Source organism: Apostichopus japonicus, chromosome 14, assembly GCF_037975245.1.
Source record: "Apostichopus japonicus isolate 1M-3 chromosome 14, ASM3797524v1, whole genome shotgun sequence".
Taxonomy (NCBI): domain Eukaryota; kingdom Metazoa; phylum Echinodermata; class Holothuroidea; order Aspidochirotida; family Stichopodidae; genus Apostichopus; species Apostichopus japonicus.
In genome coordinates this window covers 14,976,486-15,037,433 of record NC_092574.1, presented here as the reverse complement: position 1 = coordinate 15,037,433, position 60,948 = coordinate 14,976,486, and the positions used below count along the sequence as shown (strand labels likewise).

General features: G+C 37.6%; 2 protein-coding genes across 6 annotated transcripts; one reads left to right on the top strand and one right to left on the bottom strand.

Annotated features, from left to right (window-relative positions):
• Window positions 1-5,298: 5,298 nt before the first annotated feature.
• LOC139979659 (FHF complex subunit HOOK-interacting protein 1B-like) lies at window positions 5,299-38,224 on the bottom strand. 5 transcript variants are annotated; one of them, XM_071990672.1, is made up of 12 exons: window positions 38,078-38,224; window positions 35,399-36,329; window positions 29,808-29,966; window positions 28,897-28,983; window positions 27,461-27,478; window positions 25,230-25,271; window positions 19,760-19,927; window positions 18,987-19,066; window positions 16,812-18,331; window positions 15,924-16,102; window positions 13,378-13,573; window positions 5,299-12,183 (listed from the first exon to the last, which is right to left on the bottom strand). In XM_071990672.1, the coding sequence occupies exons 2-12, from the start codon at window positions 36,203-36,205 to the stop codon at window positions 11,918-11,920; spliced, it is 3,522 nt and encodes a 1,173-aa protein (XP_071846773.1). In that variant the 5' UTR covers window positions 36,206-36,329; window positions 38,078-38,224; the 3' UTR covers window positions 5,299-11,917. The 5 variants fall into 5 exon arrangements, with proteins under 5 accessions (XP_071846773.1, XP_071846772.1, XP_071846775.1 ...); XM_071990671.1 differs by having other exon boundaries at window positions 38,021-38,182; XM_071990674.1 differs by lacking the exon at window positions 25,230-25,271 and having other exon boundaries at window positions 38,021-38,182.
• A 5,293-nt stretch (window positions 38,225-43,517) lies between these two features.
• LOC139980082 (uncharacterized) lies at window positions 43,518-55,780 on the top strand. Its single transcript, XM_071991459.1, has 6 exons — window positions 43,518-43,671; window positions 44,689-44,915; window positions 45,303-47,093; window positions 49,599-49,752; window positions 52,951-53,177; window positions 53,917-55,780. Exons 1-6 carry the CDS (start codon window positions 43,532-43,534, stop codon window positions 55,674-55,676), a joined length of 4,299 nt encoding a protein of 1,432 aa, XP_071847560.1. The 5' UTR covers window positions 43,518-43,531; the 3' UTR covers window positions 55,677-55,780.
• The last annotated feature ends 5,168 nt before the right edge of the window (window positions 55,781-60,948 follow it).

The window sequence follows — 60,948 nt, the reverse complement described above, 5'->3', positions numbered from 1 at the left end:
CCTCAGGGGAGTAAACTAAGGTTTTTCATGGGAGGCATATTGGCTAGACTATGTGGAAGGAATAGATGTTGTAAGTGGAATAACTGTAGGGAAAGATTTAAGGGAGAAAGGTAACGTTAAGGGTGAAAAATAACATGGTTAAGGAAACTAACATACTATTTTCATTGGAGACTGTTGTTCTGTACTGTAGGCTCTGACGGCCTATTTTCTTTGTGGAGTAATTAAGCTAAAGAAAGTTGTGATAGTACAGTATGAAGGAAAATAGAAAATGTGACCAGGTACCTTACTGTACTTGTGTAACTGTTCAGTGATTGCAAGATGAAAAGTGTTTGTGAATAGGCCCGTTTGTTTGTATGCGAACATGGGGTAATTAACATGCGTGGAATCCATAGTGGTTATGGGTTGTATGGCATTCATTGTGGGAATGAAATAACATAGAAACTTTAGCCTATAGTATAGGTATATGCCTTCCTTGGTTCCTCCCCTAAAATTGTTGTTTTCCCATTTACCAGTTTCTTCAATTACTACAAGTGTCTCTTTGAAATATGTTCCTTCTTTCACCAAACTCTATTAAATCACAAGATACATTTACTACGTACAGTTGCTTCACTACCTAAATGAATTCTTTCCACAGCCAAGCCGTCTTTCTTTCGTCCCCTGAAAAACGTTTGTTTCAACCCTATAAAAATAATTAAATATCTAACAGGAGCCGGCCTGTCATGATGGAAAAAAAAAGCAATGAGAGAGAGCTTTCATCCTAAGCTAATTTGTCCGGTTGCGAGTTAGTTTCTTGAGAATGTGTTACTGTTAAGTGCCTAGTCTATGGTAGGCTACTTAGTCTGGTAGGAATTTAAAGACAATTAATTAAGTTAGGCCAACCCTAACTGTACTAGCCTTAACCACAAAGTAATTAGGCCCAACCAGCTAGGTCTAGTATTTTGTCGGAAGATATAAAGTGACTACTTTACTTACGTAAATTGTCTAGTGAATATCATATTAGACCAAGGCTAGGTTAGCATTCCAACTTACTATAGACGCCAGTGCCTACGTGAGCTAGCCTATCGTTAGGCCTAAGCTATACTATTTAATGATAGGCTAGCCTAATTTCTCACGCTCGCTGACTCAAACAATGTGAAGTACTAACTTGCTCCACAAAACTAATGAACAACCTTCGCCATTCAAATTCTTTGGCAGTTACTACCCGTACAGAATAGGCTACAAATTACAATTACGTATGAATTGTTAGCCAACGGCTGCCAGGAAGCGAACTGCTCGTGCAACCTTTCGTGAGCTTTATATACAGATCATAATTCGCGCTCCTTAGCTTAAACTTTGACCGATGTGAAGTTAGATACTTATTCCACGTTCCTCGTTCGATATTCGCGAATGAGTAACTGCTACCTATTCAGTTACGTATTCGACAATGGTATCGACGTAACACCTCTGGCAAGACAAAAGCTTGCTTACAGGATGTTCAACATTTGGTCGTGGAAAGAGGTTTAGTCATATGAACTCTAATGACTATGTAGAAGGGTACTATAATGCATCTTGCCCGGTCCAAATAGTTCTTAACCAACTAAAATGACCACTACTTCATCAGCTTTTAAATTAATGTACTCAGTACCTGAAAAAAATCACTTTAGGCCCTAATCAAGACTAGCACGCCTTGGACCACCTAACCAATGGGTCATCATGAATTCTTAACACATTGTAGAAGGATACTATAATGCGTCTTGCCCGGTCCAAAGAGTGCTTGACCAATTAAAATGACCACTAAATTAACAATGTTTTAAATGAATGTAACGGGAACTGAAATAAAAACATTTGGGCCCTAATCAAAACCAGCACGCCTTGGACCACCCAACCAATGGGTCATAGGAACTCTAAAGACATTGTAGAAGGGTACCATAATGCGTCATGCCCGGTCCAAAGAGTGCTTGACCAATTTAAATGACCACTAAATCATTACTTCTCTATACGGGACCACGAAAAAGCTTTGAGCCCTTATCCATGCAGCACGCCTTGGATCACCAAACCGATGGTTAACATGAACTCTAAAGACATTGTAGAAGAGTACCATCATGCGGCTTGCCCGGTTCAAAGAGTGCTTGAACAATTTAAATGACCACTAAATCATTACTTCTTTAATGAGTGTAACGGGACCACGAAAAAGCTTTGGGCCCTAATCCATGCAGCACGCATTAGACCACCTAACAAATGGGTCATATGAACTCTAATGACAATGTAGAAGGGTAACATAATGCGTCTTGTCTGGTCCAAAGAGTGCTTGACCAATTAAACTGACCACTAAATCAACACTTCGTTAATGAATGTAAATGGACCTGCAAAAATCTTTAGGCCCCAGTCAAGACCAGCAGCACGCCTTGGACCACCTAACCAATGGGCCATAGGAAGTCCAAGGACATTGTAGAAGGGTAACATAATGCGTCTTGCCCGATCCAAAGAGAGCTTGACCAATTAAACTGACCACTAAATTATCAATTTGTTAATGAATGTAAATGGACCTGCAAAAATCTTTAGGCCCCAGTCAAGACCAGCAGCACGCCTTGGACCACCCAACCAACGGGTCATATGAATTCTAAAGACATTGTAGAAGGGTACCATAATGCGTCTTGCCCGGTCCAAAGAGTGCTTAACCAATTAAACTGACCACTAAATCATCACTTCATAAATGAATGTAACGGGACCTAAAAAAAAGAAAAAAAAAACGTTAGGCCATAATTAAAACCAGCACGCCTCGGACCACCCAACCAATAGGTCATATGAATTCTAAGGACATAATTGAAGAGTCCCATAGTCAGTCTCAAGGGCGTAGGAACGGGGGGGGGGCTGGGAGGGCGCCAGCCCCCCAGTGAAAAATATGGGTGGCGGAAGTGTCATTCCGCCCCAACCCCCCGCTCCGCAAGTCAGAAAACCCCTTTTTCATTTCCAAATGAGAAAAAAATTTGGAGCACCAAATTGCATCTAAGGCCAGGTGAAAATGCAAAATTATTTACAAAATGGAGTAGGTATTGAAGTGTGCTATATTGCACCAAATTGCATCTGAGGCCACCTGGAAATGCAAAAAAAAAATCAAAGGGGAGGGGAACCCCCTCCCCTTAACCCTCCCCAGGCCGGCCTTCAGTCTTCATCCCCCCCCCCCCCACTCAAAAGTACCTTCCTACGCCACTGGTCAGTCTTATACGGTCCAAAGAGTATTTGACCAATACAAATGACTAATGCACAATCATTATCCAGCAGATTTATCAAAACGAGAGCCCAAGTGATATTGTTCAATGCTTGGACGTTATTGCATGTGCCATTAATGCATGGTAGGCCTAGGGGATGGTTTATTAATTTGATTGTTTGTCCGGCTGTAAGCTTCAGTTGAGCATTTATGACAGTGCCTACTACATGCCTGCTACAGCGTTGCTACAATGTTGCTACAGACCTGGAAAAATGCTGTCGCTTTATACAATTGTGTTCAAATAACTGCCAGTCTGCCACATTGCAAATTTTCCCTTTGATTAGGCTAAAATTTCGTAAGTGATTTGCGCAAGTTAAAGTGTTAAATAGGCTGACATATCAATGAATTCGGAAGTCATTTAGAGGTAACTTCTAAAATTGTAAAAACATTCCTACAGAATTTGGCCATGGACATGCGGCCATTAATTGGAAAGCACTTAAAACGAGTTATCTTTTTTTATTCCTTGATGGTCCAAAGTGCAATTTGAAATGCTACCGGTTGACACTAAACGTACAATACATAACATACGAGATAGGGGTGAGTCACACGCCCCTTACGAAATCATTGATCCTTCACTGGCTAACCTGTGTATATAATAGGGATCAGCGCTGTAATGATGTCACTGTTCCTCTTTCTCTTCCTGGTGTCTTGGCGTTTTACTTTAACTCCCTCCTTTTCTCCTTTTTCTTCTTTTTCTTTTCCCTTCCTTCCTCCTCGTCTTTTTTTCCTCTCTTTTTTCTTCTCTCCTCTTTTTCTTACCCGGGGGGCCCGCGCCCCAACGCCCCCCCTGGATACGCGCCTGCAATGTGTGACATTTCAACTGCCATCCTGCGACAAAATTACTAAAAGAACTAAGAAAGCAAATACAAGTACAGCTGGACACGCACAGAAGAAGAAGATTCAGAAATGTTTTGGATGGAAGCAATTCTGTATTTTGTAACATAACTGAGCATTGAAATAATCATGCATATTAGTTAAACAGCACTATGATACCAAATATATATAAATTATTCAAGTATTTTTATTAATGGCTCATTAAATCAAATAAATGGTTGGCGAATTCCTAAAGGGTAAGTTCACCTGCCAGAGCAGTTAGTAACCAAGTTCTGAAATGTGGAAAAGCACAACATGAGGAATGCTTTTCAAATAAAGTTTTAATATCAATGAAATTCTTGCTTAGGTAACCTCCCCTAACATTTTGTTGACCAGTGAATTTTTCTTTTTGGCAAACATCTGTTTTGAATACAAACACTGACAAACACATTCCTAATGCAAGCTGAGTTACTATTCTACATATTCAGATAACCTGCACACCATGTAAGACAAATGCAAGAAGTTTAGCAGTCTGTACAAATACTGACAAGTAAAACAAAGAATTTCATGAATTTCAGATATTAGTAATTTCACATCAAACGAGTAAAACTAACAAGCAATATTTTACCAAAAGAATTAGCACTAAAAAAGACTAACGATATATTACAATGTTATGATGTTACAAGGTATTAGTGTTCTCAAAGATCTGTTTTTCATTGGGGTTTCATTTTGATTTCATTCTTTGAACCATGTCATGCAAATATTCATTCCTATCGGATACCCCTCAATCCGTAACTTATTGCCTCTAAACAATCACTTAATTGCAGGTGGTGAGGCTTGCAGTGGAATGACAGCATCCTTTTCCTGATTTGACCTATGGACATAACATTTAGTTTTCATAACCCAGCAACGTTGTATAGAGAGGGAAGTACGGAGAGGGGGATTGGGGGGAAGGGGGTTAAATCTGCCAATCATGTTTCCTCACTATCAGATATTAAAGTGCATCACTTGGTATTGGAGGAAATGAATATTCAGATGTGAGAACCACAGAATAGGGATCTATTTGATGAAATTAATATTGTAAACTCAATCACTTGGCATTAGGAGGAAATAACAACCACAGGGATCTGACTTAAAATAAATATTGTACATTTATGGCAGACAGAGCAGCAGAACAGTTGCAGCTTGAAGTGAATGTCACAGCAAGACCTACTGATATTGAGCTTAATAACCGGGGGGGGGGGGGGGGGGGGTGGGGGGAGATGGGAGATAAACAGGTTGAATCCATCAGGAAACTTGAGGGTTGTTTTGGTGTTCCAGTAAAACTATTACTGTCATCACAGGCCATCTAACAATTTAACAAACATGTGCATACCAATATACTACATAAAATATCTGCATTCCTGCTATTCCCAATGTAATCCTCCTCCTCCTCCCTCCCTCCCCTTCCTTCCATGCTCCCCTCCTTCCTGCCCCCCCCCCCCCCAATTTTGTCTTGTACAATATATAGCTATAAGCAATGGTACATATTACATATGGTAAAATCTGAAGAAAATGAATTTGCAAAATAATTGTTATTGAAATATACACTGAAATTGAATTGATTTACAGCTAATATATAAGTTATTATAAGATAAACTGCACATGCTTTTATATAGACGTTGCGATATAATTATTAATAAACACAAGATACAAAAATATTACAAAAAGTCGGTATTACACTTTGGAACAATTAAAGGTACAGATTATCTTACTGTAGATATCAATAAATGTTTATATGTCTGTCTGTTATTGACGGATATTAATGAAAGAAATGTCATAATTACTTTAGGTATAATGTTAACTTCACTATTCTCTCTCTCTCTCTTGGTGTGTTTTCTTTTAAAAACATTGCATCTGTTTTACACTTAATTTTGATCAAACATGTTGGATAGAATTTTCAAATTAAATGGCTATAAATCTAGACATAAACCAGAACTGGAAATTGACACTGCATTATTGAGGACGTACCAAACGAACAGAGCTATAGTATGCATATGTACTATCTGTTAAACGAATGCAATTTTTGCATGATTCTTACTAGATTCGGCTATAGTGTGAACCTGTTGTTGCAGCTGGTATAATGTTGGTAATCTTTGCAATGCTTTGGGGGATTCAATCTGGCATCTGGGTCAAACGTAGCTCAGAAGAGTCATATCTGAAGTTTTATATCGAGAAGCAAGCACTGTCGGTTTAAGAAAAGTCTGGTTTCTCTACACATTGGCACATAGGGCAATCTTGCCTTTTAAAAACATTCTATGATTGCCCCTCCCCCCCCCCCTTCAATTCAAATCTATTGAAAACAGAACCTCAGTAATATGTCTACAGATTGATACTTTAAAAGCAGGTACATTCAATTCCTGCTAGAAATGTCACTTTATACAGACAAAACAACACATCTTGCCCTTTCAAGACAATGGATGGCTGTAATTAGAAAAGAAAACATACCAACCAGTAAATAATGAATGTTCTAATTAGCATATATAAGGGTACAGCAGAAGTACTCAATACTTGACCAGTGAGGAAATCCTACACAGCACACAATCATATACATTAACATGGATTATGCTCACTCTCTTCAACATTTTGTCAATTCCTAAGTTCTTTGCAAAATTCTGGCAAGCTCATGATTCTGCTTAGTTCCAATCATCCTACCTGAAGACCTATAAAACACTTCTTTATAGTTTCTTAATGCATTAATTGCTAACATTAATAATTACTAAAACTTTAATTACTATAATACAAATCATCGACAAATACTAAGCAGTAAGTAACATACTTTTAGGGCTCAAATTTAAAGACAAACCAGTAGGGGTTGTCTTCAATAATTTGGTGCTGCATGCAAATACTCTGAAATATAAAATGTCAATATAGTGTTTTAAATCAGTCCTTTACTCCACCCCCCACCCACCCACCCATCCCACCCTATCTCCCCACCCACCCTGCTTCAATAATTAATGACATGAATTCCCATCCAACAGCTACTCCTTACAAAATGACATGGTTAATACAAAGTTTGACAACAATGCATAGATTAATATACCGTCTTCTGTGTACTTCTGTTTTTTTCTTTGGTTTTCTTTGCTTTGTTTCCTCTCTCCTTTAATACCCTGATTTATTTTTTCAAATGTGGCAATAAGATGACGTACAAAAAATACTTTAGCATCCACACACAATCCGATACATGCCTTGAAGAATTCAAAAAATGAAAAGAGAAAAAACAATATAGCATAGAACTTTGACAATACATATTAGCAAGTACACTAATAAACAAACTTCCAAATATGGGGTATAAATTGAACATTGTTAAATGATGGCTACCTTTCAGGGCTACAGGCAGTTTACGCTCAAGGTACCATGATACAACCGTGGAATACTTCAAAAGAAAATAAAGACTCAGCGTGAAAAGAGCTGCTCGTTGCACATATCCGATGAGCATGAGGAGTCTTGTAAAGAATAGTCTCAAATTTGAATAACTTCCTAATACATTATTTGAAAAGTCTGAATGTGGTGGAACATCATTTGTGCAGGACCTGGCAGTTTTACTCCATCAATAGGCATCTTCAAATAACGTGTGGCAGATGTCATGAGACAACGTCATTTGTTTTCTTTTAAAACCAACAATAGGCATCTTCAATCAATCTGTGACAGATGTTTCATTTATGTATGCAATGGACATCTTCATATGAAAGCTGGCAGTTTGCAGGACCCCAAACATCACTTACACTTGCTTTTAAACAGTTGCTATATACCAACAGCACATACCTTCAGAGTAAGGCTACCTGGCAGACTACATCAAACTGAACAACGTTAATGGAACAAGAAACAGTCTTTAGATGACAACACTGCAGGAGATAATATCACAAATCACCTGGCTAAACAACGATTATGAAATATTTAGGTATAAACCAACAGTCTGTAGATATCTTCAGGAATCACCTGGCAGACTACATGAGACCTTGACAAGTTCAATTTGTTATATTTAACAGTCTTTATACCAACAGTGCAGTCTCTAGATATCTTCAGGAATCACCTGGCAGACTACATGAGACCTAAACATGTTCAATACGCTATACTTAACAGTCCTTATACCAACAATGCAGTCTGTAGATATCTTCAGGAATCACCTGGCAGACTACATGAGACCTAAACATGTTCAATACGCTATACTTAACAGTCTTTATACCAACAGTGCAATCTCTAGATATCTTCAGGAATCACCTGGCAGACTACATGAGACCTAAACATGTTCAATACGCTATACTTAACAGTCTTTATACCAACAATGCAGTCTGTAGATATCTCCAGGAATCACCTGGCAGACTACATGAGACCTAAACATGTTCAATACGCTATAATTAACAGTCTTTATACCAAAAATGCAGTCTTTAGATATCTTCAGGAATCACCTGGCACACTACATGAGACAAAACCATGTTTTTGAACTTACCAAATCATGCCAACAGGTTTGTTTAATTCCTGTCACGAAAAAAAAATATGTTCTGGAAATTGTTACCCTTAAGTTTCCTCTTAATACATACTTCATTACAAAGATTACACTGATACCATTAATTTGTTTCCAAAAACGAAGAAAATCATAAATCAGCTAATGCTCTTCCTCATAGGTGACACTTAAAAGCAACTTATCTAGCTATATCGATCATTTAACAAGGAATTGAAATACCGAATGAAATGCCCTCTAAATAATATCGTTTTTCTTGAAATATAAGACACTGTAGCTTTAAATATTCAGTTCTTATCAATGTTATGCAAAACCTGAAGAAACTTGAAAGAAATTATATATTTATCACAAAAAAAAAGAAAAGAAAAAAAAAGACGATTAAGAAAGATCATAATTATACATTACTCATATATGGCTAATTTAGGCATGTTTCATTATGGTTAAGACTGGCATATTAGTGGGCTACATTTCATTAATTGTTTTCAGTGATGACTAAGTAGCAGATTATACATATTCATCAGCTGCACACCAACAATGGCTATTATAGGTCATGCATATTTATACAACACATTAAACAAAACAAAACAAAAAAAACAATGTGAATAGAATATGGCAGGTCGACTTCCGTGTCCGCTATAGACAAAAATTTGTGTTAGTAAGATGATCACCAGGCTTTCCTGATTTGAATATATCAACTAGCGCCTTACGTACTATTTATTCACTGAAGTAAAGGAAAGTTGGCTGTGTACCAAGTTACCAATGCAATGATCTATACTATGTCTTTAGTTGGTTGTGTAACAAGTTATCAATGCAAGGGTCTTTACTATGCATTTAGTTGGTTGTTCAAACTTACCAATGCAAGCTAGGGTCTTTACTACAGTATGTATTTAGTTGGTTGTGTAACAAGTTATCAATGCAAGGGGCTTTACTATGTCTTTAGTTGGTTGTGTAACAAGTTATTAATGCAAGGGGCTTTATTATGTATTAAGTTGGTTGTTCCAAGTTGCCAATACTAGGGTCTTTACTATGTCTTTAGTTGGTTGTGTAACAAGTTATCAATGCAAGGGGCTTTATTATGTATTAAGTTGGTTGTTCCAAGTTGCCAATACTAGGGTCTTTACTATGTCTTTAGTTGGTTGTGTAACAAGTTATCAATGCAAGGGGCTTTATTATGTATTAAGTTGGTTGTTCCAAGTTGCCAATACTAGGGTCTTTACTATGTCTTTAGTTGGTTGTGTAACAAGTTATCAATGCAAGGGGCTTTATTATGTATTAAGTTGGTTGTTCCAAGTTGCCAATACTAGGGTCTTTACTATGTCTTTAGTTGGTTGTGTAACAAGTTATTAATGCAAGGGTCTTTATTATGTATTTACAGTAGTTGGTTGTTCCAAGTTGCCAATGCTAGGGTCTTTACTATGTCTTTAGTTGGTTGTGTAACAAGTTATCAATGCAAGGGGCTTTATTATGTATTTAGTTGGTTGTTCCAAGTTGCCAATGCTAGGGTCTTTCTACGTCTTTTGAAGGAAACATAGTCAAAGCGTATCAAGTCATGAGTTTCTTTCACCCCATAGAGATAATATACCCAGTGGGAGTCACAGACTCCGCTAGATTTCCAACTAATAAAATTACTCGTACATGGCTCAACCATAAAATGAGGGTTGGTACAACTCTTGTTACAGACGATACTTGTTATAATATTTTACTATATATATATTAATGCATAGTGAGTCATATACCAAAATAATACAAATCTACGATACAAAAAAAAAAGAAGAAAAAAAATTCACAAAACCCAAATATGAAAAATTGTCAGATACTCTGAAAGTCCAGGCAGTAAGATTTTCTAATTCAGTAAGAGGCATATGCTACCACTTTCTTGTTTTGCTTGCTATTGTTTTTTTTCTAAAATAATCTCACACAATAAAATAGTTGAGTATGACGATAGCATTCGCAATACCATATTTTACAAACAGTCTGTAAGAGCTTAAAGTACTTCACCCGACGTATGCATGCTGCTTATATTAAAATCTTATGACTTTTAGGCAATATAAATTCTTTTTTAGAGAAATATCATTTGAAGGTAATATATAAAACTTTTGATTGCCAAAATAGCACATGTGTTTCAGTGTAAAATTTAAGGCCATTTTTAATATCTGAGAAATGACAGAGCCTCCATCTCCAACCAACAAAACAAAAACATGATCACAGTGCCATGGCAATTTAGTTTCAATGGCAAAAATTTTATTTAAATCATTGATTTTAATGTAACTGGCACATGACCCAGATAAACATACTCCCTAGATATATAAGTAAGTCATGAAGTTTTATCAAAATCTTGCAAAAAGTAACTAGTACAAGGTGGTTGATGGAGTCTTGCAAAGGAGCAATTGTTAACAGCCACAACATCAATCACACACTACTGTCAAGTTTGGCAATGTTTACATCTATTTTCCCTTCAGTTAAAACCACCAGAAGAGCTCCTAATATGCTGAAATGTCCCCACCACTCCTCCTCCCCCCCAATCTCAAAAATAAAAAAACGGTCAATTTTGTACAAATAGCAATACTACTTTCACTCTCATCCAATGTTACACTGATTTGCATCAACCTTTAATGGTTGGCTTTACAGACATGCTGTAGTTGGTCTGTTTCGGCCATCTAGTATTTTCAGTTTTGGTTGCTGCCAAACAACGAATCATGGTACCCCAATAAATTGATGTAAAAGAAAATGTGTCACAGAAAGTGGTAAGAGCAGTTAGCATTCATACTATCTGCATTAGGGGGAGGGGGGGGGGGGGGGGAGGGCAAGTTTGAAGTTAGCTTTGTTTGGTCAACAAGTCAATCAAAGAATTGATTCTCTATTATCAACCAAACCAATAGACATCTGCCCTGACAGTAGCTAAATTAATGATTTTTGAACGTTTAAACATTCTGTCACAAGTCAGATCCTGAGGAACCAAAGACACACAGGAGAAATTAATAAGAGGTTGCACTGATGAGAGACGATGTCAACAGAAAACACAAAACAATCAATTTAGGTTTCTTAACCACAAACTGATTCTCATATCTCCTTTGACGACTTAAGCTTCCTATAATTGTGACAGCTGATCTCAAACTCTGTTTATAAAGCAATTGGATGCAATAATTACCAAAAGTTGCCGAAGAGAAAAGTTTCAGGAAAGACAACAGAGGCCTTCCAGGTGTCTTAGCAAAACTCACAAACATGATCCATCAAGGCAGCTTGTTCATTCAACTGGCACGTAGCCGGTCTATGTGCAACTAGGTAACGTGACTCATCCACGCACGCAGGCATCACGGCATCTATCTTCAAGTCGATCTCGGACTGGTCGGTATCGTTTAAACTTGCTCAAAGTCTTCCACCACCACACCGACAACATGCTCCTGGCAGGTAGCAGCTAACTCTTTCAGAAACTCTTCAAACACCACGGCGCAGTACACTGCGTTCTTTGTCTTGACACTGTCACTCTCTGTGGCCTTACCTGGCGTGCCCCCTGCATTGGACTCTCCAACCGATGACAGTTTAAGCCTCTCCGCCATCTTGACAGAAGCCTTTCTTTTGTATCCACGCTGGAAGAAATCTCTTATAGATGATTTCTTATTTGCTGTGAATAGAAAAACAGATGGGCAGAAAATTGAGAAAAAAAAAAATATATGAAAAAAAATACCCATGAACGTCAATGTAATGCAGCACGCCTAATCTATCAGTGTAGACTTGTAGAAAAGCCTGTCGTACGAGCACTTATTGTTAACGAACATAAACATCGTTTGCAACCTACTTGCTACAGACACCTCCGTGGCTCTCTGGACGGATTATCAACATCTCCTTAGCAATAGTTATTCCACACTTTCAACAGGAGACAATTACTTGAAGCCCATGGGGGGAAAGGAAGAACACGCTTCTTGATTATAAGCGACTAAGCTCTGAAAAACCATCAAGTTGGTTACCTATTTGAGGAGGCTCATCTACTTCTTTCAGTGCAAGATAACAACAGCAATGGTGTCATCACCCTTTTCTATATTTCTTTCTTTTTTGAGGGGGGGGGGCGGTAGGGGGCATGCATGAGTTTGAATGTATGACAGATACACCTTTGACCAAGTAATAATTTAGTGTTCACATGCTGTGTGTCATTTTTTTTATTTTTTACAAAAATACATCATTGTATTTGTGTGGCAAGCTATGCAAATACCAGATAAATTATTCCCTGTTTCACTGCATCATGAAACATTAATACTAAAGGCACTCCTTAATATTGCCAGATTCATTGAGTTTGTATAATGGGGAGTTGGGGGTGGTAGGGGGGACACTGTGAGAAGGATGCGATTAGTATACAGCTCACATTGACGGTTTGTCTTGCTACCCAAAAACCTAGGGAACACAAGTGATCATAAAAGACCACATGTTCCCTGAAATAGCTTTTAATTTGTTAATTGTCTGTTTGTACAAGCTTTCTTGGTCAGAGTCATTGTACTGTGTAGCAGTTTGCAGTACAGTACAGTAACACTGTCTTTGTATAAGATCAGTAAGCATTACTAGCCACATCTCAAAAGTTAACATACAAAATAATGGCACAAGTTTGCAAAATTCTGACCTCAAAAGTTATTTTTTCTTTCTAAAAGTTGATGAGACATATATACCCATCCTTCTTCCACCAAAGGCGATATGGCAGTGCATGATGTAAAATGAGAAAGTGGTGAAAATAGAAAAAAAAATAGAAAGTGTCCCCCCCCTCCCCAAAAAAATTGAAAATCGATGTCAGCAACAAGATACAGTGGATATGAGATGGCTTTACACTTACGAGTGAGAAGACTGCCAGTCCGAGTGCGTGCCTGTAGGTTCTCTTTCCCCTCTAGGATAGTAGCAGATCTTTCTTTGGGCGGGTCCTGGCCACTTTCTCTGGCCCAGAGGTACTGCTTGGCTAGAAGTAACTTCTTATCCCAGTCACTGACTGTTGCAGCATAAGTATCAAGGTTATTCTTTACTGAATTCAAAACCTGGAGGGAAAAAAATATATACCAAAAATGTCAAAACACTTTCTTTAAAGGAAATGAGCAAAAAGAATATGAATACAAATGAGAAATAAAGCTTTCTTTCATCTTTTTATCTTTTCCTGTTTTTCTTTGAATGATGTCTAAATGATGCAGGTTGGAAAGATAAAAGTCTGAGGGATAATTGGATAACCCTAAGTGAAACTTAAGTAGGATGGCTGATTAGGAGATAACCTCGAAGATTAGGAGATAACCTAGATATGAATAAATGCATCAATTATTATGAAGACATAAGAACAATGCACTGCCTGGTGATGTATAAAGGTATCTCATAAACTGTGCGGTGCGTCTGAGTTGCTACCATCTGTTAGCGAGGGTAGCAATTTATCCGCTATCCCACTGGTTAAATACTTAGCTATAAAAAAATAGTACAGAAAATTTCAGTACTACCTACAAAGTGTATTGGTTGGAGAGTCAAATTATGCATTACCTTCAAGTCTGTGATGACAAAATTTGAGCAATAAATTATTCCCCTGGATGGTAGGACTATACTTGGGCATTTTAAAGGAATGAAACCAAAAATTTAGTCTAAATTTCAAACTACAGTATCAAAAGTTGCTGAATTGGCTAAATTACATTTAGCATAAACCATTACAAAGTTGTTTTTTTTGCAAATGAAGAGATAAACGTCCCATTAATTTGTGAGGGAGTCAAAATTTCCTGCATAGTACTGAACAGTTTCATAAATAGCCAGTGATTTACACTGAACACAGCAAAGTCAAAATGAAACATTTTAAGTTTGATTATTTTGTTGCAAACATTACCAAGACACCTCTGTGAAGTAGTAAAAAAGAAATATGAAAAAAAAAACAATAAAATCTGCTTTGAAGAACTGTGTCCAACCGGAAGAGCCAAGCACTGCACTGTTGTACCACAAAAATATATAGAATTCAAATGAACTCATGAATATGCAATGGTAACTTCATTTTTGACATATGACTTTGAAGAGACATTAATCCGTGTCCACAGTGACTCATTTATAATGGATGCTTCTTAGCTAGTGATATCCCCCTTGAGTAAGCAATGCACTTAATGTTCAGAGCGATTCTTGAATATTTCAAAGATTGTCATGTCTTTAACTCTGTCAATAATAAATTATGCCCGATAGGCAACATTGTAATTTGAAGGCAGAAAAGAAAGAAAGTCACTTTCTTTTACTTTAGTTTGGGTTTAACTTTTTGGTGAACTGTATCAGTTGTTTCCATTGCTTTTGAAAATGAATTCATTATTGATGGGCATTTTTATCTTTCTGAAAGTAGCAAAATAGGCTGTTGTTACAACTGAGTAAACATCTTGCTACAGGTTAACTAATCTCAGTTAGAGTTTTCAAACTGAACTGAAAGACCGAAAGATTTCTTTCGAGTTTTTAAGTTAGATGTTCCAATAATTTTTCCTGGCCTGCATTTAGCTCTGAATCTGAGATGAAAGACAAATTTGCTTGCATTGAAAAGGTGTGTGATGTCGAGGGGGGTGGCTGATGAAGTACACTTGAAGTAAGTCTGTAGTCGTACTCCAGATTTACACTCCCTTCTCATACTCTTGTCCTTACGGATTCATACTCCCTTCTCATTCTCTCGTCCTTATGGATTCATACTCCCTTCTCATACTCTAGTCCTTACGGATTCATACTCCATACTCCTACTCTCGTCCTTACGGATTGATATTCCATATTCATACTCTTACGGATTCATACTCCCTTTTATAGCCTTGCTTGTTTAAATTATATCATATGAAAGTGTTCATATTAGGGGTTTCCTCACTTTTACAGACTAAACTTCAAACTTCAAGGACTGTTAAGACTTTAGAAAAGAGGTTTTTCCTTTACCCCCTTTTGTTTTCCAGACTGTTCCTGTTTTCCTGACCACATGAGAACCATAAAGATTATGTATTCATGCTCACAAAATTTTCCACTTGCTTGTTCTTAGTCTTTACTCCCCACTGATCCAGGCTATTCCTCACAAGTGAGAAACTTTTCACACACTCTGACATAGGACTTCCACAATTGGACTGATCTTGACTAGAGCATTTAAACACTGAGGTTGAAAAACTTTTTTTATTACTGAGAAGGAATGGCCTCAGAAGAGGTTGTGATCAGAAAGCTGGAAAAGCTGGGAGATAATACCTCTGGGCTGTTGATTCTTTTACCAGGATCAAAATGGAGGTGGGGTTTTCCCTGCTGTTACATTTGAATATTCTATCAATTCAACCGAGATCAGCTGATATCTTCTTTCCCACCCCCCCACCCCATCCCATCCCCTCCGTTACTCAATTTAAATACTCAATGTTTTTGACTGACCTGAATTAAAGCTTTGATGCTGGGTTGAAAGACCATATTTGTATTGAGAAGGAATGACCTCAGAAGGGGCTGGGGGTAGTAAGCCAGCCTAGTGATGATTCCAGTCAGCAGAAGGTTCATGTACAGAGAATTCTGCATCATACATTCCAACTTTTTGAAGAGGATGTTGATGAACGGACCTGGAAGAAATGAAACGAAAGAAGAGCAGGACAAATGATTACTGGTATCTACGAGTTATAGTTTCAATTTTGGCCGATTGGTGTCCTGAAATGTTTATAGACCATATCATTTCTGGAAGGCATGAGGCAAAAACTCAAAGCAGTTGTCTGTATGAACTCTTTACTGAAATTACATATTACATATTATAACTTGTAATATTCCATCAGATTAATGTTGATAAAGATGTGTGATGTTTTATCACAAGAGGACATTGAAGTACGTAACTCTTTATCTCAAACTGGCTGCTACTAGCTGAAAGTTAGCTGTGACTATAAAGACAACAAAAACTAGAATTCTTGCATACACAGTAGGCTTCATCTACGAAGGTTGAACTACAACAGTGCTGTAAGCCCTTCACTGACGGAAGGCATCTCTACTCAAGAGGTTAATCAGAACAAACATACTGTACAGCCAAATCATTGGGGATTTTTGTGCATTTCTTGAGATTTTCAGGCCACAAAACTGGTTATGAACTGAACAAAATGATTCAACAGGTGGTAAAACTGTTTGTAGTTAGCACTATGAATTGTTTCCAACATGCGGTTGACTAATCCGCTTTAAACGTACAGTTTCTCATCATCATGCAAAAACCGTTTGCCTCGTATATAAAATGGTTTCTTCAAAGAGTCAAACACTGGAAGGTAAAGTTGTTTAAGATATAAACCATACCTGTGTCTGGCTGCCCATTGGATGTACCGATGGGGCTGTAGGGGCTGCCACTTCCAAACAGGTTGGCGTTCATGTCCCCATTAGATGGAGCCCTTGGGGTGACCATTTGTAATGAGAGGTCAGGCCTTCTTTTTTCCCTCTGAGAGGCTTTTAAAGGCACTGGATTGGCTTTGTCTTCACCAGACAGATTACTGCGGTTGTTCCTGCGTTCGGGAGAGCTGTTACTGGAGGAATAGGATGAAGCCAGAGTGTCTCTATCCGGTGACTGAAGTTGCTGCGAAAATGATACGTCGGTCTCCATCATGCTACTCAAGCTCTTCAAGTCCCCCATCCCATCTTGATAGGGGGACGAGGCATCCATGTCATAACCCAGAGCCTCCAGAATCTGATCGGCCTCAAAAGAGAAGCCCTCTCGCGAGTCCCCAAACTGTCCACTCCCGGAGAACAGTTCATAATCTGAATCGTACATATAAAACACACTGGGTTCGTCAACCTCCCTCAAGGAACTCTGGGAACTGATTGGACTCCTCAGGCTGTCCGCTACCTCTGAGGTTCCCCCCCTTAATCCATCCATAGAATAGGCCCTCTCAACGAGTGCAGCGTGACGTCTCTGAGACTGTTCAAGGTTGGCAGTGTCTGTGGTCGGAGAATTGTTACTCGAAAAGGCACTATCAGAACTCAAGGAGACCCTCTTGGGGTGCGTCAAGCTTAGACCGCCTTGAAGAGACGTCTTGCTCTCAACTTTTCCGTTCTTCAGGAGTTCATCCTCCTGGGTGAGGATGTTAAGTTTTTCACCCTGAAAGATGTCTGCGAGACTGACCTCTGTCATGTCCATTTCCTCCACGTCCCCTAAATCCAAACTGAGAATTTCATCGATGGTCGATGTTAACGTCCCTGGACTACTGGATTTTGAGCCGTCCGGAGACTGCCCTCTCCTCCTCCTTTTGGTCGAGGAACGACCATTAGATTCCGAACTGCTCGGCTCATTTGGTGACGAAAAGTTGCCGCCTATCTTACGGGGGGTGAAGAATGGTGACGTCAGAGACTCTCTCTTCACAGGTGTCTCCATCAATGAATCTGAACCGGGGGTCATCATATGAGGTAGGTGAACTCCGTCATAGGACAAGAACCACGTCTGGCAACCTCTGCTACATCTATCTATTCCATCACGGGCATCGTCCAGGTACTCTATCAGGCACGTCTCATATCCGTTTACGGCACCGTTCGCGTCTGCGCCTGTATTGTTCATAGTTCTGTTTGCTCTCGGATCCAGGAGGTCCTCTTGAGAATTGTGGAAGATTACCCTCCCTCTGTTCCCAAGGAGCACCATCTCTGGAGAAGTGGGTCCATTTTCACCAGCTGAGGCAGTCTCCTTTGAATACACACACGTCGATTCCAGTCGTACTTCACAACTTTTTGGAATCAAGGAGAGAAACTTTTGAGCACTACTACCGATATAGTTGATATCTAATATGGCTCTTCTTTGGCTTGCCATTATATGGTTGCAAGGCATCAGGTGTCTGAAGGAAAAAAACGGAAAAATATGCTATGACACAGTGGTTGTACGATACAACACCGGCTTGCATTCTACAACTCTTTATCTCTTTCATTTAATGTTTTTAGAGCTTTCTGAGCTTTCAACAAATCATTATTTGATAATTTCAAAATTCAGTTGGTAAAAAAAAGCAAACAAGGATGGGTCTTAGTTTGATAGGCTGCAATCTAGGACTGTGTCTATAAAACGGTGTCTGATAAATCTTACAAAATATTTGTTTGATATTGGTGAGAAGAATGTCGCAAACTGTTGTCTTCAACTGAAAAGCGTGATTTGAAGACAGTGAAGTCACTAACGACAAATGAAAAGCGAAAGTTTTTTTCATTCATTTTCTTTTACCATTGTCATCAGAAGTTTGAAAAAGAAAGAAGACCAAAATCAATAATCATGTTCTTTTGTATTAAATGGAACACATCGAAGGAAAGAACAATCAAACTTTACCAGCTGAAAGTGTTAATCAGCCAAAGGGAAAAAAAACACCCTAATTTGCACAATTTAATAAGAACAGGAATAATGATTTATCACCAAACCATTAGGGGCTTCTACTGAAATTAGTAAACTTTTTTCTGAATGAACCCTTTCTTAGGCAATTCTCAAGAAAGTAAGAAAGAGGGACTTACTGAAAAACAAGTTCCATCATGACATCTTCACAGTTGATATTTACTAGTGTGTACATTAGTGCCATAGTAACCAGACAAAGCTGAAATCAGAGAAAGATGAATGAAGTAGACACAACATTACTTTTGTTTATTTTGTAGGTAATATTTACAAAACAGGAAGCAATTTGGAACCATCCTTAATAACATTTTCTTTGCTATTTAGGGGTGATGTCTCTGTCTCAAAAACGTGCTGGATTTGCAGAGTTTGGTATTAAAACAGGATTTGTAATACTGAGATCAAGATGGCTTGAGCTACGCATTTTGGTTAGTTGACAGTGTTGCTGTGTTCTTACCACAAGCGAACATACAGCCAAACTGCTACGACACAGTTACAAGACTACCATCAAATTTATGTTTATTTTGAACCTATCGGTTCGAATTTCGAATGGGTATGGTTCCAAGTTTATTTAACCGGGATAATTTTACAAAAAGTACTTTATATAAAAAGAGTGGTGTAACAAGTGTATTAGTACTGCTATCAACGGTTTATGCATCCCATTTTGAAGAAGATATTTCAGAAAAGTACAGTATGATGTCACAGTGACACCTATTTGCTTCAAGTTCACTTTTCACAGTTCTTGTACATCACAAAGTACCCATGGTGTAGTAATTCAATGAAAATTTCACACAAATAGGTTTAATTTTGATGTTCCTCTTTAACAGTCGGTCCAAAATAAAGTTACCTAGATGGACTTTCCTAAATAATTCCGATAGCAACATTCGATAGTGCTCACCTTATTATTTGATGCAATTCTTTTGAGGAGGGAGTCCAGTATCCTGTTATTGTCATGCCACCCTCTGCAGATGTATTCCAGGAAAACTTTCATCAGCCGTTGGTCTGTGACGCTACGCAAGAAGAGCTCCACGTAGGCAGTGGCTGTGGTGATCTCTTCTGTGGGGGCCTGTTTAGAAGGGGGGGAAAAAATTAAGATGGAAATATAGTCCCCTAATTTACAGAGCTTATCAGATCGTAGAGAACGATATATAGCAACCAAATGGGTTCCTTACCTAAAGTTGTTTCTTAAAGGGATGATGGTAACGTGACCCTAAAATTGCTAGATATGCTAAAACAGTCACGATGCTTTACACATCAAGACACACTTTGAGCTATTTCTCTGTCAGTTTGAAACAATTATTTCCAAGATATTTATACCACTGACAGAAATCTTGTGTTCCAAATGTGTTACAGTGACCCAAGTTTAGTAAGTTTTGGTGTAGTCTTTCAATGAATTTCAGAATTATCAATCAATGCTTTCATCTGCCTCAGTGTACTGTCCCTTTAGTTATTTTTAAATGGATTTGATGACTTTTAACAGAACTGATACTTGAGAGCCATGCTTAATATAAAATAGCTGCAAATTAGCCAAAATGGCATAAATGCCCCGCCCCTCCCCCCCCCCCCCCCCTATTTTGAACAAGCCATTTACTGCTTTCTGTATTCATGCACCAACTACTTAAAATACTCTGGCTTAACATTTTTCTAAGTGTTATCAGTCTGGCCTAGCACTATAAACAGGAATTAAAGTGCAATTATTTTGGATTCTATTTACTTTACAGATTGTGTTAATAAGCTACATGGAAGTACTTAAATGTACAAAGCAGTGTTATGTACATACATGTATACTAATGATAAACACTAAAAAAAAAATTGGCAGAGCTGAAAAACAGCTATATGTTTCTTTGTGTCCAATTTTCATTTACAACATTTATATTCCAACAATCCTCGAGTCAACTTCAGATGCTAGCATAAACAGTAACAAGAGTCAAATAACCTTGGTTTTTTATACTTGATACTGGATTGTCAAGCTAAGCAAACGATCCCCTATTACTGGTGCTATGATATGTTGTTGTTTTTTAGTGTATATGTGTGGGTAGGTATTTGTGTCATATATGTACTTGTTTCAGGTGTTTACATTTGTGACATAGAGCTAACTTTGGTGCTATAGTGTATATGTTTGAAGCCGTGTTGGATCAAATTTAAAGTGGCTGGTCGAGTTGACTCTGATCAATGTCCCAATGCTATTCGATGCCAGGAAATATTTAAATATATTCATACTTACTGTTTATACATATATAAATAATATTCTATTCAGTTAATAACAGTTGTATTATGATCAACATATATGCAAAAGATATACATAAGATGATAATAAGCTGCACTCAATATCAAACTGTGTATAATACTGAACAGATATATTATGCACATGCATGCAGAATATCTAGTCTATGGCAATCATGGTTAACTGAAATTAGCAATTTTTAACTGTGCTTAATATCTCGAGCAGACACAAGCCTTACACAGATACATACTAACCCTAGAGGCAACTAAAATCAAAATGGCAAAATACGTAGAGCTGTTTTCATGCTTTTCGTACCTGCACATGCCATGCACAGTATACATATCTGCAGCCTATAGATTTTTTTACCTCTCCTTCTTCACAACTTAACTGCTGTACATAGTATTTGCATAGCTTTACAAAATAGAGATCTCTTTGAAAGGGCTATACTAAGCATTGATTACTATGCTTTATATCTCATGCTGGTTGGCATTTTTATCTAATATTTCATACAACTATTAAAACTATGCGTTATATATGTAAGGTACACTTACATATATATGATTAAGCATGGCACATGAAACGTACATAGTATATGCAATTCTGATATCTATACTACAAGGCATAGAGTACTGCAGAGACTGTCTACTGTGACAGGTGGAGATAGGGGAAAGGGAGGGGGAGGAAGGAGGGGGTGGGGGGATGGGGAGGAGAGAGGAGCTGGCTTAAATGGTATAGAGTATTCAAGAAAAAGATTATAAAGTCAAATATTTGACAGAACACAGAATATAAAGCTAAAAACTAGAACCGCACTCATGGTTATCTTTGAACAACTATGAGGGTTCCTCATGCAGTGGTATATTTCCAACAGGTGAAAAATCGCCCTCTTATGTTAAAACCTCTGTCCCATCCCGAAGTAATATACATACGTGCAAAATTAATAACAAATAAATATGAATAATACAACAAAACAAATTATACTGTGCAGAACAATAACCAATCTAAATAAACCTTAACCCTGCCAATTTTTAAACCACGAGCATACTGTACATACAACATTTTCTGTTCATTTTCCACCCACATACAGTACACAGTAAAAAGAAGTTTACAGAACATTTAGTCCGTCGGGTACTGTCGACCAGGAGAAGCTACTATACATGTATACTGTCTTCTGTATTTTAGCATATATGCTTGCTGGCAACGGCTGTCTCTTTTCTGTCGGTTTCATTTTTCTACGACATGATACCATTTTCAACCATCTCTGCAACCATAAAAGGGGTCTGAGATTTCCTTGATGTCTATGGTACTCATCGTATGAAACCGCAATTGTGGACAATTTGTAGAAAGCCTGACAAATTTATATAAAAACGTTGAAAATCACAGAGACTTGTTGACCTTGTGTTCCAACAGTTTTATACAGGAATTATATACGAAAACAGTACAGTATTCATGTTTCTCGTGTGTTCATGCAGTATAATAATACAGTGTAGGTACAGTATGCTACTGTAGGTTTAATATAAGCCTTAGATTGGGCTTTTAAGAGATGAGCAACAGTAAGTGAAATTTTCTAGTTTGTTTTGGGGGGGGGGGTGGCAGATATTCAACTTCTGCTCTAGGTTTTGCCAATGGAACCTTCATCCTCCCTCCCTCCTCCATGCCCCCCCCCCCTCCATCTCCAGAAAGAAAAGCCTCTGGTATCTCCACTATCCTGTAGTTACACCAAATTTATCAGTCAGCCTACAGTAGGGGTGTTTTTGGTGTAAATTTTACTTTAGAACCAATTCTAATCTAGGTGATAATTCAAAGTTTACTTACATGCAGCAAAACTTACAACTTGTTTTATTTCCGAAAGTTTAGGCATTCATAAATCGCGCTGAGCAAGAGGATTCAATGTATTTAAACAATACATTGAATGCATACAGGAGCTAACCAGCAAATATTCTGAATTTGCCATCAGTGTATACATGTAGCTGTGGAAATTACATAACCATAAAAGCAATAAGTAATTAAACACAAAGGAACATTAATAAGGATATCAAACATGCAGGGTTCAAGTTGAGGGAAACTAAAAAAGTGCAAAACAATCACAAAATGTTAACGTTAAGTGCTTATGAGCAGCGAGGGTGAGTACAGTAAAACCACAACCGATACAGAAAAATGCAAAATGTACCGTAAGGGATGCAAGAAGATATATGTTATACATTCATTAACACGTCGTTTCATAAGCTGTGAGAAGAATTACCAGGCGTAGATATTAAACAAAATTTTCAAATCAAAGATTTGCAATGTATATTAATTTATATTGTGGTACGTGCTAAATTGACCGTTAAATGTAAAACAAATATATATTGCGTATATGCATAATTTATTGCATATATCGATGCAATATATTGTTTGCCTAAGTATGAAGTAGAGAAACATTCTCCAAAGATGTAGTACAGAGAAAGAACAAAATAAAAATTAAGATGAAACTGCTAAATACTGGGTTGGAAAACCTTGCCCACCACCCAAACCAGCTTTGTGGGAAATTGATGGTCGGAGCCAATTGACAAAAATATGCTAAATATGAATCGAAAACCTGATGGGTTTTAAAAGGGATAAAAACAGGAAACAACAGTAGAGTGTTCGACAGTTCCTTTTGTTGTAAAGCATCCTTTTGCTTCGGGAGTGCTTCTCTGCTACATGAATATTAGCTCAGAGAAATCGCTAATAATAGCCAACATGTTTGCAGGATATTCCATAAGGTTTTCCTACTCTGCTGCTTTACAGTATGTTGTTGCTGCACTACCCAGGGACCAATATAAGGCTAAGGTAGATAGGTGTGTGTACAGTAGGTAAGGGAGACAGGTGAGTGAGGAGTGAAGCAAATACATGTATAGGATTGCAATCCATGGTCAATACAACCTAAAATATCTATCTTGGCAAGATTATACATAATTACCAATTCACAAATGAATAGAATATAAAACAGAAAGAATATATGTGATTGAAGGCTAGGCCACTAATATCCTCTTCGACTGGCCATTTGTTTTTGGGGGGGTGGTCAATTTTAAATATACAGAACTCGATCAAAGCAACTAGAAGAAATTGTACCAACTCCTATCCTGATAGCCTGTTCTGTTGCTGACAAATAAAAATTAATATCTTATTTTCCTTACTTGGATAGGAACTAAAAATATTGTGCAATTACTTGTGATGGTTATTAATGCATAAAACAGATTATTTCATTTTTTTTTTTATGTTATAGCAGGGATAGGGACAATTTTTTTCAGCTTATCACAAATTGCTCAATTGTTCAATAAGTTGTTGGGGTGAAGGTCTTTTTGGCAGAGATGGCACTTTTAGACTTGTTCCGAATGTCTTGCCAGTCTACTTTAAATGTTCATGAGTATCTTTGGCTTTTGTACAGTGTATTTTCTTCTCAGACACCCTCCCCCACCCCCTCCCCCGCCTTCCACCGGACCCTTTTGCCCTCACAGAGCCCTTCAAAGAATTTCACAGACCCCCTAGAGCCCAGGTTGAGACAGATGGTTGTAGATGACGAAGTACCTGATACGCCAAAGTAGTTAACAAATGGCATAGACCATACATACAATGTGTCTTATAATAGTTCTGTGAAGGGCTTCAAGATATATGGATCCTTCTCTGTGTGCTTGTATCACTATGTGCTTTATATGTGTGCAAATCACTTTTAAACTTTACAGCACTGTACATGTATGTCAAGTATCAGGTACTGTACAGTTCATACTATGAATGACTGCATGAATATGATCCCAGGGTTTACTCTAGGAATCCAAATTTCATTTTCAAATATGTTCTCCAAGCTTTTCTTACTATCTCATAGGAACCCCAGGACGGAAATAGTCAATGCAAGAAGCGTCTTGCACTATCATTTCTTTTCAACTTTAAAACAATTCCCCTCTTTTAACTATATGCTATAAAATTACGCCAAGGTGCACTATCACCTTCCTACATTCAAATTAGAGAACTTACCTCGAGATATCGCATGAAGAAATGTTATTAGTAAGGAGACGGGCAGAGACACCGGCAAGCGATGAAGAAGGGGTTAATGAGAAAAAACCGTGCATGCAAGGAAACACCGCAATTATTCAACACCACATGTATGTATATATATAGAGTGACCTACCAATTCACCATTTCTGAATCTTAGCCAAGATCCGGCAGAAAACTGAAGATAGTTTGCAAGAACGGAAATCATAATATTAAGATGAACAGAGAGGTGGAGAACAACAGAAAGAGCAATGCCTTAGTAAAGATTCACGTTGCAGCTTATTAAGTCATATATAATTCAACAACAAAAAATCCATACCTTATTACAGATTTCACTTTTTCTTTTTTTTTGTCAAATAGTGGTCAAATGATAGCAAATATTCAGGTTGGGTTTGTTCAAAAAGTTTCCAATTTATATCGCATGCAGTTTACATACAGTATTTAACTAAACCTGCTGGTAACCTCATGAGAGAATGTATGAAAACATTGAAGCATACAGTAGGAAGGCTTGTAATAACATTACTAATGTGTTCAGTTATTGTTGTTTAAAGTGAATGCTGCAATCTAACGTTAATGGAAGGGAATTATACCTACAGTCCTATACAATACTACTTTCACTTTTACTTTAGAATTTTAAGTAATTTTGGGGATAAAATGTTAACAACTTATAATAATGTCATTCTTAAATTTGCATTCTTCTGGTAGCTAAACCTGATTGCTTGGCAAACTGCTGGAAATCTTCTTCATCCTTAAACCACATTCTCAAAGCCTTTGTATGGCAAAGGTATAAATTTACCAATTTGCTCATTAATCATTTGTGAATTCATTAATCGGGTAAACACAATACAGCATATGAATGTCATCAGTTTGATTGAGCCTCAAATGTCTTTGTCTTTCTTCACAATATTGCAATCCAATAAATTCACAGAAGAAAACATTACAAGTGGATCAGATTTCAAAGATGTGCGAATAAGAAGGCTATACAACTATCCTAGACAAATAAAGCTACTCCAATCTTCTACTCGGATTACATCATCGGCCACCTAGACACTTCCTGGAGTTTTAAGTGTTAATATGTTCAACATGGTTACATTCAATCATGTAAACTGTAACTCAAGCTACATAATGGGACAAGATATTATTCAGATGGGCTTTGCAAACTAAGGGAGTGGAATATTCTTCTATTCAATAAAACTATATATTTTACATTGTCTGGCCCCTTGTACCAGCTGAAGGAAAATGGGAATGCATTTTTTTAAATTGGACTTTCATTCACAAATTTGACTGCCAGTTATGTAAAGGCCGTATCAAAATCTAGTTTTAGCACTTATTGCCACCTACTGTTGTTGGAGATTATCGATGTGCTAAATTGATGATACACATAATGATATAAATAAATATATATATATACATACACACACAGTAATTTAGCCTTGGTTGCAGAAAGTTGTATGTATACTTTATACTACATAATTGAAGTGCTGTTAAGAAGGTAGTTCTTTTCATCTTCCAAGAATAAATTTACTTTGCTTTCCTAATACTGTATATTTGCTTTGTGCCAACAATTGATATTCAAGCTAAAAGTAAGCAAATACTGAACATTATGGTCTAATATGTCAGAGTAGTTCATACCCTGATAAGTCAAGAATATGTACAAACATGCTGCTATAGTATAAAGTAAATATATAATCAAAGGATGAGTTTCAGCATGACAAAAATCAGTTTTGAGATCTGTTAATACAAGACTACTAAAGATCACAAAGTTTTGTACAAACTGAGTCTAAGATACTTTCCTCACCACGTTAACTTTTTTTGCCTTCTTTAGAAATAAACCCTTTTAACAACAAAGTCTCAACAAATCAAAATGACTGACCTACAATATTTAGTTTAAGCTCTCAATCAGCTCTTCACATCGTAACAAAACATTTACCAGGAAAACAAAATATATATACAGTATCTATATTTTGTTGTCTCAAATTACTGCTGTAGTTCACACTGTATTTTTAACACAAATTTTTAACAAAAAAGTTATGCTAATTTTATCTTCAACTGGCCCAGTTGCTTATACATGAAGCTGAAAGGAATTTTTTGAGGGATTCATTTTTTTTTTTTAAATTTCTTTACTGTACAATAATGCACATGGCATGTTCTCAATGTTCATTATAACATTTCCTCCAATGTGACATCCTTTTTACACACTGTAGACATGTAATCCATACAACAATAATATTTTGGCAGCATTTAAAGAGGATGAAGGGAACCCTCTGCAAAAAGAATCTCATGGAATTAGTAATAGTCATGAATGAAAAAGATAAAGCAGAGTGTTTTCTTTGAGCGGCCAAGTACCAACCAATTGATCGCATTTACCTCAAATTCAATACAATTCTGTAAGAAGAGAGAAGATTAATAAGTACATCAAAATATCATCATATATATACAAATCAATTATAGAGCAAAAATGTAGTTTTAAACCTTGAAATAACAGCAATTTGTAATATTTATTTAGGCAACCCTCCGGAATTTGAGGTCACTCAGACCATCTTGCAAAGAACAATGAATGTTTTGCAGGCTGAGGCTAACTGACACTGCACGTCAAGGTGAAATGAGAAAAGAAGCGACCTTTGAATGTCAAGGTTTTTTGAAGAATATGAATTTGTAATCGATAGTTCCAGGTTCATCCACTGACTGCTGTATGGAAAAAAAATTCTTCATTTTATACCTTCTTTGTCTAGTAACCAAAACTAAATCCGGGGAAAACACGATCTCAGTGTAAACATAAAATTGTGTTAACACGACTCTTCCCCTTTAGACGTTGTTCTTCAGTTAAGATATTAACATTAATTTGGATTCTGTCAGTTCATTGTACTATCTCTACAAGGAAACAATTAACAAATTAAATCAAGGATGATAATATCCTATAGGAGAGACTATTGAGTGACTCAAGTCCAGACTCTGTAACTTTGCTGTGTATCTAATACAATGTACAGACCACCGTCCAACCCAATTCACAAACTGTACAAGAGCATGATGAAATGGCAGAACCACAGATCCAAACGGAATCCTAGAAAGCTACCGTGGTAACACTTAATGTACAAAACAAAATTCACAGGCGACGGTGTGAGGAGAGAAAGTGGATTTCTGTAAACAATCTGTTATTAGGGAATCCTATTAGTCACTGTAGAGTACATATGAACTACAGATATATTGTACCCTGTATAGGCCATTATTTTGAATGTTAGTCAGCTGCTCCTGTACTGTATAGTTCTCCAGGATTCCAGTATCACACAGAAACTGAAATCAGTTCAGGCTAAAACTATCGTTAACTTCCACATGAAGGAAAAGAATAATGTTTGGTATAGCAAACTACACTAAAACATGTATGCAAAATGTTCAAACTGCTATGAACATTTGTTTTATGCGAGCATTCACTTACCCTTTGTAGGGTTAAATAAAGTTGATCTTATCTTGTCTTGTCTTATCTTAACATTTCTATGATAACACCAACAGTGTTTTAAACATGTAACATTAATATCCAAAATATCATTTTTTCTTTTCATGAGAAGAAATTTAGAAAATAATCTATGAACTCTCAAATATTCTTCAGCAAACTGCAAATTTGCTAATTTATTCATATGTTGATGGCAGATATTTATGGCCCTGAATGTGAGGCCATGACATTGTTTAAGTATTCTACAATTATAATTTGACAATATATATGCACTGAAATTAACAGTGATGTAGACTACCACTGTGCAAATCAAGTGGCTTTCATACTAAATTACTGGCACAGTTAGTGACCTTACCTGATGTAAGGCTGGTCCAACGACTGGAACGAGAAAACCGTCGTTGAAGTACCTCAGTAACTGTTCACTCACCACGGGATGTGCAACCTGCAGACATAATTACAACTAAATCATCATGTAAATACCAAATCTTATATTAGCTTTATACTTTAAGTACATTAAGGATTTATACTAGATCTTTTACCTATCTTCACTCAAAGCAGGTATACATTATTCCATAAACCCATCGAAAATTCCACAACTTAACAGGTTTGGATATTCACAAGCTTACCATAATCTCCTAACAAACAGGTGACCAGTTTCACTTACGTTAGGCTGTTACTAATTAACTATCTATAGATATAAAGTACTGTTACCAACTGCACTCTAGGCACATTAGAGTGAAGTGCTGAGGTTGTGAGATGGCAGGTGAGCAAGGAGGAGAAATAATCGTTGGTTACATCCTGGCTCTGCCGGCTTAGACTGACCTACTCCTGGGTAATATTTAAACCTACTTTCTAATTCCTTCCAAATCAACAATCTGAAAACTTGTGTAATTAACATTCAAAGTTTTATCAATGCTGAAAAACATCAGCAGTAGTGTGGTTGTCTGTCTGTCATGCATGGTGAAAGCCAGAAGGAAACACTTTCACTCACGACAAATAATATACAATAAAAAAATTTAAAAAAATTAAAAATGAAAATTTACCAAAGTGCACAAAATTGATTTATTTACGGCATACACAATACTTTGTTTTCATTGCTAGAAAACCTAACTGTTCATATAGAAAGAAAATAGAAGTGAAAATAAAATAATAAATAAATAAAACTCCCACTATGCTACCTCAAACAACTGCCAGATTCAGTCACCTTTATATGATCTATCAACAGATATTGCAAAATATTGAGAGGAACATGGAAATCACAATCACCTGGACAACAGCATTACAAAACTCCAAGGAATTGAGGAACATGGTTAGTTCTGGGATGCTGTTTACATCTTCAACTGTCAGGCAGTGCCAATGGTCAGCTTGGATGTCCAGTTTACGTGGCAGCCGTGAATACAGAGCACCAAGGCCACCGGCTAAGACCTGCAAAGCAAAAAAAAACCATGGTAAAATGTTAGTGAAATAAATCCCAAGAATTTTTTTTTTTTTTTCCTTTTTTTAAGCTCAATTGGTAATAAAAAGGCATTTTGTGAGAAACATTCAAACAGCAAAGCAGCTACTGTCAGCCTTTCATCAAGTTAAGTTCAAACTGACTTGCTGAAATTGCATGCAGAGATTGAAAGATCAAAGTCTCATTACATAATGATATATCCATCAAGATACGAGCAACCCTTCTGTACAAGAATTTAAGAGTGTAAAATACAATGTAGGTTTACTGTAGGTTAGGCTGCCTACTGTATTGCTGGGATTGGCTGCGGTTTCAATTGAAAGTTTACAGTCGCCTTGAAACTATGACAGGCAGACAGGCATGAGAGAAATACATGGACGGTTAATGGAAGTGAGAAATGCCAACCATATTTACCATTCCTATGAATGATATTCGTATTAAACATCAGTATTAAATCACTTTTTTGTGATTAATTCACAGGATATCTGTTTACTTAAACGGTTATAATATACAAAGTACTGTATTAAAATTTCTCACTACACACAGTACATTTGGGAAAATTAAGAGTGACAATGTTGCAAACTGTGGACAATGCATATTGTTCAATCAGTCACAATTCCAGTGACAAACAGGGTCACACCCTGGCAGTATTTCACACTTGACTAGCCTTGACATCATGTATCATTACATGCAATATATATAGCCAACATCTGTCAGTATGCATGTGTGTGCAATATCTGTGTGTCAATTCCCTTGCAAAAATATCTCTGTGTGCACAGAGAAACATAAAAATTATTTAACTTTCCAAAATGATTTGTATATTCTACACGTGCAGTATATGGGACAAAATGTAATCCACGAAGCTGACATGTAGAGGAAATAAATACACTACTAAACTAGGAAATCAAAATTTAACAATTGTATCTACAATTTGCAATTTAACTAGTTTCCACCTAAACTACAGTACTGTAAAACATGGGACAAGAGGGGAGAAAGGGGAAGGGGGGGGGGGGGGGTTCGGGAGGTTTGTTGCTGGTTGTTGGTACTGTATATATATGGGAAGTTGGGAACAGTCATTATTTTGTACAACTGGTATAAACTGTTGCTTCAGTACTTAGGGACCAACTTTGCCAGCCTGGACTGCCAACTTCCAGACTCGACTTAAATTAACACAGTAACATTTCTCTTAGAGAGGAACTTTAAAGAGATTTGTATTGAGCTACTGTGCAATATGTAAACTTTTCTCTACTCAACAGGTGTGTTAATGTTAAAAATTGTAATAATTTATGTACAGTAAGCATAGAATAGGAAAATTTCAATTCAATTCAAATTGTTGAATACATGTCAACTCTGTGTATGATTTTGGGGCACATCTAATAATGAATGATTATTCTTGACTTACACATGATCTCACAGTGCATAGCATACACTGTACACTGGGGAGCATACACTACTGTACCTGCAATTGACCAAAACTCTTGTGTGCAAAAGTTTGGCCGTGCAGTACTGCTACATACAAAACTACATGCACAGTTCAGTACATAGTACTGTAATGATTGTATAAAGTTAGTACTGATGGTGTAACCGAATGGTCTGTCATAGTAAACGTTAAACATTAGTAATAATACTAACCTCATAATAACTATGCAACAAGCAAAAACTGTGTATTTATGTATATATGTAAAGGGATACCGTGGTATGATTAATGCCACATTAAAACTTCACGCTTTTATTGTGCCAAGTGCTATGTGTCATTTACAGCATATAATACATGCTATGTGTATGTCATGAACTCATTCCTATTAAACTAAGTTCACAAGTTTCAAGGTTGAATTGTGAAACCGCAGTATATAGTCCATGGCTATTCTTTTGATATAATGGGGTAAAGATGGGGTACAGATGGAGTTAAGGAAGGCGTGTAGATTTTGAGTCCCATTTTGAAAAGGATAACCTTTATTTTTAATTTACCAAGCAGAAGATTCACGTGTACAATAGTACATAATGCAAAAGATTTATGGATTTGACTTTCCAACTTAACACAATAACCCACCCACTATACAATACTTTACAATCAGTTACAATAGGCGAATTACCAAATAGTATAGCACTTTTCACACTCCGCAAAACATAGGGACAGTTCCAATGATTGGCATCAGAAGATATAAAAAAGGACAAATTAGTTTGCATATATAACTAACAAACCAAATTTATGTATGCATGCATGCAACAATCTCTCTGTATGATTAGAAGTCCTCAAATCAAGTAATAAAACCCTTGTTTTAACTTCAGAGGTGTTATCTGCCATTTAAAATGAACCTTGATACAGTATATAGGTGTATGCAATATCTATCATAATGTACCCAGTAGTAATGGGTTACAGTACTTCAAAGGTTTTTGTACCATGTAGATTCTCTGCATGTGATAAGCACAAAATCTGCAGATCTATAACCATAATATTGTCTTTTGAAAGTCTGGGCCACGACTGGGTGAGTCATTATCTCCACACCCAGAGTTAACGACAGTGTTACCAGAGTTAGCGTTTTAACACTATATCTAGCGTTTTTAGTCATTTGTGGGGTTCTAGCGCACGTTTTTTCTAATTTTGGTAATTCTACCGTTTTTTGCCTAAAACTAGTTAAATTTACCAAAATTTGACCACTTTTCAGATTTTTTAGACAAAATTCTTACTTGGAGACCCATCCAAATTTATTTTGAGTATTTTTGCCCAATCTTCGGAATTTCCTACCGAAAATTTCCATACTTTTTTCAAATTTTCTGGGTCAGACTACTGTATCACTCAAATCATCTATTCAAAATCTATTTTGTGATCGGTGACCATTCATCCTACGAATCTGTGCTAAATTGACTCCAAACAACACGAATGTTAGGGAAACTACAATTTAGCGTTTTCTAGGGTTTTATTTTCGCAAATCTAGCGTTTTTTCGTCAACTGTCGCTGGTAACGTTGGTTAACGACACAGTGCTCAGTACATCTGCTTATAATGTACTGTCCAGTTCAGTAGATTACTGTAGAGTGCTCCGTGCAGAGCATTTGATAGAATGACTTGGACGCATACTGAACCCTTGCAGTATACTGTACAGTAACCCACTTTACATACAGTAGTTACTGCACTTGAGATGAAATCAATATATGTGACAGTATATACTGAAGCCTTTAAGTCATTGATCTTGACTTAAGAAGTTTAATAAGCTGTATACAGTAGGACAGTATCATTGTTATATATAAAAACTGTCCACAGAGTGTACAGTTACTTCCTGTTACAGAGTGTACAGTTACTTACTACCCACAGTTACTTCCTGTCCTGTATGTACATACATGTACAGTATGTATCAAAAGGCTTCCATTAAATATTGTAACACAAATGGAAGAAATATAAAACTATAAAGTTGAGCACATGTGTGTTTACACTAAATCTCCTTAATCTGTAGTGTGCAGTACCTGTAAATTTATGCACTTTTTTTTCCAAAGCAAAGTAAAACTACTATGATGTTGTTATGTTGGGATTTATGACAGCGGCGAATACCAACGTTCTGAATCAAATTTGGTGTATAAAGTTGAATCGATTCAATTGTGACACCACATCATATATGAAGTTCTATATAGATACCGTAGATCTTGTAAATTTACATACCTGTACATGTATGTAAAAAGTTCCATTTAATTTGTCAATGCACAAGCAGACATTCAATCCATATCTTGCAACACGATTCTCTTGAAAACATTGTTTCTTTTGATCCAGATGCAGTACGGTAGTTCACCTCGTCAGGAATGTGATATCTCCAAGGGCTAGGTGGATCGAAGCCAGATCTTGTGTTTACAAACAGGTCCTTACTTTGTTGTACACACATGCTACAGTAAGCATTGTACTGGAATACTGTATACCATTTTACAGTGCAATTTGAAACATTAATGGAAAATGTCATACATGTATGTTTCACTAAAACTTTAATAGGTAACAAAAGTTTGATCATGACTCTAGCATATATTTGAAATAACAGAAGAATTTTTGCCGGAATTGCTCTCAGAATTGCAGCACTGTTTAGTCTGTGATTCTCTTCGAATGTATAAACATGTACAGAAAAGTTTGCTCTGTAAACAACTCCTATGCAAATCCATATAAGTTCTGATGATGTAACAAATTCTTATACTATTGTCCCCAGGGAAATCCTGCAGTGGATTTGCCTTCTAAGATAAGGTCATCAAATTAAGAATTAAAGTTTATAATGACAGGTAAAGTATGATCAGTTCATCAGCACTGCAGCATATAAGCCTAACAGTGGTTCAGGTTGTTCCATAATAAATTCAATCTTCTCAGACAAAAATGCCATTTAAAATCAGAGCTCTCTGTATAAAATGTATATCTGTTTGACACATGTACTGTATGTATCCAACTTTTGAGAAAATTCAAAGAAAAGTGTTTGTACTAACTCAGACGCCAAACATTGACTTTTAAGAAATATTGGCAGATAAATTGACCATGGATGCCAGAATGCCACAATCAATGATTAAGCAATTAAGTGTGGTTTAAATCATGATGACGTACATATACCAATATAAATTTTCCATGGATCCTACTGTCTACAGTATATATATCCTTTGTGAGTTAATTTTCATACTTTCAGTTCCATAAATCCAACTTTCAATGTACTGTACTGTACTATAGGTCCTTAGATTGACCAATGACCAGTCACATTAATTTCAAAATGATGTAAGTCAATGTAGAAAGATTCCAATCTGATCTATATATCCACATGATTAATGCCAAAGTATTGCTCCATGATGATGAACCTACTGTACAGTATAACTGGTGGAAACATGCACTACTGTAGGAAGGTGTCTTAATATTGCACAGGACATTGACTAATGTCAATCTGAGTAATATTCTGTAATTCCTCTAACATAGTGACCTGTTTTCATGGATGAGATCTAAAATAATTATTTCCTTTAAGTACAGAAACTTTTCTGAAAGCATCAATTTGCGATGAAATTTTGAAAATTTTTATCCACTTCAGCTAAATAGTTTCTCATTTGGAGTTCTTTAGCTTTTCAATGAATGAATAAGATATAATTTGTGACCTGAGTTTGAATCCGTCAACATTTTGGGCTGTATGAGACGTACAGTTGTGTATAAATGTCTGTGTGAAAAATGTGTGTGAAATTTACTTTAATATTCCTACTATTTGTATTTATAAGCAAAACTTTTGAGCAAAAAAAGTTACCTACAGTAGTCCAGTGTCTTAGTTTTACCAACAGCATACATAAATGTATTTTGAACAACACACAGTGAAATTGACGCACACTCATTGAAACGTACAGTAATGTAACAAACTGTTAAGATAGATATTGGACACAAGATGATGAGGTTATCAGTGCCCTGGAACTTACCGGACAAAGGTTTGTACTATCTGATATGTACTTGGCGATGTGTTCTGCCTCCCGAGATGCAGATATGCATAGTAAGAGAGCATCCCTGGCTTGCTGACCTAAGCTTCCTTCTCTATGTATGAATGGGATGAGCAGAGAAAACAGGAGAAACTTTGCAGGACCTTTGCTAGGACTGGCATGAAAGAAGTACTCCAAGAGGGCTTGGTCTTTGGTCAATGAAACGCAGAGTTGGTGAAGCAGTAGGATCAGCTGCGGTTCTAACACTTCGCTGCAGGATTCCCAACAGTTCAAGAGGAGTCTTAGTAACGGGTTCAGGATTCTATCTTGAAAGAGAACTGGCTGCTTCGCTTGGCCGATGATCGTTTCGAAACACCGCAGCAGCTCGTGCTTGACATCCTCGGAATACTCTCCCGTCTGCTCCCCCCAGACCAACATCTTTTCAAAGATGTTCTGTGCATTGGTGTATTCCAGTATCTTTCCAATTTGGCCCTCGGAGGGCTGGTCCTCATCAATCAGCAGCGTCACCATCTGCTGGAGGTAGTTGACGACACTCTGCACCTCATCGGGACCCACCTTTGTAGAGTGAAACCTCTGGAACCCAGAGGAATTGCTGCCCTTGTGAATGGTGCTACCTATTTGACCCCAGTGGTTATAAAAGACGTCAAAGCGGACCGAGGACGGGTCGGCGGTGTCAGAATCTTCCTCTTGCCACCCATTTTGAGAACTGTCTGGGCTGGATGGTATCACAGCCTTCACAGAGTTATGGCTCTTGCTGTTCGAATGAGATCTACGAAAAATGCGACTCATGATAGCGGATGGTGCATTTGCACAATCTGACAAGAAATTTGATTTCTCCCAAAGTAATGAGTTCTCAGGTGATGCCAGGTAACAAAGAACCCATTGCTTAAATATGACATCTACTGACAGAGACCTGTAAAAGACAAAAAAGAAAAGGAAAAAGATGCCCATTGACAGTACAAAATTATTGATAATTTAAAACTCTAAAGTCGTGAATGCCTTCATGAGGAGTCCTCCACTGAGTCCTCCACAGGATCACACAGTACTTAATACAGTTACTGTACACTCTATCAGTATCCTAATTTTACTGCTATGTATACCAGTGCAAGGACTTCTCAAAATGAACTGACTTAAATTCGCAAGACAGGGAATTTCAGGAGAATAAGATGAAATCCAGCCAAAACACTGAGATTCTTTCAAACGACATTGAGTACTGCAAACGTTTACAGTATGTATATTTTGGACTTTCGTAATTGGTAAGAATGCATGTTTTCCATTGCTAGTAATGTGCGTATATGTGCAATGTATTCCTTAGGTGGGAGCTATTCACCCAGTTGGGGTCAAGAAGGATGGCGTTCACCATAGTATAGTTCTTTCAACTTCTGGCACAGTCAAACATTGATGAAATCACATACTTAGCTGAAGATTAGTTCTAACTTAACCACCGAGCATACTCAGGGATATCACCCCTATCGTATAAAAGAACAATAAATTGAATGCCCTTACTTTTACGAATTTAACATATACCATTAAACAACATACCTGGTTAGACCCATAGCCTACGCTGCAAAGTTAGACTAGCTTATGGCCTTACTAAGTATACAGTACTATTTTACTAAGTAGCATGGTGGGCTCATAATTGACGCACTTAAGGATTTGATCAACGATGTCTATCAAGGAAAAATCCAAATCACTCAACTGTATGTGTTTTTCATATGTGTAGTTCCTCAGAAATGTTATGATCTCAAAATATTTAAGGTTCTGAGCTTATGCACCATACAATTGAGCAGAATTTGACCACAAAATGTCTGCCGTGTCAAGTTCTTTCATACCCCTATATTGACACATCCGTCGATAAGCTAACTGTTGTGTAGGCCTTAGTATACATCCATTGACTTTAGATGCTGTTTGCTATGCTGAGCCTGTAAGCTCAGACAGGTCAGGTCCCAGAGAGAAGTGTTATCATAGTGAGCTAATGTTGGTTATTTTTAGGGTGTAAGATTTCCAAAAAACGTGCAAAACTGGGGGGAGGGTGTTAAAAGCTTAAAAAAATACCACAATTTGGTCAGCAAATAGCTGAAATGGATTCAAACTCATGAAATATGTAATTCTACTTGACTGCAAAAGTTTGGCCTGCTGTATCGTTGCTAGTAATAATTGAAGATGCGTCAATTACGGGGGTGCGTCAATTATGAAGCCTTTACTATACTATATATGCTTTGTTATTTACGCCTCACTGTTAGTGTTAGTACTGTAGTATAGCCTAGCCCTTGATGAAGTCCAAACTTGAAAAAGCTTTGACCTACGCTACATATACAGTAGGTGCTTATGAGAACTTATGAGAACTTAGACAGGTTCAGTACCACTAAGTTAACTGACGTTAGCCTACGGCTACAGTACTATAACTCGCAACTTGTGTAACGTTAGCCATCATATTACATTAGAATAGGCTAGCCTCATACCCTTTTAATAAGTAGGTATACTACTACTAGATATGGGCCTAGGCTGTTTCAAAAATCCTGAAAATTAAGATTGTGACACTGACAGTGTAGCTTCTGCTATGAGAAAGAATACGAATTCAATAAACGAAAAACTTGTAGATACCAATGAAGCAGCTGTTCAATGCAATAGACCAACAGGAATAACGGTTAAAGCGTTTACCAGTTTCCACAAAACACTCAGTGTCGTATACCTCAGTATCATAATGTTTTTAACGACGCTACTAGGCCTATACTGTTTAAAGTTTCCAAGTCATCTCTCTATTCTACGATCAGAAATGCTATTGCTCTACTCAAAATGTACATCGATTGTTCCCAATGCCAGCTGTGTAGTACACTATGTTGCAAAGCTGCATTCCGCTGCACCGACAATTTGCGCTTGGTACGTAAGTGCCAAACGATACCTAGATAGCATATGTAAGCGTGTTTGAGACAACAAGATTAACTCCAGTACGGAAATTTTGGCTTCGTTAGTACGAAGCACTGCTTCATAAAAAGAAAATAATAGCCAAAGAGATCAATTTACCCAACTAGATTAGCTATATATTTGCTTAAATTGACTTTTCTTAGCGAATATTAAGAAATTTGAGCAAACTTTGATTGAAAGACTAAAAACTAATTTATGATAATACCCGGTATGATATGTGTCAATCAGCTAGTGATAACCCACTTGGAATATACAATCCAGGATGATCGTGCTGCCTGCGCAGCGAGATTTTTATTTCTGTGAAAGGGGGAGTCACCACATGACGACGCATCGAAGCAATCGATAAAGGCTACTATGCTTGGAATATCACTGATAATGCATTTGCCTCTTCGATAATGAAACATCTTTCAAAATGGGCGGTTGAGTTTTTCTATGTTATCCTGTCCAGTGTCATGTCAATACTTATTGCACTAATATAACGACAGACTGAAAAAGTCCTTTAATATTTTCTTTCTTTCCAGGGAGCTGTAAGCACAGGCACCTCGATACATGTATGGTGACCTCACATGTCAGGAAGGCCACGCAGGAAGTTATACTTTGTTTACAGTGTGAACAATGCTCTCATTTCTTCATCTTTAGTACACTGAACATTCAATTTGAGTAACTTACAGTCTGTAAGTTTTTTATTTCAAGGGCATTTGTCATAATGAGGCTGTTTCGTTCATGTTGACCTCGTTGAGGTCACGATATAGAGGAAGTTCTTCAAATTAACTTATTAAAAATTCTCCCTCAGTCTCAATTGTACATTGATATTTTGAAGAGGTTGTTTTCAGCCCTGTTCCTTATTTCCACATTGGTATAAAACTTTAGTTTATTTCTTGTTGGGTGCACCAAAAATATATATGTATCCTTTAAGTTTGGTTTGCCAGTAAAAAACGTGTGAAGTTCAATCAAGATCATATTGCAAATGTAACATGTAGAAACCGAATGATAATTTAACAGGACGTATAGGTGACACCTCAAAAAACTTGCTAACAAAATGTCATCTCGGAGTGACTATCCGTTTAAGTATAAAGTGGGTGCTTACTTCCTTAACTCATATCAACTCTACTACTTCATGTCATGTATTTTGTATTCATATCACCACAAGCCCATACCTGCTAAAATAATCACGATGTCGTGATAAATGAGGGAAAAAATCGCACATAGATGGAAATTATTGGCACTACCATATAAAAGGCTATAATAACAATATGGCAGTCAAATTTTTTAAGCGTTAATATACATTATGTTATTCCCTTTGGGAACATCGCACCATAAAGCGAATCTCGAAGAAAGTCAAAAAAGAACGTGAAGCATGTGCTTTTAAGTTTCTGCAGCAGATAAACAGTTTAAGTTTTTTTCTCTAAATGTTTTAAGTTATTATTTATCAGCAAATCATAAGAACAAAGTTTCTTTTATATTTTTTTGTAAACTAAACCCACTATAGCTTGCTCGCATGCCAACCCGGGAAGTCAATGTTCCAACTGAGCGATGTGCTAATATATTATTATGTAGTAATAATTTATCTACGGGTGTGCTGTTAGATTACTTGTAATGATTTTGTTTTTCAGTATGTGAGTGTGTTCCTCATAATTGGAAGGGTATCTTAAATAAGCATTTGAGAAGAATTTTATGAGTATAGTGTACTGCTACACATATATACTGTTATAAGGGCAACGAATCTTCCTCAGGAAGTCCGACACACGTGTGAGACTGGAGGCGGGGACTGGAATCAGACCAATGGCCAGCAGTGCTAAAAATAGTGCTGTGAACAATATAAGAGGTCAACCACCCCCCCCCCCAACACCCCGTTCTTCTCAACTTTGTCTGACATACTCTCGTAGCTTACAAAGACTATACTCAGTCTAAAAGGAAAGTATCAGTTTCTCGTAATTTTGAAATGCGTCTATAGATCATCATCATCGTCGTCGTCGTGATCGTTATCCATGTCATAATCATAATCATCATCATCATCATCATCATCATCATCATCATCATCATCATCATCATCATCATCATCATCATCATCATCATCATCATCATCATCATCATCATCATCATCATCATCATCATCATCATCATCATCATCATCATCATCATCATCATCATCATCATCATCATCATCATCATCATCATCATCATCATCATCGTCATATTCATCATCATCATCACCACAACCATCATCATCATCACCACCACCACCACCATCATCATCACCACCACCATCATCATCATCATCACCACCAGCATCACCACCACCACCACCACCACCATCATCATCATCATGATCATCATGATCCTCATGATCATGATCATGATCATCGTCGTCGTCGTCGTTATCATCATCATCATCATCATCATCATCATCATCATCATCATCATCATCATCATCATCATCATCATCATCACTTTTCAGTTTTTCGTAATTTCGTAATTTTGTCTTTTATGTTTGTATCTCTAGGTTCTTACCATAGCCAACCAGATGTGCCAAAGAAGATGGGATTTAAGGGAGGAAACAAACCGTTGATACAGTGTTTGGGAAAATTAACATATGCTTCGTCTGAGCTTAGGAAGACACTGAAATTCGAGCTTCTTAGCTGGTATTAAGTGATCTGTGAGAGAGATAAAAAGCCTTACAAAACAAAAGTAAATACTAATTAGAAAGCAACAATGGAGAATATAACTGATCAGAAAAGTATAAAAGTCAGATTAAAATTTTTCGAAAGAACACATTCTTTTAGTTGACGGATTGTGGCCGTTGGACAACAAGTTGTCTGTCCTCCTCTTGGTGCAAACTGACTACTATAAGGTAAGACCAATATTACAAGTAGAAAGAAGGTGGGTATAAAACTGTATTTTTTATGCTGAATTTGTAACCAATTATTCATCTGTTCGGGTAAATAAAAGTGTCACCTGTTATTTTTAAAGGTTTATCAGTGCTTTGCCCAACTAATTTAACTTGCTAATAATTGCGAAATGAGTACTTTCCTAAAGGTTTCGAGTTTCCATATTATATCCAGTCATTTGGAAATTGTTTAAATGTATACGAGTAAGATATATCTGCGCAGGTAACTGTTTTCAGAGTAGCAGTAAAAAGCTTGCTGACGTTTCAGCAATGCTTTAACGTGACCATTATTCGACTTTCTAGCATATTGGGGGGGGGGGGGATTTACTGATGACGCTTTAAGTCCTCGATGATCGTACCCTGCAGTAATGAAGAAATTTGACATAAAATTTGCAACTGAAAAAAAATTGTGGGATAACAATTTGACTTATGTAAAAGATACTTATACATAATTGCAACCACATAGATAGCAAGGTTAGATCGAGGTGTATCCAAATACGTGAGAATATATTACATGGATTGGTCAACGTGGCACATATATAGTTACAACCCAACGCAAAATGTAGCTCAGAGTTAACGCCCTATGTATTGTTCGTCCGAATTTGTTCGTAACGACGAACGCTTATCATGAAATCAAACAGCGAAAGTATCTCAATTATTGGTAGTTCGTTAAGAAATTAATTCCTTTTATCGATATATAACTGGTCAGATATATGCAATATGTTGTAAGTAAGCGCAATCCATTTGTAGCAAGTAGCTGACGTATACGTACAACATGTTGCAGAGACATTGCATCAAAGCCATACAAACTTATGTTGTGTCATCATAATAATGTCATAAAGATGTGAATGCTTAATCAAAAGAAATCAAAATTTACCGAAAAAGTTAGACATAAATACTTACCCAAAGTTTGAGAAGTATACGATAAGATTTCTTTCAGTACTGTGCAGTACCACCACAATGAAGGCATATTTCGAGAATCCAATATTTCGATTCTATATTTTGATATTTCAACTTTTTTTGTATCGAGTTTCGACTTTTTCGCTCCGAGATTTCGACGTTTCGACTTTTCGTTGCGATATTTCGATATGATAACTTTTTCGGTTCAGATTTCGAAAAAGTCGAAAAATCGTTGCAAACCATCGAAACGTGATGTTCAAAATTTCGAATCGTCCCTTTGCGGCCACGGTAGTGCCTTTAATTACATGCAGTAAGAACTTGCAAACTAAAACAACTACATCAATCCTATATTATAGGCTATAGTGCTATGTGCTATAGTCCAGTTGAATTAATTAACGTTTTAATTGACGTTATTTGTCACCCAAATCCCGTAATACGCAGGCTCGGTTCCGGTATGTGTGTAAGGGAAGGGGGGGGGGGGGAGGGATACACCCAAGACCACAGGAATCGGCGTCAACAATTCCTCCATTTTTAAATCAGGGATTCGCCCTGACAAGATTCAGTCATTAGTTTACTGCAAACAAATAATGCAATAAACATCCATTGTTCTTACATTTGAGCAAGTTGCATTAAAATTGTTCCATATATACAACTTTTTGGTCGAGAATTCAATCCGATACTATTACTGCTTTCTCATTGAAATTCTTTTTTGCATACTGAAAAACAAATCTAGAAGGATGTCATATATAGAAATGACGTGACCAATTGCAACTTTATAGTTTGAATATAGCTGCCGAAATGTGAACTTTCCGATCATGCTGATCATGCATGTTGTAGTTGAGTAAAATTTTCAAAATAATATGCGTTACAATAACATTTTGGCCTACCATAAGGATCTGACGTCATCATCAATTTAGCCTTAAAGGAGCATTCCAAAGATTATTTATCATATTTAATATACGTAGCATAATTTAGAGCTGCATATTTTGAAAATTAAAATATTTATAGAAACATGATTAGCACTCACTTTTTCCTCTTCTTGTTTTATCGTGAACTATGGGATACTATAAAACTAAATGGTTGCTTAAGTTAACTTGTTATTAAATTTGCATCTTGAGTTGGGTTTTTAACCTTGTACCATACAAGCGTTGTAATATTAATCACTCATATTGGTGTTAATTTATGTGTGAATATTTACTAATGCTTTCGTCAGGCTGACATTGAAACAAGAACTCAAAGATGTACACAATTTCAAGCGATAAATTTAATAATATAACAGTATAACGGGATCAGACTGTCTGAATGTCGGTTGTGATGGCAATGTATTTGGTTCTTGGAAGTGTCAGTCTTATTCAGCTTTCCAAAGAATAAACTATCTCTTTTCTCTAGATTTTTGGAAGACCATGGATTTGTTTACTTTATCAATGGCCTTGGTGCTCGGACTGAGCTCGGCCCAGTGGGATCCACACACAGCCTACGATCGTCAAACGATGGTGCATCTGTTTGAGTGGAAGTGGATTGATATTGCTGACGAGTGCGAACGGTATAAAAGCCGCCCTCCCCGGCGTATTAGACGTCTTCATTTTTCATAATCTTTATTTATGAACATCACACTACATTGTTTTTAATATCATATCCCATTTCCTAGCCCCTAATTAACCCCGGGCACCATGAGCTGTAGCTCATACACACACAAATATATATATATATATATATATATATATATATATATATATATATATGCCAATCCTACGTCATTTTGGTACCTAGTTTGATATGAACATGCACAAACATTAAGGATGGGCTAAGGAAATACAAACGAAACATTTTAAGTTAGCATTCTTTGTTGCCTGTCATTACTACGGTATACAGGCAACCTCTCTCCCGATATCCTCAAGTTACAGGCTTACATTTTGTTTTGTTCTCTACCAGAAAGTTACCGTAAATAGCCGAAACACTGTTTAACGACGGACAATTACGCTCCGAATATTCAAAGGACGCTAGGTCTACTGGAATAGTGTGTTAGGCCTAGGAGGCTAAGTGATGATACATACATTCACAAGCCACATTTATATTCCGAGTTGGTCAAGTTTCTGAGAAAACATGAAGGCTCAATTCGAGGCTGAGGATTTATTTACTTATCAAATTTACAATAGATTTAGAAGGTATTTCTAATTGGGGTTGCTATTGGCTGGGCTTGTAGAGGGCTGCCAAGGAACTAGCGCCTTGGTGAGGGTTCAGGCGGCGATGGTTCCGTAAGCATTTGAGATATTTCGTGCTTTTCTCGTAGCCACTCGAATCCATATCAAAAATAGAGATGATACTCTAAAAGTTTTTGGAATTTATCTCCTTCTTTCTATGCTTTGTATTTGTAGCAAACTATTGACGGGGAAAATAATGCATGGGAGGGGGAAATAGCATCTCATCCCCACGCCCCATTAATAACCATAATAGTGCCGAGTCATGCATTTACTAGTTGACACGACGTTTTGTGTATATTCGGCAATAAAATTACTTGAAATTTGCTTCACACAGTCATATTCGCGTATTACCTTTGCAGATTCCTTGGTCCGTATGGGTACGGCGGAGTACAGGTCTCACCACCAAATGAGCATGCTGTAGTTTGGAGTCCTTTTAGACCCTGGTGGGAACGGTACCAACCTGTCAGTTACTTACTCAACAGTCGGAGCGGAAGTGACGCAGACTTCCGGGAGATGGTTCAAAGATGTAACGCTGTTGGAGTTAGAATTTACGTCGATGCCGTCATAAACCACATGGCTGCAAAAGGTTTGTGCTGAGATGTCCTATGGATAAGGATAAAGATAAACGTAGGAGGAGAGTAGGGAGGCTGGGAGAAAAGTTCAGGGAACGATGGAACTGTCTGACCGCCCCCGCCCCACACGCCCACACATAATGTCATGGTTGCCCTTCGTTAAGAACATACTGTCCATCGAACATTTTTGAGACAAGATATGAAGCATCTTTTACTTCGTACAAAGTCAAACCCACCTGACGAAATGGTAGAGTGAGAAACAACAATTCAAACATGTAGCAGTTTCTTTCAATATATATATAACTTGCAAACTTCCCTAAACTGTAGATGGCTGGAGCTACATTTTTTAACTAAATTCTATTTAATAATTATGTTTCTCCCTCTTTCTCTTGGATGTGCAGACAGTGGAACTGGATCAGGAGGGAGCTATTATAGTGCAGCTTCACTAAGCTACCCAGCGGTGCCATTCGCCTCGTGGGACTTCAACGGACCCAACGGCAATTGCTACTCCAGTAGCGGAGGAATTGATAGCTACCAAGACGTTAATCAAGTACGTAACTGTAATCTAGTGGGTCTTAAAGACTTAGATACAGGGAAGGCATATGTGAGACAGGCTATTGTAAGTTTCCTCAACGAGCTTATAGACATTGGCGTTGCTGGCTTTAGAGTGGACGCTTGTAAGCACATGTGGCCTGGAGACCTTGATGCTATCTTTAGTATGCTCAATAATCTAAACACTGCTTACTTCCCTAGTGGATCAAGGCCCTTTATCTTCCAGGAGGTAATTGACCAAGGAGGAGAGCCCATTACAGCTGATGAATACACACCCTACGGCCGGGTGACAGAATTTAAATACGGGTTGAAGTTAGCTGAGGGAGTAAGAGGAAGCAATCAATTGAAGTGGTATAGCACGTTTGGGCAAGCCTGGGGAATGTTGGCAGATGGAAGTGCCGTAGTGTTCGTCGACAATCATGACAATCAAAGGGGACACGGTGGAGGAGGCGGCATCATCAACTTTGAAGAGTCTCGATTATACAAAATAGCAAATGTGTTCATGTTGGCCTATCCTTACGGTTTTCCTCGTGTGATGAGCAGTTTTAACTTTCATGGAAATACCGACGCTGGTCCTCCGTCAGATGGAAGTGGAAACACAGATTCTCCGGTGATCAATTCAGATGGAACCTGTGCCGGCGATTGGATGTGTGAACATCGATGGAGGCAAATTCGAAACATGGTTGGTTTCAGGAACACTGCTTCCGGTGAGCAACTGAAAAACTGGTGGGACAATGGAAATCAGCAAATAGCATTCGGAAGGGGCAACAAGGCTTTCATCGTGATCAATAATGACGGTTACACTCTCTCGGAAACCTTGCAAACTGGATTACCGTCTGGTGTTTATTGTGACATCATTACTGGAGATCTTGATTCTGGAAGCTGTACCGGGTCTACTGTCAGCGTTGATAACTCGGGTTACGCATACTTTAATGTCATCAATGGCGAGGATCCAGTAGTTGCCATTCATGTAGACGCCATGCAAGGTGGAAGCAGCGGTGGTGACGATGGAGATGACAACGGTGGAGGAGACGGTGGTAGTTCTGGTGGCGGCAGTGATCCTCAACCAGTTCCATCTGGTTATCAACGTACTGTGGTTTTCGTCAAAAAGCAGACGGTGAATGGACAAGATCTCTTTATTCGAGGCGGTATTGATCACAACCAACGCGCTGGTTGTACCAGTGATGCAGGCAGTAGCAATTGCGCCATTCCTATTACTCATAACATTGGAGGCACCAACGGCAAATTCAATGGTTGGAAAAGTGGGGACGATTTTCTGGATTGGTACGGTGCGGAAAGTGACCAATCACAAACCGCCGAGGGAACACCATTAGTTTGGACAACAAATCAAGCTGGATATAGTGCGAAAGTGGACTCAGATGGTTATGGTTATACCTCGTTGAATACATGGGGAGATCACTATTGGATGGTTGACCTTAATATGGACTGCGATAAAACAGAAAATGGCTGGTTTGAAATCAAGGCATTCCTCACAAACGGCGATGGATGGGAGAGCGATAGGGCTCAGGGTACATGCGGAGGCTCCGTCGGGGGAACCAAGGGATTTTCAAGTGGAAATCACTTCGGGCGATGTGGATACATCAATGTTTTTGAGTTTAATTCCAACTCATGTACAATTAACTCATTTTAATGCAGTTTTATGTTGTTACAATGATTTGAGTCTTCTGGAATGATAATAAAAAAAATGCATAAATGAACTATTCTTAAGCGCATTTATTTGTGATAAGGTACGAATGCATATACTACATTAAAATTCGATAAATACAAATAGTCCAATGAAGCATTACATTATCTAACGTACTTGAGACTACATGTATATATTTATGTGTGTATAGATGTGTATTTATGTATGTAGGTATGTGTGCGCGTGTGCGTGTGTGTGTGTGCGTGCTTGCGTAAATGTGTAACTATGTAGAGCCTAAAGTTTGTATTTGCCATAACATTAGAGCAATACTTCATCAGTGCATCAAGTGATACTGAAAGTTCGATGAACACTGTTTAGTGTACGTGCTATACGGCTGTTTTGTGGATTATGTAAAATGAAATTAGTTGACAAGATAAAGAAATTGATTCAAGAGACGTTATCCTAATTCTTCCGATAAGTGAGTTTTACAATGAGAAGGCCAAGACTATTCATTATCTATGTAAACTGGGAACTCAACATGTGCTTCCATTAACGGCTCTCGAATGACCTCATTGGTTAAAATGACAATTATCAATTAGTTCATCAGAGAGATAATTGCGTTACAAAACCGTAAGTAAACAACAGTTAAATGAGCCATGAACAATGTAACAGGTGATGAGAACCCTAATTTAAGAAAGAAGAAACATACACATCTGGCACATTAGAAGAACCAAGGGCGTTAAAACAGAACCTCCTGAGAAAAAGGTAAGAATGATATTGATATTATACGTAAAATGTTATCTTTTAATTAATCCGGTTAGTCAAGTTACCTTAAAAAGCAATTGAAATTTGTCTCAAAAATAATGTTCAACATATTTTCTATAAGGTAGCAACTTTACACCATCCAAAAGAGACACCGGAAAAATGCGCGGATTTGGGACTGCGGGTAGGGTCTACACCACCCTTTTCAACCCCCCCCCCCCCCCGAAAAAAAAGGAATTAAATAATTGAGTAGTACAGCCTTGGGTGTAGATCCTACCTTTAAACCTAATTTATAAGCCTAAATATGTCACGGAATGCATCATTTTTATGTTATTTCGGAAGAGGACACAAAAAACACTTCTACAACGAGGTCGACTGTAACGACCACTGTTTTTAGAATCTTGGATCCGCCCATATGCATAGAAGAAGTAAGCTGTGCATACCAATATTTTGCTGCTGAGCTAATTCGTAAACGACCATGGGCTATTAAGCTTCCAGTTTGTGTTTCAAAAAAAAAGCGAAGTCATGTTTCTGCAACTCACTATTTCAGTAAAGAATGTAACCCACGCCAGTGCTAAATTATTCTGCTGGATCTTTAGCACTACTAAAAAGAGTACCAGACAACAACGGTGATCATTTTTATGTTGGCTATATATATACGTTGCAAGTTTAAAAAGTCACATTTTCGATGGAAAACTGTAATTTTAAAATTCAAGTAGAAATGTCGTCATTAAAAGTCACAATTTTAAATTAAGTTCGAAATTAAACCAGAGAGGTATGTCGAGATGAAACGTCAAAATATCTCACTTCTACACTTTTCGAATACAACGTCGAAATTTCGACATCAAACCGTAGAAATACAGAGAAAACAAGTCAAACTTTGAGAAAACGATATTTTTAGATCATTTTCGATATCATATACTTAATCAACGAAATTTTGGCTTTCGTACTAAAAGAGAGGGACTAAAATAGAAGCGAGACAAAACATTTCCAGCGTGAAGATAAGAGCCGCGTCAGATTTGAAATTCAAGTTTTAATATCAAAGGATTTCAGTATTGATATTGAAGGTGTGGAGGAAGCCAGATTTGTAATCCCTTCACACCACTCCACCCTTTACCCCCCCCCCCCCACACCCACACCCACTATTGATGTCAGCTAAACTCTACAGCTCGATAGAGAGGATATTTAAAGTTGTGGGACTCACTTCTTGGTGCTCTTTTCCGAAATTGTGGAAATAATATACAGCAAATCAAAAGTTATAGCTGTAAATGACAAATTGTATCAAACAGATCATCAGAAATTAATTGGAGATACATTTAATTACTTTTATTCGTAAACTTTTAATGTAATAAAATAACTTAAGAGCCAATATAACATAACAATCATCATATCAGGTATATATTTAATAATTCTATGTTGCTAAGTACAAAAAATAGCCAACAGCTTAATGCGTATTTGCGGTAGTGCGTATTTGCGGTAATGTGTATTGACCAAATATGATACCAGTGTGCGGCGGGATTTATAGGTTTTCTTTTTCTTCAAAATAGGCCTATATTTTTATACTAAACGAGTAAACGACATTCCCTCCTTGCCCCTTATCCCACCCCAAGAAAGGAAATGTCGACGCAAATGCTCACCTTTAACTTTGAAGTTATAATACGGCAACGAAGATAATAAATTATCAATCCTGTCATTTGTGCCATTTCTTGTACATATTCACATTTCTACTCTTTGACAGATAATCACAAAACAATGGCTGCATTGTACTTATTATTGACTGCGTTATTAGGACTGACATCTGCTCAGTGGAACGCAAACACCGCCTACGATCGTCAAACCATCGTGCACCTGTTTGAATGGAAATGGACTGATATCGCCGACGAGTGTGAGCGGTAAATACATTTTGACAAATAAATTTTATTATAAATGGCACAAGATTTCTTTTCAGCTTCAGTATTAATGTTAACCATCAAGTTTGGATTACTAATGTTTTTTCCTTGTTTCTTTTTAGCTATTCCGGTTTTTAAGATATTAAGTTTTTATATCATAAATATCTTAAATGCTCCTTTACGGCTCAATTGTGATACCGTTAATGTTATACCATATTTTATGGTTTCTAGTACCTCAACTATAACAGACGTTTTGTTTTTGTAACTTAAGCAAAGAACTATACGCTTGGATAACATGCAGCAGCATTTGTCATTGCCAAAGTTAGAATCCATTCAGTGTAAACATGAGCCATTGTCCTAATGATCGATGTATGTGCTAGAATAGAATACTCTAGCCTCTTAAATTGACGAGCTCCATATGTTTAAAGAGTCATTTCTTATAAAGTGGCATAGATAAACACATTGAACCGTCAGCAATATTTCTTCATGGTCAACAATCAATGGCAGTGCCAAAAGTCATCCGCTGATCAAAGGACTCATAGAAAGGTGCCACATCATAGGAAAAATTACAATATTGTTATTGAATATCTCAGCTATTCAAGACAATCCTTACTATACCTTCGGCTCAAGCCTTTACGGATACATCTTGCTACCTACATGAGTTTGAAATTAATGGTTGGTCAGCCGATACTCATATATAGCTACTATGTATAGATAATAATATAACTATTGGTGCCATCTGTAACACATGTTACCGTGTTACGTACACAAAGCAATAATTACTGATGCACGGTGTTGGATCTGAACAGTAGTAACATTTGTTACGATTGGCACCAGTAGTTCCTGTACTATAGCTATGTGTTTGAAGTAAATAAGGTGCGGTACCGCTTAATTCCAGTTCACACCTCTCTTTAAATTAAGCCAATTCATCATGCTGAAAACGAAGAAGGCCATGTTCGGGTATATCCATAGTAGGCCTACTTAGAGCATAAAACGACTTCATTTCAGAATCGAGCACTCAATGGTTGGTACAGCAATGATTGTTTCATGTCCAGGCGCGTAGCCAGGAATTTGCCAAGGGAGGGGCGAAACTGTAGATTTGGCATTGCAAACTATCTAAGCGTAGCGCCACCATGATTGGCGCGAAGCGTACAAGAAAATTTTGACTGAAAATGCCTCCCAGATCGCTGAAAATGGCACTTCCCAGGCCTTGTAAGTTGCATCTTATCATTTTCTCTTTTGAAAATACTAGCGATATCATAAAAACATTTTTTTCTTAAATATGCTCAAGGGGGGCGGCTTCCCCCTTCGCCCTCCCCCCCCCCCTTGGCTACGCGCCTGTTCATGTCCCACAACCTTGCATCAGTAATTACTACTTTGTATTCGTAACATGTGTAATATGTGTTACAGGACATGAGCAGCCTAGTTACTGTAAGAGCCATGAGTATCGGGAGGGTTGATTCAGGAATTTGAAAGCTACTATAGCATGTACCTTTCAAAATATCTGGTCGTTTCCATCAGTAAAACTTTATTGGGTATAGTTTGACAGAATAGCAAGCGATGGCACAAACTGCGTTAATATAACTATACATCGAAATAGTCTTCTGTTTTCCTTTGCCGTGAAATAGGACTAAGATACACATTACACTCTTATGACAAGATGACGGCGTTATAACCGGATAAAATAAACAGGTGTACAATGTGACTTACAACATTGAACATTTAGTTAGTTGAACATTGAACATTTAGCAGGGAGTGTTAGCTCAGTGGTTAACGCCGATGCCTTTCAATCATAAGGTCCCGAGTTCGAGTCACTCCAAGATTAATGTATATCATCCAGTTACAGGGTTGTTGACAATTGACAATTCATAATCATGGACGTTCAAATGTGAATCTAAGAGACTGACTTCGGTCAGCTTGCGGCTTTGATAAGCCAATGATGGCTTCTTCGCGAGTTCCTGCTAAGTTGAAGGAGGATCTAAAATACATACAATACATACTTAGTGAAGTATAATATTGCAACGGACGTCCGTCATGAGTATATAGTATGGACAAGGATAATCGTTGTCACTACCGAAATGCAGTATACTCTCTCTACATAGTTGTAGAGAAACCTGGGACACTGCAGTACAACAGTTAATGCTGATGGATAACGTGTTACGGTTTCATTAAATCGTTTGATAATTTACTGTCTATCAGTGGTTATCAAGAACGGCATCTTTCTTTAATTCAAAGAAGTTTCAATTATCTTGATTAAAATTTCTCCGATACGAACATTTAGCTTTGATTATCGGTAGATAGTTCTGGTAGAGATGTTTAAAACAATGACATGATCTTAATGAACTTAATTGACGTGACATCCAACGGAATAAATGTCCGTAGCGGTTTCTTTTAAATGTGAGTGCCTGCACATACAAATTTCCCAAGCCCGACAATGTGGGTTTACCAACTTTATCTTCTGGTCATACTATTTGACCATAATATACTAGTTTCCATGCCATCGCAAAACTTTGACGGAGAATTTCTCAGACCGTCATCGTCTGTATTATTCTGACATGGTGTCATGCTGGTGACTAATCAATCGAGATTTTGATCAAGAGAAAATTATGTGACCGGGTCACGGTCCGCTTCTTTTTCTTTATGTATATTATGAAATTGAGAATACATCATTATTTACCACAACATTCATCGAGCCCTTCTACCTATCCCGGGCCCATTAATTGATGCCGTGTGCTGTAGCTGTGGTCCTTCAGATAGTAAAACTAGCACTAAACAACTAGGTTACAAAAGTCGTGTTGCTCCTTAATCAATTGAGGGACTATCAGCGATAGTTTGTCAGCGACAATTTCAAAGTTCTTAGATATGCAAAACCATATTCTAAATTATAGGATTTGGAATATTGATGTTTCAAATAATACATATGGACAATGGGATAAAGACTTGTTAAAATCAACATGTTTCGCCGTGTGTGAACTCGGAATACTAAGCTGATCTACAGTAACAATTCGAATGACAAAGGGAAATGCCTTTAGCTGTTTAGCGAATCTTGATCTCAAGACGTTCTTCGCCAGCAGAACAAAAGTTATTTTCTTCTTTCTTCGTACCTCTCATAGTTGATCAAACTCCTGTTACATGTACTTGTGTGTGGTGGGCATGCGGTTGTGTTTAATATGAAATCTACCTTTCGTTCATAATCTGCAGGTTTCTTGCACCGTATGGGTTTGGCGGTGTACAGGTCTCCCCAGCAAATGAACATGCCGTAATCTGGAATCCCTTCAGGCCCTGGTGGGAACGGTACCAACCTGTTAGCTACTTACTGAACAGTCGGAGCGGAAGTGACGCAGACTTCCGGGAGATGGTTCAAAGATGTAACGCTGTTGGAGTACGAATTTATGTTGACGTCGTCTTTAACCACATGGCTGCAATAGGTTCGTATCGACACCCATGATCCACTATGTATCTTAATGCAAGCATCCAATATTGTGAGGTAATGGTTCTCAGCCCGAGGTACATTTCCCAGTGGGTAATGAGTCGATTTATGGAGAGGGGATAATGACACTGTTAATGACACAAACTGAAGGTACTTTGAAGTGCTTCTTTCCCAGGGCAATATGAGACTTAATAGGGACTTGAATTGTTTTCGCCCACGCACTGACTATGCAATATGCTGCAGTTTAAATGTAGTGTGACTACATGGCAGCTAACGCATTACTGCACGAGGAAATAAAACGAACCGTTTTGCTACCATGTTGAAACGACCGTTGCACATAGATAGGACATAGCTAGGTAAAGGGATAGGGAAGGATAGGGCGTTTTGGGTAGCGTTTCCACCACGACTGAACCACTTGTACAAGGACAATAGGGAGACAAACAGCAGTAATATCTGGCATTGTTATATTGCAGATGTTATTGCAGAAATTAGCCCGATGATTTGCGGAGCTGAAGAAAGGTTACATACATACAAAAGGGTCCGCTAGGAAAGACATAACTAAAATGTTTTAATTAACCTTACATGTTTGTATAATACTACATAAGCATAACAAGATATAGTCAATTCGGTTCATGAGAATACTTAGATCAAATTTGTAGCCACAATAGCCACAATGTTGGTTATTGTATAGATGGCTAAAATAAAGTGGATACATGTTTCTTTTTTCCCTACATCAGACGGCACAGGATCAGGAGGTAGCTCATACAGTGCCTCCTCTCTGAATTATCCAGCAGTGCCATATTCCTCATGGGACTTCAATGGGCCAAGTGGAAATTGTCACTCGGGTAGTGGAGAAATTGATAGCTACCAAGACGTTAATCAAGTACGTAACTGTGATTTAGTGGGTCTTAAAGACCTAGATACATCGAAGGATTATGTGAGGCAATCTGTTGCAGACTTTTTAAACGAACTCATCAGCATTGGTGTTGCTGGGTTCCGTGTAGACGCTTGCAAGCACATGTGGCCTGGAGATCTTGGAGCAATCTTTGGTAAGGTTAATGATCTTAATACTGCATACTTCCCTAGTGGATCAAGGCCCTTCGTATACCAGGAAGTTATCGATCAAGGTGGTGAGCCAATCACAGCTGATGAATACACACCCTACGGCCGGGTGACAGAATTTAAATACGGGTTGAAGTTAGCTGAGGGAGTAAGAGGAAGCAATCAATTGAAGGGGTTTTATAATTTTGGAGAAGCCTGGGGTATGTTGGCAGATGGAAGTGCCGTAGTGTTCATCGACAATCATGACAATCAAAGAGGACACGGGGGAGGAGGCGGCATCATTAACTTTGAAGAGTCTCGATTATACAAAATAGCAAATGTGTTCATGTTGGCCTATCCTTATGGTTTCGCTCGTGTGATGAGTAGTTTCAACTTTCATGGAAATACCGACGCTGGTCCTCCGTCAGATGGAAGTGGAAACACAGATTCTCCGGTGATCAATTCAGATGGAACCTGTGCCGGCGATTGGATGTGTGAACATCGATGGAGGCAAATTCGAAACATGGTTGGTTTCAGGAACACTGCTTACGGTGAGCAACTGACAAACTGGTGGGACAATGGAAATCAGCAAATAGCATTCGGAAGGGGCAACAAGGCTTTCATCGTGATCAATAATGACGGTTACACTCTCTCGGAAACCTTGCAAACTGGATTACCGTCTGGTGTTTATTGTGACATCATTACTGGAGATCTTGATTCTGGCAGCTGTACCGGGTCTACTGTCAGCGTTGATAACTCGGGTTACGCATACTTTAATGTCATCAATGGCGAAGATCCCGTAGTTGCCATTCATGTAGACGCCATGCAAGGAGGAGATGGGGGCGATGGAGGAGGCGGCAGTGATCCTCAGCCAGATCCGTCTGGTTATCAACGTACTGTGATTTTCATCAAAAAGGAGACGGTGAGTGGACAAGATCTCTTTATTCGAGGCGGTATTGATCACAACCAACGTGCTGGTTGTACCAGTGATGCAGGCAGTAGCAATTGCGCCATTCCTATTACTCATAACATTGGAGGCACCAACAGCAAATTCAATGGTTGGAAAAGTGGGGACGATTTTCTGGATTGGTACGGTGCGGAAAGTGACCAATCACAAACCGCCGAGGGAACACCATTAGTTTGGACAACAAATCAAGCTGGATATAGTGCGAAAGTGGACTCAGATGGCTATGGTTATACCTCGTTGAATACATGGGGAGATCACTATTGGATGGTTGACCTTAATATGGACTGCGATAAAACAGAAAATGGCTGGTTTGAAATCAAGGCATTCCTCACAAACGGCGATGGATGGGAGAGCGATAGGGCTCAGGGTACATGCGGAGGCTCCGTCGGGGGAACAAAGGGATATTCAAGTGGAAATCACTTCGGGCGATGTGGATACATTAGTGTCTTTGAGTTTAATTCCAACTCATGTACAATTAACTCATTTTAAATGTCATGTTGATGTCATGAAGACAATAAAATACATATGATACGGTTTGAACAGATAGTGCACCGCATAAAAGAAAAAAATAATAAACAGATTAATAGTTTATTGATTCCTCTCGTCATATGTACTGTTTACAAATCTTCAAAGATTTTGTCTTGGGTCTTTGGAGCTGTTTGATATCACCACAAATTCTGAAACAAAGTTAAAAGATCACATAAAAACGCAGCGCCCACACACATGCCAACGCGCCGGGTGAATTTGTATGCAGGCGCTATAGATGGTTGACTGAAGGTTCAACTTGTGCAGTTTCGCAGAACGAAAGACATATCTAAGAAAACGCACAAGTTAAGTTACGTGAAACAGTTTGTTTTACATGGACATGAGACAAATGTTTCAAACGATCTCTTCTTCCATATTACGAACGAACTTGTGGTGTACAACTCTATGGTCCTACTACTGTTGGGGATTCCATTTCGAGGGTATTAAAATGATAGCAACATACTGTCAAGTTTCATGGAAGTAGACAGGAGCGATAGACAGCGCCCTCTAATAATTTTGTTCGCGACAAGAGATCCCCATTGGAACTTATACCTCTCAGTTAGTATGCTGACTGGCTCCGTTAGATCTGTGTGATTTACATCGACTATTGAAGTGAATAACTCAACCTGCATGTTAAACTTGATATATTTACATTCCGAAAGAGTAAAGAGAAAACTACAAAGAAGATAACAACTTAAACAACAATTTTTTTCTTGTAAAAATCAACATGCTCGACGAAAATAGAGATAATAAGTTATTTTTTTCTATGAATGTTCGTGTCACATCACATAGCAGTTGATAAATACGGATGCTCGTGCAACATCTGGGAGCTCAATCTTCAATTAAACTGTTGACGACGAGAATACTAATATTGGCATTTATAATCACTTGACACGAGTGCTTATCTCCATAATGCCAGGAGAAAATGTCAAGTCATGGACCAACGATTACAACAGAATTCAACCGGCACATTAAATAAATATACACAAGGGCTTGCTACTCAGAAAAATGAATTTTGAAAACGCATTACCTCTAGCAGGTTTTAGTACCAGGGGAGTTACACCATCAAGTACCTTGGCGCCTTACGAATATTACAGATGCTGTCAACCCTTATAGAATACTATATTACCATGGTGTTTCTAAAGGTGATTTCTCGATCTATATAGCGATAAATACAACTCTAGAAGAGCAACGATCTAAACCGCTTTACAAAACAGTTACAATCACACTATTACATGTTAAGTAATATAGCCTGATTAAAACGAAATATCTTTAATTTGGACTTAAAGCTTACGAAAGAAGTCGTATTTCTAAATATACAGAGGAGTAAGTGTCAATGGACACTACCATATTTGCAGAGAGAATGATCGCCGTTGGATAGTACTTGGAATGATCAAAATATGTTTGTTAGAAATACAGAGACTTCTAGATGGTTGATGGGGATGCAAGATCACCTTAATATAAGAAGGACATCCCGTAGCAAGGGCACGGTAAATAATATGAAGTACCTTAAAAATAGCTCTCTGCTCTATGGGCAACCAGTGAAGTTGGTAAAGTATGGGACTTATGTTGAAATGTTTAGGCGTCCTAAAGTAATTAGTCTTGCAGCTGAAGTCTGAATACGCTGTATAGCTTAAGTGATATGGTCTGTGGTAACTGGTAACACACAAAGCAATTAATAACAATATTCAAAGTTACTTGTAATTAATGCATGGGCTAGCTGTTCGAATTATTATTCAGTTAAGGACGGTTTTTACCGATGTTATGAAGGTGAAAATAGGCAGACTTGCACTTAAGAGTTGACAAAGTGCTCCATAGATAGCGTGGGATGTACCAGCACTCCAAAAGTTCACGCAGACGTAGCGAAAGGTAATATCTCTTTATCTCCCATGTTTGTTGGAGATATAATTGAGGGAATCTTTGTATATTCGCGGAATGCAGCAACATAAAGATGGTTTTGTCGGCGTTTAATTCAATTTGTTGATATCACGTAGAGCATTCTCTGTGTTGAATCGATTCGAATCGAATCGAATGTATCAATTGCGTATCATCGGCATATGGTTGCATACGTATAAAATGCGTCCTAATTATATCACCTAAACCATATGTATACACAAAGATCTGTCTCTTTTAGATTACCTCAATGACTTTTGCAATGAATGGCATATTTGAGATGTGGTCTGTAATTCTTCAAGTAATTTGGGTCGGCATTTTGTCTTTTTCAGGACTGGTGATACCACAGCTTTAAAGCAGATTTTACCACTGGACAAAGAATGATAGAAGTAGGAAAAAAAGAATGATGCAAATACGTTAATACATTTCTTAACCATCAAAAGTTGCAATCCGATCAAACAACAGATTTGGATAGGGATTTACGAATAATGTCGATGAGTTCATTGATTGTAACAGCTAGTTTAATATATACGGATTAACTGGAATTTAGAAGATGACGCTGCTGATTGGCGGAGAGTGAAGGCCTGTTGTTTTCGTTGGACGAAGCTTGATCTAGCTTAGACCGGGGTTATTGACCATCTCTGTACAAAATCTTCGCAAATTCATCGCGTAGTAGCGGTGCGTGTTGATAATAGGGAATGCTTTTGTAAATTATCTTTGCACCCTAACAGCTAACTCACTGTCTTAAACACAAACGTTTGGTTTGATGAGTTGCTACCAGTGAGATCATTGTAGTATTCATGAGATAAAATTCTCTTTCATAATATAGGAATATGTATGATTAATTGATTATACTCTTTATGTTGCTATAGTTCCGAGAATACTCGAAGACTAATATAACCTATCCACTTAGATGAAAAGTATAATAACCTCGCACAATATTAGCGATTTATTTTGATATTTCGGGAAAAAAATATATGTAACATATATGAGTCGGTTCGTGAATTTTAATATCATTCAGTGTCAGAGGTTTGAACTGAGTCTGTATGATATTATTAACAATAAACAGACACATCGACACTTTTAATGGTAATATGAATACCGCGTCTCCCCATGTATTGTAATTTGACGTCAGAGATAGGGAATAAACAATTTTCGTTTACAAGAACTGATTAGAATGCTTTTCAATGCATTGCCAATATTTTCAGTAACAGCATGGGCCACTTCATATTTATGAAAAAGGGCACTTTCTCAGTTGCTTTTTATACACAAATGTGGGAGGCACCCCACCCAACCTCCCACCTCCCCCCTACCACCTAAAGATATGCCACCCCTGGATATAAAGAGGAAGGGACATTCAGTCAAAATAATAATAATCGTTCTTCCATAACAACATTGATTGAGTTTGTTGAGTTAATTGATTTAATTGAGTTAATGGAGTTAACGTAGTTAATTGAGTTAATTGCGTTAATTGAGTAAATGATTGAGTTAATTGAAGATTTACTCCATATAAGTCTTGTTTCACTAACACTAATGTGGATCTAAAATAGTGGTCGGTTCAATCGTCGAAGAAATGCCGAACTTCTACATAATAGAATAGAACAGTAACAAATGGATGACAAACACACTGCATGTTTAAAACTCCTCTGCAGGGTGTAACAGACGGTACATCAGCATAATACAAACTGCAATCTACACACCTCTGTATTATATATGTTCCTAAGTTCGTAATCAGGTTTAAGATGGGTAGAATACTTCTTTTCGAGAATTAAAGAAATTAAGCTCACGACTGAGAGAGTTGATACGGAAGTAGGTTGCTTCGTCATACCACACTAGTTCTGTTTCTATGGGCCGCGAATGCTACCAAAATATCTAGGAAAGTTTAAAATTACATCTCAGCGGGAAAGGATTCGGCGCGCTTGACGATATTTGACGATGCGATTGATTTTTTTTTTCCCTTTATAGAGTAAAATGGGAACACTTATATTAAGGCGATATGTGATTACCCCTCTGGGACAGAAGAAACAGGCTAAGTGCCTCTGAGTACTACAAATATACTATACCCTATATATGGACTCAGGTAGTAATAAGCCTAAGAATAAACGACGGATCGGTCAGCCGGATGTAATGTTACCTAAACTATTTTAAAGTGTTACCAATTCTTATGACACCTATTACATAGGTATAGTATATTTATATACTATCATTGACTTTATATGAATTGGTTTGTAGTGATTTCTTCTTTTGCATAATTCATAAATTGAGAGTATTGGAACAACGTTTCACAACAAACCACAATTCAAAATATACCGTCGCAATGTCGATTATGATGCACCTACAGCCTCAATATGTGCATATGGTTAACTTGAATGAAAAGAAATAATAATAATAATAATAATGTGACTCTGCATTTTAAACACACATTTCGCTATTTCAAATTCATGTATTTCCGTCACACTACTAATTGGTGTGTGCGTCGCCCACGTTTGTGCTCTGGCGCCATCAGCAATGACATCTCTTTAAAGAAAGCTACAGACCGTAGGGTACCGTATGTGCTCAACCATGAAACATCCGAAAATAAGAGAAAAGATATGACATTGCAGATAACAAGTCTAATTTCGCTATAGTTCCAATAAACTAGTGATTTTATAAAACATGCTGGTACAATGGTTACTGTGTGAGTGTATACAGCAGTCATAACATTGGCAGACAGTGTAATAAATGGAGACAACCAAACACAAAACATCACTACAAAACACTTAACAGACTCAAGCATTTCACTGGTTCTGTAATGTCATTGCAGATATGCCCGTGCATTGTTACTAGTCAAGAGGTCTTGCATATGCAGAAAGAAAATTCATATTCCTCAAAAACAACAACAACAACGATTTGTTCTGATGTCTGTTAGCCTGAGTCGTTCTTCTCTACACGTATCTGTTTTCTTTATATTTCATGATGTGAGTCCTTAAAGGGATACACTGATGGCACACAACGTAACACTGATCTGAAAAAAACGGTACCACTGTCAGTTGATATTCTTCTCAATATCTATCTTATCCCTAACACGAGCATTTTTGTGCATGATGCATGCCACCGATACATGCACACAGAGAACACAGTAACTATACCGTAAATCTTAACGTTTTGTACTTGGATCGTGCTGGTAAATCGGTAGCATATGTGTTATACAGTACCGTATGTGTTATACAGTAAGAACTGAGGATTACGTGTATTTATCAGTTCGCACTGTAATCCTGCCAGCACATGTTGCCGATTTATCATATTTATCAGCACGATCCATGCTTTGAATGTGGTACAAAACTTCAAGATTCACAGTGCAGTA

Bases quoted from the DNA above. Each gene is read 5' to 3' on its own strand.
- LOC139980082 (XM_071991459.1), top strand. From the start codon at position 43,532: ATGGATTTGTTTACTTTATCAATGGCCTTGGTGCTCGGACTGAGCTCG. The intron at 44,916-45,302 runs GTTTGTGCTGAG...TTGGATGTGCAG, and splicing joins AAACCACATGGCTGCAAAAG to ACAGTGGAACTGGATCAGGA. The intron at 47,094-49,598 runs ACTCATTTTAAT...ACTCTTTGACAG, and splicing joins TTCCAACTCATGTACAATTA to ATAATCACAAAACAATGGCT.
- LOC139979659 (XM_071990672.1), bottom strand. From the start codon at position 36,205: ATGAGTCGCATTTTTCGTAGATCTCATTCGAACAGCAAGAGCCATAAC. The intron at 19,067-19,759 runs GTGAGCACTATC...CTCTGATTTCAG, and splicing joins GAATTGCATCAAATAATAAG to CTTTGTCTGGTTACTATGGC. The intron at 16,103-16,811 runs GTATGGTTTATA...CATTTCTTCCAG, and splicing joins CAATGGGCAGCCAGACACAG to GTCCGTTCATCAACATCCTC.